This window comes from Hemicordylus capensis, chromosome 3 (genome assembly GCF_027244095.1).
Source record: "Hemicordylus capensis ecotype Gifberg chromosome 3, rHemCap1.1.pri, whole genome shotgun sequence".
Lineage (NCBI taxonomy): Eukaryota > Metazoa > Chordata > Lepidosauria > Squamata > Cordylidae > Hemicordylus > Hemicordylus capensis.
Window position 1 is genome coordinate 156,279,556 of NC_069659.1, and position 72,089 is coordinate 156,351,644.

Genomic DNA, 72,089 nt, shown 5'->3' on the forward strand with positions numbered 1-72,089 from the left:
TTATCAGCCAATCTTCTTTTGAGGGCAGTTCATTGTCCTTCCATTTCTGTGCATATACTATTCTGGCCGCCGTGGTTGCATACATGAAGAATGTTAAATTTCTTGTGGAAAACTCTCCTTGCATTATTCCCAGCAGGAAGGATTCTGGGCTCTTAGGAAATGTCATTTTAAAAAAAAAAAAATTAACTCATTATATATCATGTCCCAAAAGGCCTTAAATGTGAACATTTAAAGAATAACACAGAGTTAACCACATGCAGGCTGAAAATAAGTGGCTTACTTGTGTTTAAATTATTCTGTGGACCAGTTTCTTAAATCTTTTCCATAGCTGCCTTTATCACCTTAACAGGGTGAATTGTAATTTCGATTTGTAAATTTCATGTTGGAAGTTGATGGAACAGTTTCTTGCTTCAGTGTTGGTCAACCTGCCAGTCACAGTTACAGTAACGAATTCATTGTTCCAGAAAATACACCAGTAAATAAAACATAGAAAGCAGTTTTTCAAGACCAAAAAGATTGTAGAGTTCAAATTCTACTAAAAATCCCAAAATGCTAGGTACCTATATATCACATTAGCCTTTCAAACCCTATACCAGAATTTGTAACATCATGTTACAAATGAGCTGGTCTTGTGGTAGCAAGCATGACTTGTCCCCATAGCTAAGCAGGGTCTGCCCTGGTTGCATCTGAATGGGAGACTTGATGTGTGAGCACTGCAAAATATTCCCCTCAGGGGATGAAGCCGCTCTGGGAAGAGCAGAAGGTTCCAAGTTCCCTCCCTGGTTTCTCCAAGATAGGGCTGAGAGAGATTCCTGCCTGCAGCCTTGGAGAAGCCGCTGCCAGTCTGTGAAGACAATACTGAGCTAGATAGACCAATGGTCTGCCTCAGAATATGGCAGTTTCCTATGTTCCTATGTTCCATGTAGCATTAAAAATGTACGGGTTCAATGGGAAATTAAATGAAAGCAGCATGGAAGAAGGAAAGTGAAGATCCAGGTTTTGAAGGGAATTACACACACACACACACACACACACACACACACACACTGTTCAAGCATTTTCTTTCCCCCTTTTAGCCCTGATCTTGAACACATATAAGAGGCAAATTTTCTTTTCATAAGAAAACTAAGGGGGCCAATATAGCTTAAATTCTAGATCTCAAAACATTCAGTGGCAATGGCAATGAACTAAGATAAATTGAAAACAAATGCATCCTTGCACAAAATGGCATTTTATAACCTCCTGAGAACAATTTCCATTTCATGCCCGGATCTAAAATGTTTATAGCAAGTTATTATGATCAAAATGATGCAATATAAAGTGTATATCCTCCAGCTTTTCCAACTGGCTTTTTACCAAGGGGCCATAGAGAGAATATTTGGATAGACTGAATAATAACATGGAGAGAGCATTCCTATCCTTGAAGAATGGGTTAAAATATCACTCAAGGATTGGGAGCTTTGATGCTCATTGTTCCATTGTGTTGGCCATCTCCTGGTGGAGGAGAGGCTGGGCTACTGCTCCTCTACCCAGCAACTTGAGTGCTAAGTGGTGTGAAACTTTGCATATAAGGCCAAATGCACACAGACTTCACATCATGTTACCTCATGTATATGATGGACAGGAGAAGGCAGGAGGATCTACAATATTTTAAAGTACAGTTTGTTTTTAATATTAGCTCTGAATATTAGTTATTCCATTCTCAGTTTCCTAAAACATGAATCCTTCTAAATAATATGGTGTGTGCTATTTGTTAATGGCCCTGACTCCTGCCCTTAGGGCTTCTGTTGTGCTGCTCCCTATATCTAGAACAGTTCTTCCCCCTGTGCTGCACTTTGCTCAGTGCCAGTGAGGCTCCTTTAAGGGAAACAGAGCAAAACATCTCTCATCTTCCTCAAATTCCTTCTCAGAAGTGCTTCTTCAGCCAGGTCTTTCCATGGCTACAGTAGTCTTACCTTTCCTTTAAAACAGATCAGCGTTCTTCCTTGTGGTTGCCCCCTAAGTGTTTATTGGACCTGTGCCAAGTTTCAGCCAAAGCTGAGTGCTCTACACAGTTCCCCTGGTATGTGGAGGTGAACATGCCCACTGCGCAGTGCCGTACTTTGCTCAGTGCCAGTGAGGCTCCTTTAAGGGAAACAGAGCTCTCTTGCACCATCTTGGAAACACAGTCCTTGCACCATTTTGGAAATACAGGGGGTACTGGCAAGAGTAACCCTTCCCAGCACTTTCTTCATAAATCTCTTAAGAGAGGGCCCCATCTCTCTTAAAAGGCCTTTCCAGCCATTTTTACAGTAAATCAGAGCAAACCGATACACTACAAGCATGAGCCTGATTCAGACATTATGTACATTGTATCTGTACACTCATACATGTTTTTGTGTGAATGACTGTACCTGTGTTCATTTTAAAAGTGAACATGTATACAGGCCCCTCAAATGCATGGTACAGATAGGAAGTATATATCTGTACCTTCATTCAGCATAACATGTGAATGACTGTACCTTTGTACAGATCTGTACCTATGTGCACTGTACACTCGTACAATGAGTGCTGAACATAACATTTCAATGGGCCTATGGAAAGCTGGAAAAACCGATGCTTCCCAAATGCACACTGCTTCTTGCCATAGGAGTACATGGTCGCTATGCTCCTCCAATTTCTGCTGCTTGCAATATAGCTGAAGAGCAGCCAGCCTGGGGCATAGGGAGAAGTAGCATGGTACACAAGTGCCAGTGCATATCAACTGTAAGAGCTGAGTGTACTGTAGTAAAATCAGAATACTAATAACCTGGTCAGTTTGAGGAGCAGTAAGTCCTCCATTTTCAACAGATTTTCAAGGGTGGCTGAATCTGATGATGTGGAGGAGCCAAGATGGTGACAAGCTAGCAGCTCCGCTCCTGAGCTCCCATCCTTAAAGTGTCCTTTCCCCCCTCCCAGACAAACAATGATGAACAAAAGCAAGAAAAGAACCAGGAAAAGCCCAGTAGCGACCACCATGGCGACCATCATTCAGCCAAGGCAGGGAAGCAGATGAGAATTGACTCCTATCTTCCTCCCACTGAGCCTAAAGGAGCCGTGAGTACCATCTAAGAATGGATTTATGGCCCTGAGCACAGTGACCTCCCTCCTCCCTCAAGAAGCCTGCATTAAGAGAGTTAGAATTAAATCAGGCTGCTTCCTCACCATCCAAGAGTTCTGGCCTGAGAACCACCACCCCCGCCCCGGAATAGAGAAACAGGGGACTCAAAAGTCCCAGGCATGCCCTCCCACATGACCTTCTCACACAACACTTAAGCAATGCATGTTTTTAACAGCAGAAACGATGATACAAATTTTGGGGCATTTAAACAACATTGCAGCAAAGGTTGGCCAACTCAGGTATGCCTTTGACTTGTTCAAATCCCAAGGCAGCAGTGGGGTTAAAAGCCCAGCAGAACTTGTCCTCAGCAACACCTGGACAGCTCCTTCCCCTGCGCCCACTGCCAACTCTCCACTCAAGACACCAGCAGAGCAGGGCCCCCTAACATGAATTGATCTGTCAACTCCTCACAAGTGCTTCAACCATCCCAGGTACTGCTGCATATTGTAGTGAACCCCAATAATGGCCAAAGATGGTCATCTTGCAAGGCAATACCATTCTCCCTGACTGCCAACAGCTCCTTAACTGCCGACCCAGGCATATAGACTTGAAATCCTTTCACTTTCTACCCACATGGCCAGATTTCCTGCGCAACTTTATCTCATTTTCGCAATCCTTGCTTCTGCTCATACTTATGCAAATGGGAGGATATCTCTTCCATAGCTTTAACATCAGGGCCGTTCGGGTTTTCAGAGACTGAGCAGTGGGCCTCTGCTCCCAGAGACAGCTGACCTTGCAGATAAACCTTTCACAACAGCAAACTCAGACCGCAATACACATTCCAGTAGCATGCTCTTCAAGCTTCAGCAGATTAACTCTCCACTGCCTGAAGAGAATGAACTCCACAAGTCTATAGACTCTGATTTCTGATTTTGCTGAACTGACGAGGCAACTCACTGCTGTTCGAAAGAAAGCACAGCCATTGTTAGCCCTCCTCTCTCATCCCAAACCTCAGCTCACTGACTGTGGCAGCAACATGCATGTTCACCCCTCTCAGACCATTCCAGAACCATTCAACTACTCAACTCCAGAACCACTCAATACCACGGATGCATTTGTCCAGTCCAACCTAAGTTCCAATGCTGGAACCCCTCTCAGGCCCAAATGATAGCTGTCAGTCCATTTTTCTGACTTCACTGCTGGCTCAGACTGTGATAGCGAAACACAGAGCCCCCTCCACCCACACCTTCCAACATGCTGAGTGAGTTGCCCTTGGAGCCCACCCAAGCCAAGTCCACAAACCCCCAAATAAGCCTCCCTCCAACTAAGAACCCAAAGCAAGACCTACTACTTCAGCAACCTCAAAGGGAGGGGCACCCACTCCCCCTGCCATACCCCAAGAGCCCCTACCACCTTCTGCATGCCCCAGGGACAGGGGCGTAACTACCATTAGGCAAGGGGAGGTGGCTGCCTCAGGGCCCCCATGCCTCGAGGGGCCCCCCAAAGGCAAGTCAAATGTGAAGTGAGTGTGTGTGTTTCAGCGAGGGGCCCATTTTAAAATTTTGTCTCTGGGCCCACTCCAGCCTCGTTACGCCCCTGCCCAGGGATCCTGGATCTGGGGAAGCCCCCCCACCCCGCCCCAGTCACAAGATATAGGAATAGCAGCCCTTAAAGATGCATCATTTGCACAACCCCAAATTGTAACCCCAAAATTGTAATTGTGAGAGCTGTAATCAACTCTCACAATCCCAGGGAAACTGTCAAAGGCACAGCTACCCATGCCCTCATATACAGAAAGTGATACATCACAGGAAGGAGCTCTCACACTGCATCCACTGTACCACCAACATCAGCTGACACACACAACCCCCAGGGACACCAGCTCAAATGACATGGGCCCAGGAATGCTGTTCACCAACAATCCCCACTTGGGCAACATCACTGCATTAATCTTCCCAGTCTGCTTGCTCACGTTGTGGGAACTGTGGCTCATTCTGAGGAGGCCTCATACCCAGAAAGAGGTCCAGAGTCCCCTGAGACAAGAGCACAAGAACAAGCATATGCATCACGACTCGCTCTCTTGCAAGAGCCACCCACAGTTGCCCAGCCACCCCCCAGAATTCTATTGGACCCCCCACAAGGAACTCCCACCCAGGCCCCACCCCACAGCAACACATTTTGGCATCCAAGAGACCAGCACAAGGTTTCCTTTCTGTCCTGGAATGTGGCAGGTTGGCATAGCAGCTCCAGAGACACCTCCTCCCTTGACAACTCCCAACAAATCTTCATAATAGAATAGGAAACTTGGACTGCTGAGGATCTCACATTCAACGGATTTCACTCAAACTCATTAGGGGCTTTAGCCAGGGCAGGACAAGGTGGACTAGGGGTGCTAATTTCCACCACCCTGAATGCAACATCTCACATAGCCGCCCCCCAAGCAGTAAGTGATAGCAGTAACAATCCACTTCATAAACTGTTCCCTATTTATTTATATTTGTTATACTGGCATTGTTATTTGTATTCTTTATGTTCTCTTTTCTGGTCAATGACTGTAATAAAATTGAACTGAACTGAACTGTTCCCTACTGCTAATTAACATTTACCTCCCTCCACAGTGTTGGACTCCCAGGTCAGAAATCTGTGGTCCAAGCTGGAAAATACATAACAGACCTTTTCTTCTCCAAACGCAACACACACGTTGTACTGGGAGGTGACCTCAATGCCAGGCTGGGCCCTGATGACAACACTCTATATGCACAACACCAGTACTACCCACCCAATCCTGAAGCAGACTGACTCCCTTTCACCTGCCTCTCCAAGGACAGGAGGTCAAAATATGTGGGCTTCTGCCTGCTCCAAATGGCAACCAGGCTCAATCTCTTTATTTTAAAAGGCTCATTCAAAAATGATCACCCCACCAAATTCACTTGCTGGTCTGGATCCGGAATGATTGTCATTGACTACATAATCAGCTCTGGAAACCTTCTTCCATTTGCTGATCGTTTTGAGGTTATTCCCCAATTTGACAGCGACCACTTCCTGATCTCCCTATGACTAAAGTCCTTCATCCAACAGTCCCACACTGAGAACCATTAACAACCCCACATTTTACCAGCAGGGAGAGCTTGCCATGCAAAATGGACCATCCATTTAAACCAAGTGATGCCTAGTTTACTCACCTCAGAACACTTCCAGCATATCCAGCTCTCTCTGACTACAGCAGAACCCTCTGATGCAACTTTAGAGATTTACAGCAATTTAGTGCAGGAGCTCCAAAAGCACCTAATTCAGAAGCAATACTCACCAAAAGCAGCACGTGCACCACTCAAAGCTATGGTTTGACAATGACTGCATCAATGGGGGGGAAAAGGCACATCAGCAACTAACATGCCTACAGTACCAATACAGGCCCAGTGTTTACCCAGGACTTCCTCCAGCAGAAGGGGCAATAGAAACAACTGCTCATCTGCAAGAAAAGAGATGCTATGAAAGCCACCTGGTCATTCCTCATCCAGGCAGTCAGATCCCATGACTCAGTCTTATTCTAGAGCATTACAGGGAACCTTCCCAGTAATGGTCCAATGCACCTGGATAGCTATATCCCACTAGAGATTTTGGAAAAAACATTTCTATATGAAGATGTAGCCGCGGAACACAGCTTCCCCCAACGTAATATTGAGGACTCACCCACATGATCACCAGTGACAACATCTGAGATTAAGAAAAGAATTATCTCCCAAGTAAGACCTGGGAAGGCCCCAGGAGATGACTAAATTCCCCCGGAGTTAATAAAAAACATCTCAGTGTGGTAGGCCCCCATTTTGGCCTCGCTTTTCACATGTATTGACACACAGGGCCATATTTCCAAGGACTAGGGGCTAGTCATTGTCCCCATAAGAAAAAGGCAGAAAGGATGACCCCACCCCCCACCAACAATAGACCTATCAGCCGACTCAGCACAGTCAGTAAGCTCTACGCCAGACAAGGAAAGTTAATGACTGGCTGGGCCAAGAAAATATCCTTGCTGATGAGCAGGCCAGCTTCAGGGAGGGCCAATCTATGATTGATCGGTGTTTAGTTCTACAGCATCTTATTGAGAAAAATTCCACCCATACAACAACCTCCCGCTACACAGATTTCATAGACCTCAAGGCAGCATTTGATTCTATCTCTCGAGTCAAACTGTGGGACAAGCTGGAAGCCTCCTCAATTGACCAGTGCCTGCTATAACTCATATGCATCCTACATGGAGACACATCCTTCAAAGTAAGGTGCGACCCCCAAGGCCACTTCTCAAATGCTGTCCCAACGTGGAAGGTTGTCAAACAAGATTGCATTCTTGCCTTGCTCCTGCTCAACTTCTATATCAATGCTATGATTGGTCATCTTAACAAATCAGATTTCCACCCTCCCAAGCTCACAGAGAAACACATCTCTACTCTTCTCTATGCAGATGATACAGTAATCCTCTCAAGGACCCCCAGTTCTCAGAAGAGCTCCGAGGGCCCTCGCCCAATACTGCAAGGAAGACCAGCTTGAAATCAACTGACATAAAACCAAAATCATGGACTTTGCTAAGAGACCCAAGACATAAACAGGCACAACATTGAGCAGGTCTTGTGCTTGAAATACCTGGGGATGGCCCTCCACACTTCTGGCACTAGAAAAGCTCATGGCTCTTATGTTGCTCAAAAGGCACAGAGGAACACCTTAGCCATTCTTAAATTCTTCCAGAAAAGAGGAGGCTACATACCTGGAGCCCTCAAACTGTTTGAAGCCAAGCCACTGGCACAACTCCTCTATGGGGCCCAATTGGGCCCATTCTCCACCTTCACCCCACTGGAGCTTGTCCAGTCCAAATTCTTAAGAACTGTTCTCCAAGTCTCTAATGCTAGCCTATGTCTGGAGACAGGTCTGATGCAAGTGGAGGGCAGAATTTGGATGGCCAAACTCAACTACTGGTCAAAACTATCCCTTAACCCACTGGGACTAGCCCCCCTAACATTACATGTCAACTATTAGTCCAATTAGAAATGGACACTTCTGACAAAAATGTCATCACTGGGACCCCCCCCCCTTCCTACTGCTTGCCATGCGCTATGAACAGGCGAAAACATTTATCAAACAGTGCATAATGGACATAGAGCACCAAACCAACATAGGCGGGTCCCGAACTTCCTCATCAATGAAAGACTAAGATTCACTACATCCCCTGCCGAATACCTAATGCAGATGGAAATTCCAAAATATTGACACTATGCGGTGCTTTCCCCTTAGCCCCTGCAACTCTGGGCACGTTGAAATAACAGTGCATGTTCTTCTCTACTGCCCGTTCTACAGAGACATTCATATCACTCTTATCCTCCAACTACTACTCAAGTCCCCAGATCACTCAAGCCAATTCTACTCCTCTCTCCTGCTCTCTGACTCCAATCCTGCTACCGCACACAAGTTCTGCATGGCAGCATGTAAAATTTGTAGAAGTTCAGAAGCTTCTATGGTCTCTGCTAAGTATGGTTCAAAATACAGCCCCTTAATCCTCAGCAATTCACACATTATTAGAATGGTGTGGGAGCCTCTTTTGTGTGGTTGGATCCTGCATCACTTTGTAACATTGCTAGGAAGAAGCAACTGGATCAGTTAACGAATGTTGTGCTTCTTTCATGAGTCTCAGCTCCTGCTGATGAAGGTGGGTGGACAGACTTTGATGCTGGAGTGGGAAAGGAAAAACTTTAGGGATGTGCAGAATGATTTGATGGTGAAATGTTTTAAATACATAAATAAACTTTTTAAATAAAGGGCCTGTTTCAAACTCTGAGCAGAACAACCCCATTTCAATCAAAACGTTCTGGCCGCCATTTTGGAGACCTGTTTTTCCCTTGCTGATTGGTTTTTTGGCACTGGCTTCCAATTGGCCTGCAATCGCCTTGCTTCTTGGTTGGCTTGTTATCATACAAATCAAGTGTTGTCATGGGCAACTGTGCTCCCATGACAACAAGGGAGGAGGGAGGGGAAACACAAAAGGAGGGAATTTCAAGATGTATTCAAAGGGACTGGGAGGCCTCTCTTGAAGAGGATAAATCGAGAGAGGTGGAAGATGTTGGTAATTCTCTCTGGTAAGACATACCCTTCTAATATAGCAGAGTGCACAGAGGCACAACACAACGGAGTCTGCCCAGGCATGCGTGTATGCTGAAAGCAAAATAACTTGGAGCCAGTTCATAGTTTCAAATCAATATAAGGAGTATTTATTAGTGAACTCCATTCTAGATAGTAAAGTGGAGAGATAGTATCTCTAATCTAGCTAGCTAGCTGGATGCACATGGATGCATGTCTGCACACATGGTGCAGGGAGAGAGGAGCTTGCATGCTGCAAGGGAGAAGAAAGGAAAAAGAAGGAAGAGGAAGTGGCCAGGCAGGCAGGAAGTAAGTCCCTAAGAACAGCAATCTACATACCAAAGAAAAGCAATCTACATACCAAAGAAGTCCCTAAGAACAGCAATCTACATACCAAAGGGATAGTGTCAGAGCAGTAGGGATGACCAATGTCTTGACCTCTCTAGCCCTCTGACTCACTAGTCTGTCCCCTTCTGTCATTGAGACATGAAACAGCGCAAAGTTCTTCACTTCCAACAGAAGAAAGGTTTGATTTTGTGGTTTTCTTTTCTCAGCACAGAGTATAATATGTTGAGGTATTGCTGCTATAACTATCTGGTTTTGCTGGATCTCAGTGTGACAAAGGCAGAACTTGGGTGCCTGCCTGCCTTGAATTGTGGTTTGTTTTGTTTGTGAGATAGTGTTGTGGTGAGAAATGGACAGTGGCAGGTGTGTGCGTGTGTGCGTGTGTGTGTGTGTGTGTGTGTGTGTGTGTGTGATATTTCTTGGTGATTGCTATGATGAGCTCCATGTCTGACCTTGAGACATTTGTGCTTCACTCGCTGTTTTGGTCTACTCTGCAATCTGCATTGCAAGGTGTACTCAGTCAAAATGTGGCTGAAGGTGCTCTAGTTGAGCTAATGGCTATGCTTACTTCTAAGTAAGGGTACTGCTATGGCAGCTGTTGCAATGCTAGGAAGTAAGGAGTGTGTATGATAAAGCAACTTGTCTGCGACAGAGCAACTTGTGCTAATGCTGTTACTGCCGCGTAGGCACTATGGCTGGCAGTGGACTCTGGGTCAGTGATTCTTTTTTTGTCCATTTTTGCTCTGTGTTTGAAAGGTGTGTTCTTTGTTGAGAAGGACCGATTCCTTGTTCTTCTGCAGTGTATTTTCAGGGCAGGGTTGCAATATGCATTGCAAATTGCAATGTGAAACTTATTTGAGGTGCACTCTGTGAGAGCAACTTGTTTCAGCCATAGCTAGAACTGCCAGCAGGAGCAAGAATGCCAGGATTCATCTGAGGTGCCTCCATATCAACGACGTCCTGTGATGCTTGACGTCCTTGCCCCTGCTGACCTGTGCCCTGCAGTGGGAGCAGACAGCATGTGTAAGTTCAGTTCAGCATTACAGTGCTCCCACACAGTGCTGAGCTGGTCCTGGACCATTTGGGTGGTAGAGGTATTACTGCACCTGCTGGTTATGGGCCATCACCACCACCCCCATCCGTCCAGGGATGTGAAGGTCTAGGTTCAAGAGGAGTGGCTTCCTCCTGCTCTGCCTCAGTCTCGGACTGGGTGAGGTTCACACAAAGAAGGGGGATCAGTGGGGAAGAGGAGGGGAATCTGGCTGAGCAAAGAGCTGTCACCTCCTCCTCCACTCTCACCAAGGGAAGAGCTTCTTCCCTGACAGAGTTTCCCCCTACTTCTACCTCAGCCAGCATAGGTGCCTGTGCTGTGGGAGCAGGCATCACCAGAAATGTTAGCCTGTGTGCAATGGCCTCTAAGGTAACAGTGGCAACTTGGGGAGTAGGCCCTCATCCCCAATCAGCATCACCCCTTCCTCTGCATGTAATCCTGCTCCTAGCTCTACCCTGAGCCCTCCTGAACATCCCTTCCCCCAAACTAGGTTCTATTTAACCACGCTCTAAGCCTCAAACCACACCAAAAGCACAAAACCTAACTTTAGACCTGACCACACACAAAAAACTAAAACCAACAAAAAGTACAAAAACTGGGGGGCTTACTGCTCTGACATTTTGGGCAATCAGGCCAAGTAGCAGCAGCAAAATAATCCACCAAGAAGTATCTGGTAATCCAATAAGAAGATAAGCAATCTGGCAATCCAAGAAGAGAAGCAGCATAGCACAGTGACATCCATCAGCAGCAGAGCAGAGCAGAGCAGGGGCGTAATTATAATCAGGCAAGGGGAGACCTTTGTCTCAGGGCCCCTGCCTCTGGGGCCCCCGCATGAGACATATCATGTGTCTCCCCCCACCCAGTGCCCACCCCAGCTTCTTCTTGTATCTTTTTTTTTAAAATTCCTTGTTTGGGACCGGACAGGAGCACCGTAGCCCTCCCTCCTCCCTCTCCATTTTTTTGCCTCATCATGTGGGCTTCAGCTCCTCCTCCTTCCCCATCCATTGGCCAGAAAAGTCACGTGACTGTGGGTCAGCTGCTGCCTGGAGGAAGGAACACGCACTGCCGACCGAGCAAGGAAGAGGTCATAATAATGATCGCAGCCTGAGACTGAATCTCTGACTGAGACATACGAACACACAGGCAACATGGAGCGGCTGCAGCAGGACTCGGAGGACTCAGAGCCAGGTTAGCAGAGCTGACTGAGTGTTCACTGCAGCAGCCACTTCTCTCCCCGCCCACTCTCATGGCTGGGCATGGTGGCCCGCTTTTCTCCCCTCCTTCCCACCTGCTTGCCCACAGGCTGAGCTGCATGATGGCCCGCTTCTCTCCCCCTCCCCAACTGCCCGCATGGCTGGGAATGGCCCCTGCTTCTCTTCCCCCTCCCTGCCCAGCCTGCTTCTCCCCGCCCACCCGCAGGCCGCCGCTTGGCTGGCCATCGCAGCCCGCTTTTCTTCCCTCCTCCCCCCACCCACCCACAGGGCGCAGCATGACTGAGCAATGGGCACAAATGGCCCTCTTCTCTCCTCCCCGCCCATAGGCCACCGCTCAGCTGCACATGGCCACTTAAATCCCCCACACACATGCCCGCCCACAGGCCAGTGCTTCAGCAGGTGGGACACTCGCCCCACTCCGGGAGCTGCCAGTATGGGTGGGCGGGTGGGCATCAGGGGGAGGTGCCTGTGTGCCCATCACCACACACTCTGGATGTGGCTGGCGCGGGACCGAAGCAGGCTTTGAGTGAGGACTGGGTGGGGAGAGGGAGATGCTTATACAGGTTGCGGGGCACGTGTGGTCACCCACGCACATGGTCATCTTTGGAGTGGAAGGCCCCCCTCCTCCCCATGCATAACACCCATTCCTTGTGACTTTCACCCAGGTTCAGTGTACGTGGTGGCCCTTCCTAACATTGTTGGTTACTGTTCTTAGTTGCGTTTCCATCCCATCTCCCGGCCAGGAGAAGGAGAGGAAGGCAGTGACGGGGGGGGGGGGGGGCATTTTAAAATATTGTCTCTGGGCCCAAGCCAACCTTGTTACACCCCTGTGCAGGGGTCCACAGCAAATGCAAACAACAAGTAGCAATGAAGGCTAAGGCAGCCAGCTCTTCCTTCAAGGTCAAAGGCAGAGTGAAGCCCAGTTTTGGTTTGAACTTGTGCCAGCCCCCTCTTTTTGGGGGCCGAATAAGTTCAAAATTGAACTGGTTGAACTGGCCCGGTTCAAGTCGAACCCAGTTTGAACTGAACTGGTTCTGCACACTGCTATCACATTTTCTCTTCTCTTTCTGTGTAATGGGAAAGCTCTATGCAAATACTATTGTCAACAGATACATATAAACACATAAGTTATTTGGCCCTCTTATCATTAATCATTGTCCAAGCACATATTACAGTGATAGAATCCAAGTTCAAATCCAAGCAGGGATAACTATAAGATGTCAATAAACAAACCACACTGTAGGACTGAGCTGTTCCATATTGGTTTTTGTGAATGCCTTACTGTTACAAGGCTAATAGGGGTGTCTGCGCATGTCGAGTTTGAGGCCAAACCAGTTCAGGCCTGGCTCAAGGGTTGAACCATCCCTCCATGCCTTTTTCCTGATTAAATTCCCTCCAGCAAAAGCTGCTATTTGCCCCACGTGCAAAACATATGGATTGTATGTGTATTTCTTGCCCTGCTGGATAAAGAACTTTGAGGGTGGAATGTTGATGTTGAAAATGGCGTAGAAGGAAAGAGTTAAAGCCTTGCCCCCTGTACCACACTTCTGATCAAAATCAGGTCTCTGCAGCTGCTGCTAACACTAAGGCCAAAGTCAGACATAACACAGAACCGGGACCCGTAGTTCCACACCCCTGCCTCCCACCGCCATGCACTTAACTGTCTTAATTCAAGACTGCAGAGAGGAGAAGGACTCTCTGCCAGGCTCTCTTCTTTGACTGATGGACAGCTGCAGCAACCAATCAGGATGGAGAGAGGAAGGAGCTTCCTTCCCTCAACTCCAGACCCAGGGATGGCTGCCTCCACTTCTGCAACTGGACATAATGGAGGCAGCCACAAACCAGAGGCCTGAGCAGAAAACCTCACTTCAAAGTCAAGGTTCAAATTGGAATTTGGTGAGTGATCCTTTGGTTTGAGTTAGGGTCCAAACTTCACTTTCACGCATTTGAACATGCAGTTACACAAACCCCAGCCACGTATAACTCCGATTTCATGAGATGACCAAATGTGGCCTTAGAAAATATACAGGAGATCTTATTCATGAATCTCCAATGTCACATCAAGTTTGAGCCTAAATCTAGTCTATATGCAAATAACTGTAATACTAACATTTATTTATTTATTGGCACATACGAACTGGCACAAAAGTACTGAGAATTCGTACTTTTGTATTTGAACTCTTGACAAAGTTTCTGTCTTTTCACAGGCCTGAGCTTTAGAAACTCTTGAAAGGCAAGAAGAAGAGTTAGAAGACAGACATGCAGGCACCTCAGAATGAAAGGGGCAAGAGTATGTGCAACTGTAACTTCTCACGTCTACTTAGAAGAAAAGATAAAAGGTAAGTGACATGGGATTTAAGAAAGGGTTTTGTACCTGTGAAGTTTATCTGTACTATGCCTAAAAAGAAAATCTGAGTAAACAAAGTGTGCAAGAATGTGTGTTTAAAAGATGGAGAAGGGGCATTTCTCTTTTATAATAGCATCTGAAAACTTATGAAGCCCAGTGACGGTGCAAATCTCTCTTGTTGTCAATGCTTTAAGTTAAAGCAAACAGAGCTGCATGAAAATGGAAAGTGCTGTTAACATCAACTATTGAACTAGTTAGTTATGAGTCTCATAATATTGATGCATTGCAGTGCAGGTTTCCTGCCTCCTACATCTTTGTATAGCCCTCTGATAAAAGAAGGTTCCACCAAACATTGCAAGTTGTTTCAGATGCCTATCATGTGATTGAGTACTGTGTGTGTATTTGTATTTTCAAATACAAATACAAATAGCAGCCATTCAGTGCTCTGACCTGGACTGGGGTTGCTACACTGGGAGAAGGCCTTTATTTCAAAATGCCCCCCCGCCATCTGAATCATTCCCACTGCAGTTGCTGTTTGGCAACGGGGAGGGGAACTCCCACTTACACCAATGGAAGTTCTCCCCCACCTGGCCAAATAGCTGCTTGGTAGCTTTTGTACCTTACAAGAATTTGGCTGTTTGAGTGAATTATCTAGAAGTAGTAGAGGTGGCTGTTGACACACTTTTGAAAAACTGAATTTTGGAATATGTGGAGTAGTATTTTGTGAAGATAATTCTCCACTTGAGAAAGAACTACAGCGAAATGGAGGTCACCGGGTCATCGTTGTGGATGTATGGACTCATGTGCATCACATCACTCTCCACACAATGAACTTTACCCTCCATCATTACATAGTTAGTTTCATTGATATGCTTTCCAATCTAATTTGTTTTGTTTGATCTTATTCTGTAAAAAATTTCTATTACAGTACTACGTTGGATTAAGTTATGGTATGGTGAACTTTTCAAAATATGGTATTGTAGAGTATGCTAGGGATCATATTGTTTCTTGTTGATCTGTTTGGGTGATCCCAGTATGCATTGTTTATCTTCTTATAGTTTGTGATGTCATCCACCTGAATTCAAGATGGTGGGTGTGTGAACGTTTGAGGTGCAAATGGGCTAACTTGTGAATTGCCTAACCAATTTGAACCAAATTTGGAACAGTTGTAGGGATACCTTAATGACAATCTTTGTGATGCTGTCATCCACCACAATCCGAGATGGCAGATGTTTTCACATTTGAGGTGGAAGTGGGAACCAATTTGAACTACATTTTGTACAATTATAGGGACACATCAATAACATAGTTTATTTATTTGTTATTTATTTATTCAGTTCCTATAATGCCCTTCCATAATGGCTCAGGGTGGTTTACAAATCCATGAATAGTTTGTGATTATGTCCTCCACCCCAATTAAAGATGGCAGATGCATGAACATTTGAGAAAGAAGTGGACTAACTTGTGAATTGCTTAACTGATTTGGAATGGATTACACTTGTAAGTACATATGCATATATATTGCAGACATGTCAATGAATGTATGTATGGTGATGGCAGTGTTTTGAATAATCTAAAGTGCCTTCAAGGACAGGAAGAGATGTAAACAAGCATACAGGGAAGTAAGACCTCATCCTTCCCTGTCTTCCACCTTTCTCTATCCATTGTTTCTGCTTTTCTTATAGGATGATTTGTTTCTAAGGGGCAATAAAGATGGGGAGGAACAGGAGTAATTCAGGCATAGGCAGATGAAGCAGACAAAAGTGAGGGTCCTAAAGGACACAGAGAAAGAAGAAGCCAAGGAAGAAAGATGCTGCAAAGCCAGCTAAGAAAGGATGCAGCTAACAATAGTTATATTTCAGTACACATGATTAACATTTTGTGTTCATCCATCTTTAATATCTGTTCCCCGTGATGCACACATGCTTGAGCACAGCCGTGGGGTGCACAAAATTGACACTTGATCATCAAACCGTTGAGGACAGTCTGGACAATACTGGACAATAAAGGGGCGTAGAGAGTTGGGAGTGGGCCCAGAGACAAGATTATAAAATGGGCCCCCCACTGATATACACGCACAAACACACTTCACAATATATAGTGCACTCACACTCACATCCCCATTATGAATACGGTGTATACTTAGTTCACATTGAATTGAGTTTCTTTTACTCTCTGCTCCTGCCAATCTCCAAGAGACGCAACATAATTCATAGGGGGTGCAACACGGGTGGGTGGGGAGTCATGTGATGTGCCTCTGGGGGGGCCCTCAAGGCAGTGGGGCCCCAAGGCAACTGCCTCCCCTTGCCTAATGGTAGTTATACCCCTGGGACAATCATCCCAACCAAATGTGCAAGAGGCCCATCCAAATGCAAATACAAAACAGCATTTAAATTTCACTGTGAAAGTTGGTTAATGTATTCCACCTCCCACATGATTATGTGGTAGCAGGACAGTGAACCAGGTGGGGAGAGACTTGTGTACATGTTCCTCCCCATGTGGTTTTGGGAGCTTTAGTTCAATCTGCCCCCCAATAGACATGGGATTTGTGGCTTCTGGTAAGTAGAAGAGGGTTCTAGTTTGAGAAACTCTGGCATACCACCTGGCCAGAGCTGCCATCCATTAAGGGAGCTTGCTGTGTGATAAGGAGAACTGATGGCCCCCACTGACTTCAATGGGAAATATGGACACTGCATTTGACATATCGAAAGAACATTCCCTTCATGTGTGATAATATTACTCAGATTATAGAATCCATTTTATGCCTTTCACGTGGAGCACTGAAATTGTGAGCAGTGGGAAATCTGGGTGGGGAAAGCTAAGAGAATTGAAACTGCTAGGATATTGGAGAGTTATTAAAATGATCAGTTAGTCTATTTGGTGATTTTCACCTTTTCTGAACTGTGGGAGACTAAATTTGTTGTGGTTCTACTGAATATAAATCGCTAGCAGTGTTTGAAGCCACTGTGAATGGGTGATTATTGCCTTGAATGGCTTATTTTAGTGACAAGATCGTTCTTTTATTTGCTAAGCTGAAGAATCCTTAGCATTTCCTGTAAAAGCTCATAATTTCTGAAACCATCCAGTATTTGCTGTTTTATTAGCTTTCCTGACAGCTTTTCCTGACAGCTTAGAAGGCTTCCTAAAGTGACATCTATACATAATGTGCCCCCCCCCACTCTATATATAAGTTATATTATGATATACTGCAGCCATAGTATTGTGGATAAACATTCCAGAAAGGGTACATAATGTCTGAGCGTTGTTGGCAGGAAGGGGAGGGAGAGAGCTGGCATTACTTCCTTTGAGTTAGCAAATTTTGTTTATTTACAGTTGCTGGATATCTTTCCAGTCCAAAATTCTACTGTGCTTTCTGGTTTGTTTGTTCTTAATCTTTAAAATGTGGCCCCAAATCCTTTTTCACTTTCATCTTGCTTCATTCCAAATAATTTCACAGAATGTTGTATTTATTTGCCAGGCAGTAAGTGCCTGGATATGTCAAGATCGTCTTGGTTTAGAATCTTTTTTTTTAAGTAGTTTATTTTGGCAAAGAATAAGCTGACAAAGGAGGATTACTAATAGAGGTGAACAGGGACCTTCAGGCTTGAAAGTTACAAGAAGGACATACCAAGAACATTATAATATTAGGTTTATTACTTTTGAACCATGTTGTGGAATTTGACCGATTGGTGGGTTGAAACTAGTAGTGGTCAGACTGACACCCTTGTCTACCTATAGAAAGGAAGTGAGTGGGAAGGCAGGAGGCAGGGAGGAAATGTCATACAATTGTGTGGAACATTGAAAACATCCCTGGCCCCTGATGAGCAAAAAACCCTTTGGATTTTGAAGATAACTACATGTTGTCATTGTTTATATATCACCTTTCAACTAAACAGTTTTCATAGTGTTTTATTTAGAAAAACGATCATGAGAAGGTGATCCCCTGACCTCAAAAGATTTCATGATCTAAAAAGAGACACAAAGGCAGACAGCAGCAACAGCTCCTAGAGGGGTGCTTATGCTGGGGTTGGATAGGGCCAGTTGCTCTCCCACCAGTTATATATAAAGATAATCACCACGTTGGTAGTGGCCTTTTTGCACAGCCAGTAGATACTAACATTTCTTAGTAATGATAGAGATTAGAACATCCATTTATTTAAAAAGAGAAATTTTAAAGTAGGGTTTTCAGGATATCAAATTCTGTGCCAAAGTCCAAGGCGCACCATATGAAAGCTAGAAGCCAAGAAAGCAGCTGAAAAGGTGCAGAAAATGTTTATTTAAAGGTCAGCAAGAAATCGTAATGCATTTTAAGGAACATTAGCTCTTCATTTACTGCAAAATTCAGTGATATTGCTGTTCATAATGAGTTCTTTGAGTTCTTTGTATGTTCCAGAAGTACTTGTTTCTGCTGGAATATAAGCACCAAATGCTATTCAATTAGCTGGCATAATGGATCACCCTTACTAACCTGCCACTTAAAATCCCTACACAATTCATGCTTTGGGGGATTACTAATTGCTCAGGTACAACTGTCTTATTTTTTATAAAATAATGTCAATGTTAAGCAGTGTTAAAAAACCAAAACCTTATAAGGATTTCTGCTTCCATATAACTCCAGTACTTGAACTGGGACCCCAAGTTCTCACACCAGGCTGAAGCCTGAATCTGCCAGTGGGAGACCACAGAACTGGAGACCTCAGAACCGGCACATACAAAGCCTGAGCATCTAAATGAACTGGCTTCTTCCACTCACCATGCCTTACACTTCCCAAAGTTTGCAGAAGAGCACCAGTAAAAGGCCAGGAGGGACTTAATGGAGCAGAAGAGAAGTACTAGACTCCAGGCCAGAGGACTGCGCCTTTTTCTGATCTCCAGGTAGGGAGGCAGAACCTGGGAGGGGTAGTCTGAGTCTGTTGGTATTTAAGACCTCATTCCATCTCTGGCCCTTGTAGCAAGTTGTTCACCAGGATCTATCCAGAACTATCCTAACCGCCTCGCCTCACCTCACCTCATGGCTTCCTGATTTTGGGACAGGGCAACCTAGCATGAAATCTCAGGTCCTGAATTTTTAACTTTGCCTGGTAGACAGAACCACACATTCTGCTTCTGGCACTTGAGGCTCCAGTTTTCATCTCTTCAACTCATTCAGTTGATCTAGCAGTGTCAGGAACTATATCTGGGCCATCTATCCTGTCCCTGGCCTGACCATCTCTAGCACACTACTACAGCAGCAATGACGACAACGACTATGAATACTTACATACTGCTTTTCAACAAAAATTCTCATAGCAGTTTACATAGAAAAATAAATAAATAAAATTGTTCTTATTTATAATATAACATACAAACATGACTGATGGTACTGAAAAGCTGATGACCATGGGTGGATGCAGAAAGTACAGGAGCAGTGACAAGGGCAGATACTTAATGGACAGGACAAGGATGTGTGAGAGGCAAGGTCTGCACCAAAAGTAACTCGCTGAGAAACTGGATCATATTTACACTTCAGCAGAATTCAGACTTCTTTTCACTAGACTTTTAAAAAATGGTTAAGGACTAGCTTGCAAAATGGAAAAAGATCAAGCTGGTGCAGCGTGCCACATTTAGGACTAAATGCAATAGCAAATGTCTCAATACCGCCTACTGGAACACACATGCTGGCAGCACTCATTCAAACCAGCCCCATGGTAAACCCTTTCCAGCTATGGATTCAGTGGGGAGAAAAGACAACCCAGTTTGGAAAAAAAGGCCCCCTAAAGGGAAAGTTGGTTCTCAGTGAGAGATAAGAATGATTTTTAGAATGGATAATAACGCTGCAAAAATAAGTTTGTAAAAAGTCTTGCTGATATACACTTTTAAAGAATATGAAAAACAATGGGGGAAATTAATCTCTGCCTGAAATGTGTTTTGAAGTCAGAACATTTTCTAAACAATAGCTCCATTGCAATTTTTAAGATAATTATGCACCATTATTTAGAGGCCACTAGCACTATCCAAAAATTGATTGGCTACAACCAAAATGCCTATTAAAATTCCATTACTTCAAGCAAACACCATGCAGAAGGGATGGTTGGCTAAGGGCATGCAAGGGGCATAGAGTTGAACACTGTGTGAAATTCCTACATTGAAAACCCAACTATTTCAAGAATGTGTGCTCCATTCTAATTGCACATTTCGACATAAATCTGATAAGGATTTGTACCATGCTTTCAGAATATACAGAAGATTAACCCAATGGGCCACTAATGTCAACAAGGCTCTGCAGAGAAACATCTAGGAACAGATTTGGATCTAATAAAGATGTTAAAGAGAGAAAGCTGAGAGTGGCCATCTGGAGCACTTGGAACATTTCTTCCAAGTGCTGCATATTTGTATTCCTTGTGGGAACTTTACCGTTAAAAAATGCAGACATAAAATTGTCTTTAAAATTGTTTTATCTTCCTTGAACATTTCTGGCAAGATTTCTAGAAGCAAATTCAACAAAAATGCTAATCTTACAGAATAGATTATACCAGGGATTCTCAAACTTGGGTCCTCAGGTGTTATTGGACTTCAACTCCCATAATCCCCAGCCTTAGTGGCCTTTGGTTGGGGATTATGGGAGTTGAAGTCCAATAACACCTGAGGACCCAAGTTTGAGAATCACTGGATTATACTAACCACTTAGGCTTTGCAATTGGGCATCCAAGTAAGTTTAGGTCTGCCCTTTGGAGCTCCCCTTCTTCACTGAAGGAGTGTCTTTGAAAGTGAACTATCTATATGAGTCCTTGCTCAGTTCCCAGGTGCAACTTCCAGCTATCTTGAACTGTTAGAATGATAACCCATGACATTAGAGATGGACAAAGGATACCCTACAGACAGTGGCTGATGAAGTGTGATGAACTAATGTGTGATGAAGTGGCTGATGAACTAATGAACTGTGGGTGCTCCTAACATCAGCATCCATAATAGCACTAGGCCCTGCACTGGTTCCACACTTTTCTGAAGTACATCCACTTCTGTGCTTTTGTACAAGAGTGCAAATACTTTTTGGAACTTGCCCATGCTCCAGAACAAGATTCCACCTTTATTAGGTGGAAACACACAACTCGACCCTTTGAAAAGGCAAGCTCTGAAAAGTATTCACATTCTTGTGCAAGAGCACCCATACTACAGAAAGCATAGAGACCAGTGCATGGGAGCACCCATCCTTCATGAGGATGAGTCAGTTATTTTGTGCATGAATTAATATGTACAGTATATCCTGCAAGCATAGTTCTGTAACAAACAGAGACCAATGAGATCCCATTCTGGTGCTAAAATGCATAGAGTCGTAATCATAAGGTCACAAGTTATGTGCTTGGAATCATCTGCACAAGGAACCTTTCACACTTTGATAGATGTGTATTTATATCAACAGAACATGACACTTCAGCTCCAAAGGGGCTGAATATTGTGATGCAGATGAGCAACAACAAAGGACAGTCTAGAATTGCTATAAGACCCAAGAGCTCTGTCTACAACCGAAAGCATAAGATGAACTAGAAGCAAAGCAGGTGTGGTCCTGCATTAGGACAGCAAATTCTCACAAAATGGAAGATTGGTTGTCTCGTGATATATATTTCTAGTTATATAATATCTAACACCTAAGAATTTATGAAGGGGATAATTTGTTTAGGAAGCATCTTTTTCCCCACCCCTGAGTTTGTATAAAGTGAGGAGCAGGAAGATAGGAAAGGATGGAAAGTTATTGGCCAATATGATCTGAAGTAGTAGTTCAGCTTAAGAAGGGCTGTGAGTCCACGGGGAACTTCTAGAGTCCCTGCAACAACATCCTGTTGCACAGCTGAGCAGACTGGGAGGGTTTGGGGTTTTTTGCAATTTTTGCTTCTCTCCCTCTCTCCAAACACCCTTTCTACTTGCAGTAATATGTTCCTGAGAGCTGTGTGACCTTAAGGAGCATATTTATGCAAGTGGGAAATGATTTTAGAGGGAGGGGAGAGAAGCAAAAATAGCTCATCCGTGTGCTCACTCGACTGTGCATTGGGGACAGGGGACTGTGCAATTGCCACAGGAATGCAAGCTCTCCAGCCCCACAGCCCTTCTGAAGCTGACTTACTGCTGCACATCATGTTGGCCATTATTATCTCTTCTTTTCCTATTTTTTCTCTCTTCCAGGTCAGTTTTAAGCATGGTTGATTGTACTTTTATTTTCTAATTCTTTCATTTTCTAACTCAGATTCCGTTTTCCACAGGCTGCTTCTACAGTTTAGCTCAGTTATAAATATCATGCACTATTAAGCCAATTAAAATGAATTAAACTGTTCCCCTGCCCCACTTAAAAATAAAATCCTGATTAGATGTTTTCACAGAAATGTATCTTAGGGCTTGTTCTCACAAAAGTATATATTTGATCATAGAGCAATCCCACAAACACGTGCCCCACAAGCATGTGTTCACATGGTCAGAAGTAATTTATTATTTATTTATTTGATTTATATACTGCCCTTCCAAAAATAGCCCACATAATGTGACCTGGGCAATCATGAATATGTTCAGCAACATTTCCCATAAACAAAACAGGAAGTACTGCTACCATGGTTACAAGAACTGTGCCTTACTATGTTTATCTATATGTATTTATGTCTGTATTTCACAATGTTTGTTGGATGCCTTTACAAATACCAAAGTACTGTTGTTTTTAAAAGACCTATTAAAACAAACATTTAAAAATTAAGTAACATTTCTCTAAAAGTCAGCAGCAATAAAAACAATAAACTACGTAATGCTATTCTTCCAGTTCACTTGTTACATTGGTCTATGGGCAAGTACAAACATAGAGTTGGATGCAAACCTATGCTTGCACAAAGTATCTCCTCTGCCTCTCCTCCCATATGCCATCCAGGGCACCAGAAAAGCTGCTCCTGAGGGTCGAGGGACCCTCCAGGGATTGCATGGGATGTGGCATGGGAGACATTGGGGGGCGAATCCCTGGAAACCAGGTGCAAGTACTTTCCACAAGTGGTTTTCCACTCACAGAAGTGCTTGAGCCCAGTTTCTGGGGTTCTCTCCCACCCCTGGAACCAATTCTGCATTGTTCCCAAGAGTCCATCAGTGTTCAGGTATGGCTTTTTGTAGTACTCAGGAAGCTTTAGTGTGAAGCAATATCCCTTGTTCTCACACTGCCATGTGAGCACAAGGGTAGACAACCTTTGATACTCCAGCTGTTGTTGAACTACAGTTCCCATCATCCCCAACCATAATGTGGCTGGGAATGATGGGAGTTGTAGTTCAACAACAGCTGAGTGCCAAAGGTTGCCTACCCCTGCTATAATTTTTAATCATGGTTAGTAGTTATTGGCTTGTTGACTTAACTCTTGTTATGTCATGTGGAGAGAGCGGGGAAACATTCCTTTGCTGGTAAAAGTGGATCGGTAAAGGGAATGCATCAGGCAAAGATTCTAGCTAGAAGGACCACCAGAGGTCTCCTAAAGCAAAACCAGAAGCAAAATTGGGATACTGCTCAGGTCCAAGAGCTATGGGAAGGGGTTAAATGAATGTAAGTAAGGTCAGCAGAATTTTTCAGAAAGGTTGCTTATCACAACTTCAAACTGCAGATAGGGACATTACTGAATGTTCCTCTCTACCAAAAGGATCTAGAATCAGCCAGGCCTTAAAGATGAGACTTATGCAGTTGCTGAAGTTCTCTAAACCAGCAATCTCTAGCCCTAGTCTCTTCCTGTTGCCAGGGTAACTTATGGGGAAACATTTGACAGAATGGAGGGCTTTCAAGTGGTAAAGGAACTAACATTAACTATTACGAGTAGGGATGTGTAGAATTGGTTAGATAGCCAACTGGTCTGCCGTGAAACAGGCTGGTTCAAGCAGTTCAATCATGAACCACTTTGAACTGCTTCGAACTGGTTCATAGAACCAACCACCCCACCAATCAGATCAACCAAAGCGATTTGCACCCGTGGTTTGGTCTGAATTCGGTTCAGATTCAGAATGAAGTTTGCCAAACAGTCTGGGCACATCCCTAATTAAAAGCCAAATTTGAACTTTGGTAGGGTTTGGGCTTGGCTGACTCATCATGGCTTGTTATTTTCTGAACTGTCTGCCTCCCAAGTCTGAATTTTAGCGCCATCTGATCTATTCTGTAAGCAGAAAATCAAGCTTACATGCATACTCACACCTTCTGGAATGACCAACATGACTGTGAAGATCGTAAGTAATCTAAGGGGGAAAGAAGAGAGGCTATATCTGTTATGCCGCAATAAAGCTGCTAAAGATAAGCTTAGATTTGGTTTGTGGTGGTGGAAAATGCCATGAAGTTTTGTATAGGATAGGCTCTAAGAGGGGTGAACTGAGCTCGCCGGTGGCCTGGGGATAGGCTCCAATCAGCATCCCTTTACTCCTAAGGATAACATAAAGTTCAGGGGGCATGGCCAGCACCTGGAAGGGGCTGCATGACCACTTTTCCACTCCTTTCTAGCTGGCACTTTGTTGCCAGCTGGGTGCCTTCTTTCTATCTCTCCCTCTCTCTGAATGCGGAAGAGAAAGAAAGTAACCAGTTGGTCATGAAGTGCTGGCTGGCAAGGAGTGAGAAAGTGGCCATGCAGCTCCCTTTCTGGGTGCTGGCCATGCCCCATGTGTTGGCATGCCGATCTTGATACAGGGGACATGGGCAGCACCTGGTAGGTGCTTCTGAGCCATTGAGTGAAGGGCCAGCTGGGTGCTTGCTTTCTCTCCTTCAAGCAGGGAGTGGAAGTAAGCACCCAGCCAGCCCTTGGGGAGGAGTGAAAGAGGGGCCATGTTGTGCACTCCCAACTGATGAGTTCTTTATTCACTCACTGGGTGCAGGAGAGGACAGTGGGGTATCCTAGGGGAGAGGCAAGGGAGCACCATGGCATCCATCCCAACCCTGGTGGCCTAGAGAGATGCATATCCCTTTGTCCAATGATGGCTATGTCATTGGGCTGAAATAGTTAGAAATGCATAGTCACAGCTAAACCAGCAACTCTCATCTTTTGACTGGTTCCAGAGGATAGCAAGGCTTGGCATATGCTAGATTCCCAAGAAGGCAATCAGGCCACATCCCAACAGGGTCACAATTCTTACTTTATTCATTGTTTTTATATTTCTATCTCCCTCTTCCTCCAAGGAGCCCAGAGAAATGTCAATAGTTAAATTTATCCTCACAAGAACCCTGTGAGGTAGGTTAGACTGAGAGAGAAGTGATTAGCCCAGAGTCACTTGGTGAGTTTCATGGCTACAGAGGCATATCTAGGGAAAACAGAGCCTAGGGCAAGCACTGAAATTGCACCCCCCTGTACAAACATCTGACACCCATCTTTCAGATAACTTTGCCATAATATCAGCTGAAAAATACAAGTCAAGCTCATTAATCTTTTAATATTTCAAAAACTATTTAGCAGTGGACATAGGTGGACAAAAAAGGGCTGGAAAACTACAAATTTCAGTATGCTGGGGCTCATTAAACACCCAAATTCTATGTGGAGGTGTACTTGGAAAACTAAACAGAAGTGCCTGTCTAATTCTCTACTATGCATTGTAGCATCACTATTACATAAGTTTTAAAATTAAATGGAGAATTGGACTTTTCCCAGATACTCTGAAAATAATTAAAGGATATGCAGAGTAAACAGTGTCACTGCTTGGAATATAGTCTAGTATTTCAGAAAGACAGTTAAAATGAGAGAAAGAGAGCAAGAAACTCCCAGTGGGCCTTAATACTAAGGATTTCACACTGATTCAAAGACAAACTCACAATTAATAGCCATATTATTCAGACATCACATTTAACTCACATCACAAGAAGCAAAGTAAGAGCAAATGAATACAATCCTAGCTCATAAGCTTCAGCTCAGTATTTACAAGCCCTGATCCTCTGTACATAGTGCCAATCTAAATATGTGTACAGTGTCTTATATTATATTAATTTTCTAAAAAAATTTTTTTACCTGTAGCCCTTTCAGGGGGCTTCCTAAAGGCCGTGGGGGGTGGGTGGGTCTGCAAAGGTTCCCCCTCTCCCTGCTGGCCTCTAGGGCCTCGCAGAGACCATTTGAGCATGTACAGTGGCCATTTTTAAAAACAATCTTTTTTTAAAAAAAATGGCCGCTGAAAACAAAATGGCCACCGTGCATGCTCAAATGGCCTCTGCAAGCCTAGCATGGCCTAGGGCCTCAGAGGCCATTTGAGCATGCACAGTGGCCATTTTGTTTTTGGCAGCCTTTTAAAAAAAATAATAATTTTACAAAATGGCACCCCCTTCAAGTGGCGCCTGGGGCACGTGCCCTGCATGCCCTACCCTAGATATGCCCCTGAATGGCTAAACAGGGATTTGAATTCAAACCTCCCCAAACCGACACCAGTTCTCTAACCACTTCACCATGCTGGCTCCAAAAACCTTACTTCCCTGACTGGAAATTGAACCCAAGCTGTGGCAGTGAGAGCACCAAATCCTAACCACTATACCACTAGGGAGATCTTCACATGAGGCCCCCAATAAACTGAAGGTAGTGGGAAACAATACCCAGCTTCTTCCAGGCTCTGAGGCTTCCTGATCATGCCTTGCCCAAGGTGGGAGCTTTCAAAATCCTGGAGCTGGCATTTGCCAAGCTTTGACAGCAAATTCTTAAGAGTGTTCTTTGCGGACAGCATTAGGGGATGGCTAACTCAGATACTGGCTGGGGGCTCAGGCCCATTGGGAGCCCTTGACCAAGTGATCATCACCCCTGAGCTATGCCACAATGTGGCAAAATGACTTTCTCATCCAAGCAAGTAACTCCATACTGTTGATTTTTCCTGCTCAAATGGGCTTTCTCCATGGCCCTGCAAGAACTTCCAGAGTCCATTTGAAGATGAGGAGGGTAAGAAAAGATTATGACAGTCAAATAAGTCAGTCAGTCCTTGCCAAATTGTGCTGCCAATCCAGTCCTGACTGGTGGTGTTGAAGGAGGAGCTGCTGTTGCCACCCAGTAAACTCCATCATTGGGCCCTAGCAAGCTTACCAGGCAGTGGAGAGCAACACTGGCAGATCTTGATTCAGTGCTGTCCCTGAGCAGTGTTGGAATCTTAGAAATTCCTAGATGCCTCACGCACTGATATACATTGGAGGCCAAAACATTCTAGGGATTCTAAAGTTATCAGGAACTAACACTGCTCCATTGACTGGTAAGCTGCTTACTGTCTGGACAGCATTGGGGGAAGAGCCTAGTGGCAAGTCAGGTGCCATCGGAGGGGGGCAGTGGAAGGCTTTGTTGCAGGGCCCTTCACAAGCTGGTGCTGGCCCTGAATTGTTTCTGTGGCAAAGACAACTGCATCTTACATCAGCAGAACAAGGGGATACTTTTGCCATTTGTCTGACATATTTTCTCATAAGCCATCTAATTGTATTTACATAAAGTGGCTATAAGTGATCATCACCAAATTCAACTGTGAAAGAAAAGATTAGATGTTCCCCCAACAGTAAATTATATGTATAATTTTAGATTTTCAAAAGTGAAAGGTAGGGATTACTGCTTCCATGACTTTAAGCTACATCTTTTAATGGATTAAGTGCACTCCTGGTGGCTCTTCCCCCGACTAAATCTCACTATCAACTCCTAGGTAGAGAACTACTAACAATTCTAACTTAAAGCTGTAATTAGGAATCAGTAAAACTAATACCATAATAGTGTTATTCTTTTTCTCACACCACCAAACTGTTTCAAAGGACACTTTCCGTGTGTGTAAAGTACAATGCTCCATTTCACAACTCAAAGTTTTCCACCACAGGTGTTTCAAGGAAATAACAATAATCTATGCAGAAAGATTTACAAAGCATTAGTCATTATCATAAAGCAGCTAAATTAATGGAAATGTATGCATTTCACTACTTTTGTAATGAAAATGCAATAACACTTTTGATCAGTCCTGGGAACAGGAAGCAAAACAGGTTTTTGTTTGTTTGTTTTAAGGGAGGGAGGAAAAAAGACTAAGAAAGAAAACCAAAATATTAGCTGTACTGTAGCACAACACTAAGTTACAAAAATGACTTAATTATTGACATAATTATTCTGCCCTTTTAATGTTCTTTTAAAGTGTAGGGTCAGCAGCTTGAATAATATTAATAATATTTTTTAATGTGTACTTGAGAAAGTTTCCACAGCAGATACTGGAAGGATCTCAAATACTGGTTTCTCAAAATGTCAACTAAACATAGTGCATATAAATAAAAATAGTGAAAGAATAAGTGTTATACAGCAAAAAAAAACCCTCCCGCAAAATTTCCGTGAGGGGGAGGGATCTGAATGTTGATCTGACAAATAACTGTCATAACCTTTGCATCCCTTTCCCACAAACTAAGAGCAGAACGACACATAGCATGGAAGGTAACTAATTACCCCCATCCTGAGCTGCTTTTGCCTACACTGGTAAAAGTAAAAGCAAAGGAGGAAGGTGCCATTCTGCTACTTATTTTACTTTGGCGTAGGCATTCAAGACTGAAATGTGTATGTTTAAGAGATGACAGGTCAAAGCTGATAAATTAATAATTTATTCTTAATGGAATTTATTCTGAAACATTCAGTATCAAAAGTTATTTCTTTAAGCATATGATGCTGTTTGTTTTTCTATGTATTTTTCTTTCTTCTCTTTTTTAAATTTTTCATAGACACCATTTCAAATGAGCCAGCCAATTTCCTAGCCTATTCCTAAGCTAAGAGTCCTTCACCCTCATCCCCTGTCCCTAGTCCAATGGATTCCTCCAGCTGTCAAATTTTAACTCTTTTCACCTAACATTCATCTTCCTCGATGCTCTAAGCAAATCTCCATCCACATCTATTTGATTGATTAATTGATTGATTGATTGCATTTCTATACCATCTAGTATAGAAATCTCTAGGTGGTGTACAGGTTAAAACATAATATAGAACAAAACATTTAAAATTTATTTTAAAAACAGGTAAAAAGCACAATAGATAAAAGCACATTAAAATTTAAATTTCAGTTAAAAGTCTGGGGAAACAGGTACATCTTCAGGGTCCTCCTAAAAGCAAACAGAGAAGGAGATGCTCTTATTTCAGCATGAAGCACATTCCAAAGCCCTGGGGCAGCCACAGAGAAGGCCCAGTCCTAAGTTGCCACCAAACGAGTTGGCGGCAACCATAACTGGACCTCTCCAGATGATCTTAATACTAGGCAACAGGGTTCACAACAGAGAAGGCACTGTCTTAAGTACCCTGAACCTAAGTTGTTAAGGGCCTTATAGGTAATAACCAGAACTTTATATTTTGTTCAGGAACATATCACCAGCCAGTGAAGTTCTTTTAGAATCGGTGTAATATGGTCCTTTCGGGTAAACCCAGAAACCAATCTGGCTGCCGCATTCTGTTCCAACTGTAGTTTCTGAACTACATACAAAAGCAACCCCACATAGAGTGCATTACAGTAGTCAAGCCTAGAGGTTACCAGCATATGTACCACATTTAAAGGTCATTTGTCTCCAGAAATGGACGTATCTGTCATATCAGCCAAAGCTGATAAAAAGCACTTGTGGCCACAGCCTCAACCTGAGAAACCAGGGAGAGTTGGGGATTCAGGAGCACTCCCAGACTACAAACCTGATCATTTAGGGGGGTGTAACTCCATCCAAAACAGGCAGATCTAAACCATCTCTCGGATCCCGACCTCTAAAGACAGTACCTCCATCTTGTTAGGATTCAACTTCAGCACATTATCCCTCATCCAGCCCAATATCACCTTCAGGCAGGCACTTAGGGGGGGTCATGCCATTTTCTGATGAAGTTGGTATGGAGAAATAAATCTGGGTGTCATCAGCTTATTGATAGCATCCCAGACCAAACTTCCTGGGGCGAGGAGCAGAGAGTTCCCCTTTTACTGGGATGGGAGTTGGGGAGCTCATTCCAGCTGCCCTCCCTCCTCCCAGCTGACAGGAGAACTCTCCCCTCCTCATCCCCCACCCTCTCTGCAGCTTCCGCCGCCACCACCACACAGCGGCAGGTTTTTTAAAACACATACACACACACACTGTGGGCGGGGGCGGACTTTCTCCTTGTCCACATCACCACTCTCCCACTTCAGGCTGCTTAGTTCCTGCCCAAATTCCAGAATTTGCCATTGGGGGCATTTTGCCGCCATAGGCAGCCAACTCTCCTGCCTTTCCTTTAATCCACATCTGGCAATGACATATAATGTGTAGTTCCAACCTAAGACTGTATCTCTGAGAATATCATCACACTAAACCACAAAATGTGAATGTCTGGAAATATCTGAGTGGAAGTCCAAAATACTGTTCAATGGATTCCACACCCCCATTTCTTGAACATCAGCCTCTCCTCACCATGTCATAAGGCAAACTCCTTTTGAAAGCAAGGGGACTTCTAAAGGTATATTCAGACTTGGCATGGGGATTTGCTGTCAAATATTTTAAAAAACCCACTGGATGCTCTAGCCCCTTGGCATTCCTTAAGTAGCTCTTTGGATTTCAGCCCTGGAAAAATAAAGCAAAATCATTTTTACTCAGATACAAATTTCTGCATGTAAAGCACCGGATTCTATGTGGCCTGTAACTTAGGTCACACTCTCCCCCAAGTGATGTAGATGAGGTAGAGGACATAAAGTCTGAATCAGTGCTAGGATGCAGCATAATGTCCTAGCACTGATTCAGACATTATGTCCACTACCTCCTCCACATCACTTGGGGGAGAGTGTGTGCAGAATGGCACACGAGATGCAGGGAAGATACACATACATACATGCTCCTTCCCCCATTTCATGTGGAGGGGCTGGAAGATCTATCATCTGAACAGGTCAATAGTCTTTTCAGAATGTTGGTGAGTAGCTCCTTCTGACAGACAGGAGAATTCCAAAACAGTTAGAAGAGGAGAAGGTCAATACAATATCTTTATTACGGTAGACCAGATTTCAGTATTCTATACAAAGTTGACATTCAATGCAGTTGGTACAGTGTGTCAGATATCACAGTTGCATTTAGGTAGAAGAAGTTTACCAATCAGGGACATCCTTACCTAACTGATAGGGGAGTGGGGGCCTTAATCATTGCTTGATGGATCTTGTATGCAATGGGACAAAATTGAGCGACACAAGAAGTAACAAATACAGTCTTATCTGCAAGAAGATAGGTTAGGGAGTCTGCTTCTCTCTTCTTGTGATTCGATATCTAGACAACATGGTTTCTATTGACTTGCTAGGAGACAGCAACTAAAGATTCAGAAGAGAGTCCAACTGTCTGGAGTTTTTCCATTAACTTGGGTAACCACTTAGAGTGGATCTGATCCTCCAGAACTGCCGGGGGGGGGGGGCAATCCATCCCCCAGTAAATTCTGGAGAATTATTTGGCTCAATATAAGGTTGCTTCCTATTTATCCCCGCTTCTGGCCACCTTGGTTGGCCTGGCCTCTGAAACGCGGGTGAGCTGCCCAGCTGGGGTGATGCAGACATGAATTTCTGCCAGCAAGGTGGACTTTGGGCATGATGCCAACATGGGAGGACCTGAATGGCCTCAACCTGGGGTTGGCGACCCACTCCCCAAACTAGGGGAGTTGGCGTTTGGGCAAAGCCAATATTTAAAGACTGCCAACCACACTCTGGTCTCCATCTTATTCACCCCAGCCTCCAGCCTTAAGGCTAAATTGGATATGCCTTTTGGCATTTGAAGAACTGTTCTTAGAAATTTAGTCTGGGCAACCTCCATGGGGGTAATGTTCGAATACAGACCTAACTTGAAATCACAGTAGCACTTCGCTGTGCTGTTTGTGTTATATATTCTAAGTGTGCTTTCCTCCCCCAGAAGTGTGAAACACCACCTGCAAGTACTTAATACACTTAACCTGTTCAATCATGTTACTATTGATTCTCCATCTATGAGGTTTGGGACTCTTGGTGAAGACCATTACTTTAGTTTTGTGATAATTGATTAGCCAACGGTCTTCTAAACAGAACTGGGAAAGTGCCTTTAGTGCTCTCTAAAGGCCGATGGGTGTCAAAGATAAAATCACTGTGTCATCAGCCTAAAGAAGTATAGGAGGAGAAAGTCAGTTAGACTATGAGAGCAGCTGGGAGAAATTCAGATATATTCGATCAACTTCTCCATCATGTGAGGCGGAACATGCATGAGTGTATGTCTCTTCCCTATCTGGTGTGCTGTCCCACCTCCACCTAATTGTGTGTAGAGGAAGTGTGGGGCAAATCAACCCTCACTGAGTTTCTTAAATACTACTTTATAGCACTCACAGATGGCCACTGCAGATGAATCTCTCCCCCACACAATCACATGGGGGGGAGTGATTAATCTGAAGTGGCCCTCTCTGTGTGGTACAGGATGGGTGGGGGGAGGTATGTGTGTGCACATACATGCTCTTCTGCACAGAATGGAAGGGCTAGTTTGGTGTATTGGCCCATAGTCTGTGACAGTTAGAGTAGTGAGAGAGAGAAAAAGAAAATTTATCATAAAGATGGGTGACTTTCCCTGGGGTCGGTTGGACTGATCTGACAGATAAGATGAGGTATTTTTTGAAAGCAAGTAGAAATGGCTCATGTCCTTTTCTGATCCAGTTTAAATTCAGAAGTCACCAGCTAGATCCAACCCCCGACCCCCGCTCCTACTTCACTTTAATTCAATGGCAACAGGAGTAGAAGTAGTGGAGGTAATGATTGTAAGTGGGAAGGAGCGAAGCCTGCCTCTCTCCAGCTGGTGCTTAGTATGATGTGGCAATGAGAAATTAAGTTTTCCCAAGGGCAACTGCAATATAAGACTTTTCTCCTTCCCTCTCATTGCATTTGGAACATGTTGCTGCCTTCAGGACATGCAGTGTATGTTGGAGATGAAGCTCCTGATGGCATTGACTCTTGGCACTAGCAACCCTATTGACCACTAGGGACACTAGAAGTAGAGATAGTGAGCAAGGGAATTCCCTCTCTGTCTACGCTTTCTCAACTCTACTTCTGCTTTGTTAGACTGATAATGTCAGGTTTCATTCTCTCACCTGAAGAGAGAGACTCCCATTTTCTCCCTTCCCCTCTTCCTGTATGTGGCTAGCAATGAGGCATGTAGTCTTGTCTATCTCTCAATATTTCCTAAATAAACTGCTTTATTTAGAACTTTAACTCCATGTCTCCGGACAATATTTTGCACACTGCTTAGATACTGAGAATAATAATTTGTCTAAATGACGTAACAATATGACAAAGCCCAGCTCTGGCAATGACATGCTCAAAGTCCCACCTGTCCATTTACAGCATTTGTCTGAAAAGACACATGGTCAGCCCAGCTTTCAGACTATGGAAAAAAAATATGATCATGGCAACAGCATTTGCCTCTTCAGACAAAATGAAGGACTGTAAATGTAGACAGCACTGGGGTGAGACTTCTGAGCATATTATTAGTATTACTACTACTATTACTGATTATTATTCCTACTATTACTACTATTAATAGTTCTGAGCATATCAACATGGGTTAAGGCTTCGGGGAGTGCTCTCAGGACACTGTATACAACCCCTCCCCCACACACTTTACTACCTAAAGAGGGCACAATAAAAAGTTAGTAGCCCCAAACTACAAGAACATGGGGAAAATGAGAGAATAATGAATTATAAACTCCCCCTCTAAAGTAACCTGCAACCTTTGTGTTTTACAATAACTGGATATGTATGTACACTCAAACAAAACATCCTTAATAATGTTTTACATAAACCTCTGGAAGGGTGGTGTTAGGTTGATGATACATTTGTGATTTGGTCGAAAGGGGAAAGAAAATACTGAAAACTTTACTGACTACATCAACAGTATTAATCCCTCAATCAAATTTTCCATCAAATAACACAACTGAAAATCCACAAATCCCCTTTCTTGATATTCTCCTTATGAAAAAGTATAATGATAGTAACAGATCTATATAGCAAAGTAACAGATGCTCATCTATATTTAAAACTATAAACCCTGCCACCCTAAATATATCAAGGAAAATATCATATATAATCAAGCACTTAGAATTAACCACATCGGCAATAATTATCTAAATTAGGGATGTGCAACCTGTTCTAGATGGGGTTGCACTCCCCCTGAAGGCCCAGGTTTGCAGTTTTGAGGTGTTTGCACTTTGGCACTGTCGCTAGAGGCTCAAGTGGCCTCTGTGGCTCAAAGAGCATTTCATCTGTTTCTGCTGGAATGCCACTGTGACCTTATCTGGATAGAGATAGCTTGGCCACAGTAACTAATGCTCTGGTAACTTCTCACTTTGAGTACTACAATGCATTGTATGTAGGATGTCTTTGAAAACAGTCCAGAAACTGCAGCAGGTACAAAGTAGGGCTGCAAGATTTTAACTGGAACTGGGCTTTTTGATCATATTACACTGGTGGCTACCAGTGCATTTCTGGGCCCAATTCAAAGTGCTGGTTTTAACCTTTAAAGCCCTGAATGGCTTGGATATTAAAGAATATGTGGATAGAATAAGCAACAAATTTGAAAGAAAACCAAAGACTTTGTGCACTGATAATGGTGGGGGATATACTGGAAAGGATATTGAGCAAAACTTAAAAGAATAGAGAATTAAACTTGGGGGAACAATACCTTATCCTCTAGAGCAAAATGGAGTGGCAGAGAGAAAGAACAGAACTTTGATAGAAATGTCTAGAAACACACTTCTTGACTCAGACCTAGAAAACAAATACTAGGGAGAAGCTGTAATGACTGCAAATTATTTGCAGAATAGACTTCCAGCTAAAACTAAAGGAGTAACACTCTTTGAACTGTGGAATAGGACAAAACCTAACATAAAGCATATTAGAGTATTTGGATGCAAAGCGTGTGCATATATTCCTAAAGAAGAAAATTAGATTGCAGAAGTGAAGAAGGAATATTCATAGGATATTCACTGAATAGCAAAAGCTACAGAATACTTGATCATATTCCAGAGACTCTTAAACTGTGCAGTGTTGCATATTTTGATGAGAGGCAAAAGTCAAATGCCAATGTGATGTCTGACTGTGACCTGGATTTTCCAATAAGTGAAAGGTCTGAACAGCAACCACAGCAACAAAATGAACAAGTATTCATAGACTATAATATAATAGGGAGACTCAATTGTGAAAGGGAGAGTTAGATGGAACCAGAGAGATCCAATCAACAAGGGGAGACTGAGATGAAACAAGAAGTGAGATGGTCAAGCAGAATTAATAAATGGATTCCACATAAAAGGTTGTCACTGGCAGCCAGAAGGGAGAAAATGCCAGAACCTTTGGATTGGCACAAAACTGAGGGTATGCCAGATTCAGAGACAGATAAATTGCTGCAAACAGGAAACGAAAAGATTGCATCACCATAAAACAAAATGTGAGACTCAGAATTCAAGAACGAAACAATGAAGCTCTTCTCACGATCATTGAGAAGAGCCTCTGGGGGGTTGTGGGGAGACCGGGCTTAGCCCGCTCTCCCTGCAGATGAGCAGAAGTCTGCTCTGGACGGCCGCAGCGGGCGCCCACATGACTGCCGGCTCCATCATGGACTTAGCCAGGGCTGGGGAGTTCAGGGGCCGCGCGACCCCCGGAAGCTCCAGCATGTCCTGCGCAAGTGTGCAGGGCATGCTGGAGAGTCACCCGAGCCTGGAGGCTGCTTTTCAGCCTCCTGGTCAGGGGTCTACTTGTGAGTAGCCATGCCACGGAGCCGTGCCGCGACAACTCACGAGCAAAAAAACCAGGTTTGCGGAGTGCTCGCTCTGCAAACCTGGTTTAAAGGGAGGGTTACTTTGGTGGGTTAACCACCTGGAGGCCACCAGGCTTTCCTGCGAGCCTGGTGGTTCCCACGGTCAGGTGAAATCGGGCTCTCCTAGCCCAATTTTGCCTGATCGTTGGAATAGCCTCAATGAGAAGAGGAATATTGGGATTTTGCCATGGGCATTATCTCTGTGTGGGGCATGCTGTTCTATGTTTGAATGTGTCTATGTACTGGCTTGGGGGTGGAGTCACAGTTTGCTCCTTTCTTGCTTCCTGTTTTCAATCTCTCTCTCTCTCTCTCTCTCTCTCTCTCTCTCTCTCTCTCTCTCTCTCTCTCTAAGAGACAGTTTGTTTATTGTTGTCTTAGCCTATGTTTTAGTTAGTAATCAATATAAAACTCTTGTTTCTTAGTTAAAGTTGCCTCCTGTACAATTACTTATAGTGGATAAGTAATTTCTCTGCAATGCACGGACCCATCATTTACTCATGTTCATCTTAAGCTGCTGGGAAAAGGTCATTCGTACCAAAAACCAGTTTTGAACTAACTCTATTGACAGTGATAGGAGGTAAGGAGGGCAGCGAATTACAGTGCACTGTTTACCAGGTGGGACAATATTACCAAGTCTTCTATTATTCATCCTTAAAAGTTAATGTTCTTCCCACCACATACATGAGGTTCATGCTTTAAAAAGCAAGTTCAGGTCCATATTACATGAGAGTAAACAAAGGCCTGAGGGAGCTCAGAATAACCTCTGCATAGCTAAACAGATCTTTTCCTATCCTAAGGTTTCAGTGAGATTCCTTAGTGGCTATAATGTCACCAATAAGGCTCTTAATGACATGATTTGAACATCACTGCATAATGTCACTCATAGTAATTCCCTCAGGACCCAACTATTCCCATTAAAACTGGTGATTATTTGCCACAATTTGGATTGGAAGAAGATCAAGCCCCAGGCACTACAATTTCCCTTCAGGTAAGGCCCTTGTAAAATGGAATAGGGGGTGAAATATAAGGTGCTTATTCTACACAATTTAAGTCAAGATGATTTTTTTAGAAGACTTCCTCGAAGCTACAGAATAAGTGAATCACACACCCTCCAAACATGGGAAGAGATGGGATATGATTTCTCTATGGCTAGGATGTGTGCATTGTTTTTACCATTTGTAGATAGATTTGGGTATTATTTGGAGGGGGGGGGAATCATGGGCCTGAAGTGAGTCATGATTAGATCAGGATTCCTAATAATGTAGGGGTTGCAAGAGGTTCTTGCTGCCAATTAGAAGTCAGCCAGGACAGGAGTTACATAAAACAAATTCTGAGGTGATTCTTATGATCAGTGAGACTCGCTGGGAAGAGGATTGTGGGGAGCGTGGGCTTAGGCTGCTCTCCCCACAGATGAGCAGGCAGGAAGCCCTGGGCGGCCGGATCGGCTGCCCACACGACTGCCGACTCCGTTTTGGAGCTGGCGGGGGCTGCGGGGGGCCCGGAATTGGAGTTGGGTGGCAGATGGGTGGCAGCATGAAATGCTGCTTGGCAACCCAACATTGGTGTGTTCTGACATCATGAAATTCACGGAACTTGATGCTTGGACTGGGGGCATGCACTCGGGAACCAGTGGTTGGAGAAACCAAACTTGCTGCCGTTACATGTGAAACCACCCATTTGCTATTAGCTCTGGCCCACTGAAGTCTGCCAGGTTCCGCATGTTAGCTTGTTCCTGGCTTCACCTCCTAGCCCTTCCCAACTGCTAGAGGTTTTGAAATAATAAGTTGGTAGCCAGGTGAGTGGCGGAGGTGATCCTCCACCGCAGGGGGTGCTGGGCGTGCTGCTGCTCCAAGCAGCATTCAAGTTCGGTGAGAGCGGAAGTATGCACCAATTAATTTACCCTTAAAGGTGCTTCTCACTTCCACCACCCCCAACGTCTCCTGCACTGGCTGCTACTGAAAGTGTCTCTTTTCTTGTGCTAGCACAGTAAACGAGAGATGGGGAATGTAGAAAAGCCACCAAACATATAATTGTTGTAAAGTCACAAAGGTTCTTTTCCTGCAAACTAATACAGAAACAGCCAATCAACACATTTTGAAAATAAAAGCTGTGAAAAGTAGATCCGCTCGCTAAAATGGCCTCACCTGCTACACATACATTTAGAACAATGGCATGATATTAGGGGTTTGGTTTAAAGATGCTTCGCAACATCACGTATCACAGGGAAAAATCTGCTCATTAAAAATAACAATAGCAATTTAAAAAAAAAATAGCAGTATATCATAGCTCTGCAGTTTCCTTTCTGATTATACTACTGACCTGACACTTTAAAAAGCTACTTGGCACATTAAAATCATTAAGGGCATGAAGTTCATAGAGTATCATCAGTTTTTTCCTTAGTGGCTAAAACTGCCAGAGAAATAAAGATTCACATGGGTAAAATAGGAAATACATCTGGATAAGCTTTCTCTCTGTATTGCACATATAAAAGTAATAATTTCCAAAGGAGACAGTGGAGGTCATGGTCAGGGGGAAAAATGTCAGAATCTGGGCTGATTCTCACCTTAATAATAATAATATATAGGATGCCTTTCATACATTATTCTTGGGACTGGTTCAGATGACAGGTGTTCAAACACAATAATCAGGGCCTTCCTTAGGGCAGAGCGACTGGGGCAATTGCCCTGAGCACCATGCTGGCACAGGCCCCGCTCTGGGCACACTGCAATGCAGCCTGCTCTCCTCTCTCCCCCAGTCCCAGACACTTATCTTTCCCCGCAGCCCATCTTTTGTGTCTGTGTGCAGCTTGAAAGGCTCCTAGGCAAGCTGCTAGAGTTCCATTTCTCCCTGCCTCTCAGCTGTTTGGGTGGGCAGGGCTTCCAGAGAGGTCTCCATGCAGGCCTTACTGAAGTCTGCCCTGAAGCTCAGGAAAGAAGCAGACAGGTAGGCAGGCAGAGAGTGTCCAGCACCAGAGCTCTCTGCAGACCTTCTGCCAAGCCCAACCTTAGTAATGGAGGTATGATGTGATTTCCTTTTTGTGGTTATCTCCCCCCACCTTGAATATTTAGGGACTGGCTTGCCATAGGAATTTGGTATTGAGCAGAGATGTAGGGCAGGGTGGGAGGAATATGTACATTTAAATTGAAGTGGATTGGACCAATTGTTGGTTTAAAAAAAACCCATCCAAAAAGTCCTACAAATGGCTTGTTCCATGGCAGAAAATTACAAAAACTTCTGGAACAAACAATATATTATTTATTTATTTAGTTATGAATGAATGCACTATGCTCAAGTTGACTTGTAACCCAGAAGGTCTGAGAACTGTGAAGCATGTGTTGTGCTTTTTATTTTTATTTCTTTAGAAATGCAGTATATGTCCAGTTGTGGAAACACAGTTAGAAATTATGCTACTTAGGTGGAACATAAAGAAAAAGAACAGGGAAAATCTGCTCACCCCGGCAAACTAGAATTCATGATGCACTGCTGTTGAATGTATCTTGATTTATTTTTATATGTGATTAAACCTCTTTGGAAGTTTTGTCTAGAAAGGGTCGTATAAATCCAAGAAAGGAAGAAAAACATTTGGAATCACTATTTAATAACCCCAATGTTGGCTTTCAGGTTTTAAATTCTTTTTTTCTCTATTTGACCATTCATGTAATTACTCCCTAAATTGGTGACTAGAGAAACGTTGATCAAAAAATGTGGAGGATTTTAAAGTTAGCATCACAAAATGGCACCTTAGTTATTGGCTCAGTAGTAATAAAGTTGATAGGATTTTTTGAGCGTGTGTTCTGTGGTTTTCTCCAGGTGAGTAACCAATGTACCACCAGTCCCTGATACTAGAGAGAAGGGTTCTCCAATAATAGAACTTCACTTTGAAACAGCCGAGCCCTTCTGATCAGGTTTAGAAGGAAGTTGTGTTACTAATGTTTTATTCAGGACTTTACTCATGAACCAGTCAAATGCAACTAAATGTTTTAATGTTTTCACATTGTTTTAACGATATTTTTTATTGAAAACCACCCAGAGACGTGAGTTTTTGGCGGTATAGAAATGTGTTAAATAAATAATAAAATAAATACAGTGAAACAATCGTATTCTCCAGCATTTATAATTATTCTGACAGAAAATTACATCTGGAATTTTCAGCATTCAAACTTAAGAAGCTTTTGGCTAATTTATTTTTGAGCCTCCATAAGCTTCTAGTGGACTTAAAACACATTATAGCATCACAGCTTCCAGAGGTGTTTTGCCAAGAGCATATTTGTTTTTGAGAAGAGTGAATTTCAATGCCTTCTTCCCCCAGAAGCACTCTGTGCCATATGAAAATATGTCTCTGATGAAGCCGAGGCTTGGTTTCATATTAAGGTTTATTACAAGCAGGTTGGTTAGAAAAACAAACAAACTTGGTTGGTTCAGAGGCCATTATAAATCTTGAGGGTTTTTTTAAAAAAACCATGTTGAGAAGCAGAATTCCTGGGAAGCTCAAAAGCAGGTGTGTGTGGGGGGGGGGGGGATGCACACTCCCAAAGGTTGGGGAGGTCATGCAGAAGGAGCATTTAATGATGGTCCCACATGACATCTGAACTGACTTACAGAGTCTTCCCAAGGAAAGTTGAAGATCTAAAATCTACATCAGTGGCCATATTCACATGTAATGCAGAACCTACACACCCGCTCCTCACCTCACCTCACTCTCCTGTCCTAATTCAGACGTAATGGAGAGCAGGGAGCCTCCAGTCAGTGAGACTGAAAAGATGAGGAGGGACTGGTGTGTGGGCTTCCTTCTTTCATGAAGGACAGCCTGCACAGTCAGAAAGAGGGAGGAGCTTCCTCCCTCAACTCAAGTTTCAGGGAACGCAGTCTACAGTTCTGCATTTCGACATACTACAGGCGGAATTCAACCTCGGGTTGGGATGGATAAACTCATTACAACCTGAGGGTTCAAACTGGAGTTTGGAGAGCAGAACCTTGAGTCACTCTCCACACAAAATCGGAGTTTGGAAGGGATGTTTTTAATTTTTGTCTTGCTATAATTTTTTTTTTTTGATTTTTTGTCTTGTTTTAATTTTTCTGTTGAACCGCCTTGGGATTGTTTTTAATGAAAGGCAGTATATAAATTTAACAATAAATAAAAATAAATAGAAAATAGAAATGTCCTGCATTTGGACGTATAGGTTTGACAACCTCTGGTCCCTTAAACTCAGGTTTCGTGCTACGTGTGATTGCAGCCTCTCTTTCTCTATCTCTATCTCTATCTCGCTGCCTTCAGATGTCATTGGAAACCTGAGGCAAAGTCATCTCCAGTTATCCCCCTATGATGCTCGAATAATCAGAAACACAGTTGCAGGACCCAATCACAATTCCAATTTCTCCCCCAAACCTCTGATGAAATCCTTGGTTGCAATTCAGTTTAACTCACCTGACCAAAGGTCCACAGGCTCCATTGTGTTGTTTGAATTGGGCAAATAGCCCAAATAGAAGTTAAAGGAGGAAGCTCCTCCCACAGCTACTACTCTATTGGCTGGTGCAGGCTATCCTTCCAGGATCAGAGGAAGCCCACAAAGCCAGTCCACAAAGACCACAAAGCCCGCCCCTTTTGCCAGTTCTCAGAATGAGGATTGTAATTGTCTGTGAGTGTGCTGGGTAGGTCTGAAGGTGGCCTCTCTTTCTCTTTTGTCAAGTTGCACTGCCTAATGCCCCAAAGGAAAGGATTCAGGATGATGCTCAATAACTCTTTCTATTCAGCAGAGAAGGACATTTTAGACAAACTGGGAAGGTTAAATAACATGTTTGCACACAATAATGCCTTTAAACCATTTCCCGTTGGTCAAATTAGAATGAGCTCCTGAAGTGCATAGCTCATTTTAAACACAGTCCTCTGCAAGAAAGATTCTTATCTGCCACAAGGAACACATATTCCTTGATCTCAAAGGGAAGTCTTGTGGTTTTGTTCTATTAATTTCCAAATAATTGACTGTTCCTACTTGTCTTACACTAACTGATAGGCCTATAAATATGTTTTTGGTGAAGAGGAAAGTCAGGGCAGGCAGCAGATTAGCGGGAAAGGTCTCTGCATATATCAGAATCTTCTGTTTTGCTGTCACTTACAAATTTGCTGTGGAGACAATAGAATGGCAAAGGAGCAAGTATATTGGCCTCGAGGGTTGCTTTGGAACTGTCAGACTAAAGTTATGTGCTATGGGATAGGGATATGGAGAACAGTCTTGGACTGCATGATTTGTAAGAAGACTGAATTAGTGACTCAGTGATAATATCAGTCACACATTGAAAAGCTGCATGGAAGCAGTGTACTGTATGTACTGTTGGAATAATCAGTGTCTAAAGGGAAAAACAGATCAGAAGCTAGCAAAGACATGCCAATTTTATGACATCAAGCTGCATGTTAGAAGTATTTACAACATCATTTTTGTTTCCAATAGGTCTTAAAGTAGTATTAAAATGTTAATATTTATGAAGATGCAAGAGTTAGTCCATCATGCACAGAATGCACACATTAAGGAGAAAGGCTGGTATTGTGATTGTGGGTATGAATTGTCCCCTTTGCTAAGTAGGGTCCACCAAAGTTTGTATTTGAATGGGATACATGTGAGCACTGTATGATATTCCCCTTAGGGGACAGAGCTACTCTGGGAAGCGCATCTGCATGCTTTCATGTAGAAGGTTCCAAGTTCCATCCCTGGCATATCCAGATAGGGCTGAGAGAGACTCCTGCCTATAACCCTGAAGAAGCTACTGCTTGTCTGTTTAGCCAGTACTGAGATACATAATAACAGATACGTAAGAACAGCTCTGCTGGATCAGGCCCAAGGTCCAGCATCCTGTTTCACACAGTGGCCCACCAGATGCCTATGAGAAGCACACAGGGAAGAGATGAGGGCATGCCCTCTCTCCTGCTGCTGCTTCCCTATAACTGGTATTTAGAGGCATTGTGTCTCGGAGGCTGGAGGTGGCCTATAGCCACCAGACTAGGAACCATTGATCGATTGTCCTCTATGAATTTTTCCAATCTCATTTTAAAGCCATCCAAGCTAGTGGCCGTCACCACATTCTGTGGCAGAGAATTCCATAATTAATTATGCAATGTGAAAAGGTACTTTCTTTTGTTGGTCCTAAATTTCCTGGCCATCAATTTCATTGGATGACTCCTGGTTTAATATTGGGAGAGAGTGAGAAAAATTCCTCTCCATCCACTCTCTCTGCTCCAGGCATAATTTTACAAACCTCTATCATATCTCCCCCTGTAGTCACCTCTTTTCCAAACTAAAAAGCCCCAGATTTTGTAGCCTTGCCTGTGGGCTTCTCAGAGGCATATGGTGGGCCACTGTGTGTATCAGGATGCTGGACTAGATAGGCCTTCAGCCCAGGGGCTTAGCTAGGGGAGTGGGAGCCCATGTTCCCGCCTCTCACCAGGCCCCTCAGTGTGAGGGAGATAATGAAGAAAATAGGGAGGGGTGGAACTAGGGGTCCCTCACAAGCTGCAGGGCCCAGGTTCTTTGAACCCATTCGCTCAGTTATAGCTACATCCAGCAGGGCTGTTCTTATGTACATATGTTTTCTAGTAGATCAGCAATTTCACACTTGAGTTCCTTCAGAACTCTTGGTTGGATGCCATCTGGCCCTGGCAATTTGTGAATTTTTAGTTTTTTAAGTCACTTTAGAACATCATCTCTCATCACCTCAAATTGATCCAGTTCTTCAGCCTCCAAGCCTGAGAAGCTCAGTTCCAGAGTGGGGTATATGATCAGTATCCTCCACCGTGAAGACAGATGTAAAGAACTCATTCAGCTTATCTGCAATCTCCTTATCCTCCTTAATAATCCCTTTCACGCCCTCTTTTCTCTCTTCCCCATGGTAAAGGTTTGTTCCCCCCCCCCTTTTTTTTTCCTTAGAGAAGGAGGATGAAGAACTGCAAGCTGGGGTGTGAGTAGGACTGAAGTGGTGGTCTGCGAATCTCCTTGCAATAATTAAAAAAGAATGTTTGAGAACTCCTGGCTTGAATGGTCACCCTACCACTAATCACCAATCCAATGCTTGGAGTCATGTGGTCATTGGCATTTGAATTATGGAAAATCATTGAAAAGGGGGAGGTCATTGAAATTTGCCCCCACTGCTGTTAGCACTGAAGCAGAATCAGTTGGAATTTTCAGAAGCACCAGTGCTTCTCCCATTACACTGGTGCTTTATCAGGAAGTCAGTCAATGACATGAAGAAGAACACAGTCTCTGAGCCTTCTGTAATATAGGAACAAGAAGTTCTGGTAAGAACTAATTTGCCTACTTCCCTTTCATTTTAATCTTAGTTGATAATTACCATCTTCATAAGTTAGCTCACTTCTGCCCCAAATGTTCATGCATCCACCATCTTAAATTGGGGTGGATGACACCATCACAAACTATGCCATTGAGGTGTCCCTATGCATCACTAGAACTGTACCACATTTGGTTCAAATCAGTCAGGCGGTTCACAAGATAGCCCACGTGCACCTAAAATGTTCACATGCCCACCATCTTGAACTGGGGTGGATGACAGCATCTCCCAATACACTGTTGAGGTGCCCCTGTGTGTCCCTACAGCAGTTCCAAATTTCATTCAAATTGGTCCAGGCACTTGAAGTTGCTAGGGACACATGTACATGGACACACACAGAAAGCTGGGTGATACATAAGCTTACTTTCCTTAGGGAACGTTTCACTTAGAAAATTAGGCTAAAAAACAATAATATCTTATACAGTTATTGTAATATTGTGAAACACTTTGAACTCTCTAAAGCAGTGTTTCTCAACGTGTGGGTCCCCAGATGTAGTTGGACTTCAACTCCCATAATTCCCAACCAAAAGCCACTGGGGCTGGGGATTATGGGAATTGAAGTCCAATAACATCTGGGGACCCACACGTTGAGAAACACTGCTCTAAAGCAATATATATAATGTGGTGGTGGATGACCTTTATTGAACAGTCAACTGGTGAAAATCATGAGCTACTGAACTGCTTCATACATTGTATTGTTCTCATATACGCAGTTGCAGAAGGAATCTCTGTGCTGAACTGCTGAATTAGTCTTCCTGTACAGTGAGAAGGGAATAATCAAGACTTTTATGGCAATGTAGCATTTCTTCAAGCCATGGATAGTGTTAATTAGATCCATAACCTCTGGGTACTGTTTGAATGTAAGCTCTGTGTATCAAAGGATGCCAAGCCATTATGATGTTTAGCTGCACAATTTGATCATAAAATGATTGCAGTCTTTATTCAGATTCTTGGCATTTGTATTCATGGAGGTGTACAAGAACACCACCTGAAGACAATTATTTAATCTTCCCAAACAAACATACACAAATGAATTGCAAAAGACTGGCACATGTTGAAAGTGTGGGGAATTTAGTTGCCTTTTACATACTGATGAACTACTGTCATGACAGTATTTGCCTGGGTATATCAAAGTCAGCAGTGCTTAGATAAACCAGTAATCCTGAAACTGTGCAATGTGGGGGGGGGGAGCACTAGATAAATAGAATAATTAAATAGTTAAAGGCATCTTTGAGTCCAGGGTCCATCTTCAGGGAAGGATACCCAGTCCACTGAGTCTTTGAATTATATACCAGTCTGGCTTTGCATCCTTGCAGAGCTGCTTCCCATGAGTACCAATCACAACACATGATCAGAAACATGCCAAGAGTGCGCCCACCATGACATCACTGCAGGACATCCTGATGCACTGTTGGTGCATGAAAGGGTGTTCATCTGAATCCTTTCTCTACATGTGCTCCAAATCCCTGTTGGAACAGTTAGTTGGGGTGTCCTTCAGTGACGTTGGGGCAGGTGCACTCTTGGCAAAACCCATCTGTTTGTGTACTGCAACTTGTGTGAACCAGCCCCTTGTCAGCTTCCATTGGCTGTGGGTCTTTTAATTGCTTCCAGTATAGAAGCCCAGCAGAATTACTGGTCCTCAGAAGAGGCATGCACAGAACAGGGGCTGACACAGTCACACAGAATCACAGGAGTTGGGTTCCTCTGAGGGCGAAGAGGTTTTTTCCCCTTGTAATCACAGCATAAAACTACACATTCTCCTAATTGTGTGCTTAAATGGGAATTTAACCAAAAAAAAAAAGCAGCTATTGGGGAGAACCAATTCCGATCAGAGCCATGATGTTGGGGTGGGACAACTTATCCATTTCCCATTACACAGTTATCCTGCTGAAAATTGTGAGGTCTGTCTTCATCTCTGGAGCTTCTGCACCATAGAATCTTGTGTGTGTGTGTGTGTGTGTGTGTGTGTGTGTGTGTGTGTGTGTGTGTGTGTGTAAATTGCTGTGCAATTTTTGGTCTGTTGGCAAGACTTGGAGAGAACTTTTACCAGGTATGCTAATGGGTTCTGTGGACATGGCTTTGCTGCTATATGTATTCTTTGTATTAATATATGTATTCTGCTATATGTATTCTTGATTCATGTATGAGTGTATTTGTACTAGGCAAGGACTCAGGAGGGTCACCCTTGTTCCTCTGGGCAAGGAGACTTCTTTATTATGCCTTGGGGCTTAAGTGTTTCCAAGCCAGTTCTACAAGGGGAAGGGAAAACCTTGCCCAGCCTTGGAGGTTTGGAGGCAGGCCTATAATTGCTTAACTGTGAAGGATCCAATGTAGGCTTCTTGAAGAAGTTTAATAATTGCCTCCTTAAGACAGGAAGGCATACTGCCCTCCCTCAGAGAAGCAATTATAGTCTCTACCAGGCCCTTTACAACAACTCCTCTATCAGATTGTATAAGCCAAGTTGGACAGGGGTCAAGAGAACAAGTGTTAGGCTGCAACACCTAAAACACCTCTGTTGTAATCTGTCAGATTTGAGTTGAGCCTTTCTCCACTTGCACTCCATTCTACCTTGCTGCTTCACCCCCCGTAGTTCTTCCATATACCAAGGGGCCAATTTTGAAGTGGGTTGGAGAGGATGTTTAGGAGCGATCTTGTCTACTGCCCTGGTGAGTTTGTTCCAGTTCTCCAGAGCATCAACAGAATCATTGGCAGAGCCAATACTAAATCTTCCCAAAGCTTCTTGGAATCCTATTGGATCCAATAATCTCCTCAGGTGGACCATCCTAATAGGCCCTTCTCCCCTGTGGAGGTGGGATGTGATTGTGAGTCCAACCTTAACCAGAAGGTGGTCCGTCCATGACAACGGGGAAATCACAGGGGTCCCCACTCACAGAACACCAACCTGATTAGAGTAAAAGACCAGATCAAACACGTGACCAGCAACATGCCTTGGTCTTGAGACCATTTAGGATAGGCCCATAGTTGTCATGGCCACTATGAACTCCTGAGCTGCCCCAGACAAATTGGTCCTGAAGTGAACATTGAATTCTCCCACCATTATAAGCCTGGGAGACTCCAATGCCAAGCCTGAGATCAAGTCTGCCAGCTTAGTTAGGGACTGCACTGGGCAGTGGGATGATTGGTAGGCCAACTGAAATCTCAGTCTATCCCAGGTCCTCAAGTAAACACATTCAATATGGTCAGACACTTTGACAGGAATCCTGGTAAGGGAGATGTTGTTCTTATAGACCGTAGCCACTCCAATTCCCCACCCACATCCTCTCACCTGTTCTACAGAGTACCCTGGAGGGAGAAGCTGGGACCAGACTGAGCCACCAGCATCTCCCACCAAGGCTCTGTGATACATACCAGGTTGACCCCTTCATCCAGAATCAAATCATGGATGATATCTGGACCAACCTGGCATTACAAAGGAGTAAGGTGAGGCTCTGTGGATAGTTGACAATGCCCCATGAGGCCAAAGAGCTGGCAGGACAGCTGGAAGGAGAAGCAACTATTAGATTTCTGATTTCCCTTCCCTTGTAACAGCCTGCTGACCTGCCAGTGTTACTTATTCTATTCCTCACCACCACTGGAATAGCTGCCACACAGTCAATGGACACCCCGCCCCTTTCCCCACCTTCAGACAAGCCTAGACATATTGTAGACTACCTTCACCCAAGACTCAACAACAGAAGCCTTCTCAACAACAGCATCAGCTTCTTATATAACCATGAGATACATACGCTGCCCCAACCCTCCTCCACATACCAAAGACCTGCACCAAAGCTCAGCTGCCTGCAGGCTGGCCAACCCACCAGCCACACCTCCAGCACACCCTCAATCCTTATAAGCCCCAGATACCCAGAGTCTCTCCTCTAACAAGAGACTCTGAGACAGAGCTGACATAGTTAATGCCCACAGGTGTAGATTATCATGCAATAGGGGTGTGCATTTCATTTTTTTCTCCATTTTCAGGCGTTCTGAAGCGGGGGCCCCATCTGGAGAGGGTCCAAAAATAGCCATCTGAAAATGCCCCATTTTCAGTTTCGGGCCGACTTGCTCTGAATCTGAAAACGAATTGCCGGTTAACATTCTCCCCACAGCTTCCCCCCTTCCACCCCAGTCCATTCCCCATCACTCCATTCTCCTTTCCCAGTCTGTTCCCCACTGATTCCCCCCTCCCTTCCACCCCAGTTGTTCCCCATTGTTCTGGAGACCCCCGTCCTCCTCCTGCTACTGGCTGCGCTTTCTCTCCCCGCCGGGCTCCCTCCTTCCCCACCATTTTTGCCTGCCCGCCTCCTTTGCCGAGGCTCGCCTCCTCCTCCTCACCCAGCTGTCTGCCTCTTCTGCCACCTTCTCGCCACGGCCATGTGCTGCCACCACCGCCTCACCGCCCAAAGTAAGGAGCTCTTGGCAAGCTCCCTGCTGCTCCAGAAACTCCTTGCCACTCCGCAGCGCATCCGGCCCTGCTTTCGCCTCCCAATCTGCAGGCCTGAAGGGTGGGAAATTCAAACTGACATCAGAGGAACTACAAGGAGACTGAGGAGAAAGGCTGCAACTGATCTCAAAATGGAGGTCCAAAAAAAAATTCTGAAAAACAAAGCTTCGTTTCCGAAATAGGGTCTTTTCATGTAGGATGCATTTTGTGTTTGTCATTTTTGGTAGGTGTACAAAATGTCCAAAAGTGCCATTTTTGAACACAGTTTTTTTGTGTCTGAATCAAAATGCACATTCCTATCATACAATCAGGAAAGCAACACCGCAATGCTAACGAAGGCAGCAGAGCAAAAGCCAAAAAATCACAGCAAATCTTCTGGTTGTCCAGGCCATGCAAGTGGGGTGGAAGGCTGCAATAAATCTTCAGACCTAGGAGAGGAGCTGGCAAAGTCCAAGCTTCCTACCTTATCCCCTCCATTTTTCTTATTTCTTCGCTTAGGGCAAGTGTAAGGGAAAATAATACTGCCCCTTAAAACTGGACCTGTCTTGGAAATTAGTGGTACTGGGACATTAGAATATGAGAATAAAATGATCTTGACCCCCCTCCATTGTTTATAAAAGCACAGACAAAAGAACTCTGCTTTGAATCTGATCATTTTTCTCCCTGAGAGAAACTGCGCAGTAGGCTCCTTTCTCATTTGATTTAAAAGCTGTTGTCCTGTCAGGGGCTTTCCCAGACCTTTTTATCCATTCTGGAAACCAGCCTTTCATAAGACATGCCTTCCTTACTAAGAGTGACTAGTCTCCTTTAAAAAAAGAAAAAGAACTTCGACATTTATTACAAGAGACACATTTTAAAAATCCCTGCAGGCAAAGAAGTTGGACAAGGTGACTTAATATGTACTTCCCATCTACAATGTCGCTGACTCTTTTGTGAGCCAGTCTGTTGCTTTCACTGTCTGCTGTAGGAAAAGTGATACTTTAACTTAGCAGGGGATACATTTTAATTGCTTCTATTACGTGTGGGATTTGAACATTACAAATGAACATTTAAGCAGTATGTACTAGAACCAGTATAAACCATTTACTAGATGTTCATATAATTTGTCCCAGCCTAGGATATGCAAGCAGAGGTGTCAGTTTTGGGGATGTTAAAATATGAATGATTTGAATTCCACCCACACATTAATGTTGACGTCACATTGAGTGACTGGACAGAGAGCATAGCAATGACTTTCCATATTGTGTGCTTGAGCAATGCCTCAGCATGACATTCGTTCAATTCACAATGTCACACACAGCAAATTAATTGGTGCACAAGCAACAATTAGAGGAAGATTCACTCCCCTGCTTATGCAGCTGTGGTAAGCAATCCCATTTGTGATGAATTCAAACATCTGAGCACAGTTACTCTATGAATCCAGGCATACTCAGAAGGTTCACCTCAATGTGAGACAAGCATTCCATCCCCAACCGTTCTTCTCTGGCTCAGGTTAAAATGCTAGCCAGGTGAACTTAAACTCCCCCTCCATCCCCATCTTCCACCTATCCACCTACTGCCACTAATCCCTCACATATTATTCCCTTATCTGTCCTAGAACTCCCTATATCTAGCATGCATCCATAGCACCATGTCAGGCATTAGTGAGAGAAGGATCAGAAAGACCATCCTTCCTCTGCTGCCATTACTGGAGCAGTAACAAAGGTAAGAGAATGGGGATAAGTCTGGACAAGTAAATCTTTATATTCAGTCTCTTCTCAAATTAAAGATATTTTCCAGATATGGGGAAAGTCCATATATGGTATAGGACTCCGGTGAGATTAGCGCATATTACAAAGAACACATCTGCTAGATGCTGGGACAATGATTGTAAGGAAAAGGGGACTTACTACCATCTATGGTGGTCTTGTCCAAGAGATAGGCATTTCAGGAAATTGGTTTTTGTACCCACACCCCAAGGAGACACGAGACACAAGTTTCTTTGGTGAAAAGGGCCAAACTTTTCTTATTGAAATATAAGGTAACTTATTGAAATATAACTTATTGAAATATAAGGTAACTGAAACAGTACGTAACTGGGATTGGCACTAAACCCCCACAGTGCATTTCCTAAAAGGCCGGCCACGCAAGTGTCCGCCTTAGCCTAGTTGACACGGGCAATAACACCTTGTCTCCAGGCAGTCACATAGCTCTAAAGCGGAGGCTGCCCATCTCAGCCGACCTAAGGTCAGGTCTCTGTTGTTGGCGACACCCACCCCTCAAGGACTAGAGCACATGCAGCAGCTTTGGGTCTAGCAGAAGGATGCTCAAATATCCCTAGTGTTGAGTAATCATTGTGTTGGACATGTTCAGCAATCATTGTGATGGACATGCACATGAACAATTTCCATCATCCGATACAGCATGCTGTGAAACATGAAAGCATGCAAGCTTCTTTGGCAGGATCCCACTAGATCCCATTTCACAGACTATATTGGGAGTCTGAAATTGCCATATTTTATATTGGATATGTATGCCGTCTATACTTCTGTGCTAAGGACTGACTTCTTTGTCCCATTAGAAAATAGAAGGGCTGGCTGGTGATGGTGTATATCATACTGAAGGACAAGGAAGCGAATGATGAGCCTCTGGTAGTACAGCTGATTTTATCAGTCCCTCTAATATGATGGTACTGTAGTCTTCTCTGGTAGTATCTGGAAGTGAGGAGAGGAGAGCTGGTCTTGTAATAGCAAGCATGACTTGTCCCCATAGCTAAGCAGGGTCTGCCCTGGTTGCATATGAATGGGAGACTTGATGTGTGAGCACTGCAAGATATTTCCCTCAGGGGATGAAGCCGCTCTGGGAAGAGCAGAAGGTTTCAAGTTCCCTCCTTAGCTTCTCCAAGATAGGGCTGAGAGAGATTCCTGCCTGCAACCTTGGAGAAGCTGCTGCCAGTCTGTGAAGACAATAATGAGCGAGATAGACCAATGGTCTGACTCAGTATATGGCAGCTTCCTATATTCCTATGTGCTTTGATAGGTGTAGGAGTTGGGAATTTCTGGTATAAAGTAGTATTATGTCCATTGCACAGTTGCATCTGTGGGAACTTGAAAATGAATCCGCAGTATGAACTAGTCCTAGCTCAAATTAATAGCAGAGTGGACATTGCTGAGGTGGAATTTCTGAATGGTCTCCTTTCCGGTGAGTCCAGCTGATGAAGCTGTCACTGATGTATCTCTTGTAGAGGGGATGCTTTTGGAAACAAGATCTGAAGAAGCATTGCTTTAAGCCAACAATGAATGTGTCAGCCTCAACGGTACCATAGTGTCATTGTCCTGAGGATACAAACTGACCCCAATTAAAATGATTGTGGATGGAGACAATTTGGTAAAGCTTAATATCCAGATGTGCTGTGGTGTCATCAAAGACAATATCCCTAAAAGCTTGTAGTTCATCCATGTAGAGAATGCTGATGTATAGTGTCTTTTAGTCCTTGGTTGTAAAAGATCTCATGGGCTTATTTTTCTCTGGTGTCCTGTAGTGGTGTCCTATAGATAACTAAGAACATGAGTAGGAGAGAGCTTTAGGATGAATTTCCCATAGCCGGACACCTCTACACTGATGGTTCCAATGTCCAAAGAAACTGAGGCATGCAAAATTGTCTGATTGGTAAATATTGGGCAGTAGACAGATCCCTGGATGACACTCTGGAGTGTGCGTGGATGAGTGAGTGAATGTGTGTGTTTATGTATGTGTGTGTGTGTGTGTCAACTTTCATCAAGGGAAATCTTTCATCATGTTATTTCTGATTATTCCTTAGTGGGGGTCTGACAATTGTGGTCTATAAATCATGAAATGCTTGAATTCACCAAAATTGTCTCATTCATAGTGCCATGTGGGGGTGCACATGCGTGTGTATGCACACATTCACACACAGATTTCAGCTTAATATATACTGTGTATAATATTTTTATGACTATTGTTGCAACAAGCAAAGCGAGCTCTATTGTGCTTATTTTTGGTTCCATTTGTTCAGCATTCAAGTCAGCCCACTCTGTGTCTTTGTCACAATAATAGCTCTTAGGAGATAACCATGGCATGATGAGGATTGAAAATGACTCCAATGACTGTGGATATGCCCCCTTAAGCAGCTTTGAACCATCAATATTATTGACCTTGATGTGTGAATCCTTTACTTCTTGCAGCACAGCTGCATGGGCCACAGTTTTAGAGTACAGCGTGACTCATCTGATGGCAAATTTACCAGGGGAAGAAAGAGGAGAAACAGAAGAATAATTTTCTTCCGGAAGATCAGAAGTCTGGATTAGCTGCTGTTCCTTCTGTGCTCACAGCAGATAGCAAGTATTTCCCTTTATTTTAGAAAAATGTGAGTCAAGATTTAATGATTTAATAATTGAGTGAATTCAAATCTTGAATATATAAAAAAAATCCATACAGTTTGGACCAAATGAATTTGTCAGATATAACAAAAGAAACAGTATAGAAAGAAAAGAAAAGCTCCAGAAAGAAATTAAGATTGGTAAAATCTCAGTATATGCAAACAAAAGATTATGGGCTGTTTCATACAATCACTCCCATGTCAGTTAAATTAAAACTGGAGATCTCAGAGGCACACAAACTCCCATGGAGAGTATCATGTGATTTTTTTGCTATCTCCGGTTGGTGCTATGCCAACTTGACATTAAGCTGATATTGGAAAGCCAAGTTAAAATCTAAGATTGTGGATCTCAGTTTAATTCTTGTTTTAATAACTGGTCTTGTTTGTCTTTGTTTTTGTGAACTGCCTGAAGCCTCTGGAGTCAGGCAGTATATCTATCAATCAATCAATCAATCAATCAATCAAATAAGTAAGTAGATAAATAAATATTCAATTGGTGTGGCACCAACCAGAGAGCACTGAAAAAATCCTAAATTCACATGAGGCTCTGTGGGAGTGCACATGCTGTTTGGATCTCCAGTTTCCATGTAACTGACATTGGATTGATTGTTAGTCAGCCCATCACTCCAATGACAATCAAAGGCATTCTGAGTTCTGTAGATGCTCTAAGGTCCACGTGGTGCTCTTGAGAATAGAGATTGCTCTTGAAAATGTGGATTGTGGAAGGGATCAGATCTAATTATACAAAAGGAATGCACTCGTAGATTTGATTCCTTCCATGAAATAAACAAGGATGCCATTTTAGGCACAGGTCCTTAGTATGCCCTCTTCCTGAATGTAATATTGACTGCTATCCACTATCCAAGATAATACTGACCACTATCCAGATTGTTGTGCTCAGCAATGCACATGAACTGTGTATCTCACACAAGGTTTCAGTCTCCATACATCAAACAACAAACTAGTTTTAAAATTCAATTACATGGACTCTCAACTGTCACATGTGTTAACAGGTGGATCTACAATTGAGCAAATGTGTTCAGTGAATATGGGCCGACACTAGTGGGAGCCGCACCCAAATTTCCTACTCAAATTGTAATTTCCCCATAACTCAAAAAGATTAATAATTCTCAAATGGCTGGACAGACAGCTCTGAAATTCCACATGGTGTTCCTAAATGATAACATTTTACAGTATGTGTGGATGTTCAAGGACATCAGTCTAGTCACTGATTTTTAATGATTTTTCTAAAGAAAATAATAATGTTAAAAAAACACACATTAAAAATCAAAGAGTAGACTGATCTTGAACGCCCATGTGGATAAAGGTGATCTGGTTGACATAGTATATTTGGACTTGCAAAAAGCTGTTGACAAAGTTCTCCACCAAAGGATCTTGAGTAAATTTAGCCATGGAATAAGGGGGACAGGTTCATGTGTGGATTGGTAAATGGAATAAGGGGACAGGTTCATGTGTGGATTGGTAAATGGCTGAAGGACACGAAACAGATGGTAGGAATATATGGACAGTTTAAACAATGGAGGGAAGTAAGAAGTGGGATCCCCCAGGGATCTGTACTGGGACCAGTGCTCTTTAACTTATTCATAAATGATCTAGAAGTTGGGGTAAGCAGCAAAGTGGCCAAATTTGTAGATGACACTAAACTATTTAGGGTAGTGAAATCCAAAACAGATTGTGAGGAGCTCCAAAAGGATCTCTCCAAACTTGGGGAGTGGACGACAAAGTGGCAAATGTGGTTCACTGTAAGCAGTGCTTCCCCCAACTTCACGTTATCAGTGACTGGCCAGGAGAGAGATCTTGGGGTCATGGTAGACAGCTTGTTGAAAGTGTTGACTCAGTGCATGGCAGAGGTGAAAAAGGCAAATTCCATGCTTGGGATCCATTAGGAAGGGGATTGAAAATAAGAATGCTAGTATTATAATGCCTTTGACTCAGCCTTCCATCCTTCCGAGGTCGGTAAAATGAGTACCCAGAATGTTGGGGGCAATATGCTAAATCATTGTAAACCGCTTAGAGAGCTCCGGCTATAGAGTGGTATATAAATGTAAGTGCTATTGCTGTTGCTATTTATACAAATCTATGGTACAGCCACATTTGGAGTACTGCATACATTTCTGGTCACTGTATCTTAAGAAGGTTATTGTAGAACTAGAAAAGGTGCAGAAGAGGGCAATCAAGATGATCAAGGACCTGGAGCATCTTCCTCATGAGGCAAGGCATCTGGGGCTCTTTAGTTTGGAAAAGAGGAGACTATGGGCAGCTATGATAAATGTCTATAACATTATTCATGGGGTAGAGAGAGTGGACAGAGAGAAATTTTTCTCCCCGTCTCACAACACTAGAACCAGGGGCCATCCCATGAAACTGGGTGGGAAATTTAGGACTAACAAAAGGAAGTACTTCATCACACAACACATAATTACTCTATGGAATTCTCTGCCATGGGATGTGGTGATGACCACTAACTTGGATGGCTTTAAAAAGGGGCTAAGATAAATTCATGAAGGACAGGTCTATCAATTGCTACTAGTCTGGTGAATATAGGCCACCTCTAGCCACAGAGGCACAATGCCTCTAAATACCAGTTGCAGGTGAGCTAGAGAGAGGGCATGTCCTCACCTCTTGTTTGTGGGCCTCTCGGAGGCATTTGGTGGGCCACTGTGTGAAACAGGATGCTGGACTAGATAGGCCTTGGGCCTGATGCATCAGGGCTGTTCTTATGTTCTGATATTATTAATGTTAATAATATCATGGGAAATTTAAGAGCTTTCTGCCCAGCCATTCAAGAATATCTTAGAGTTTCCTGTTGATCCCTATGGAGAAATTATCTGAAAGGGCCTTTGTTCAGTCCTTGCACACAGGCCCCTTCATAGCTTGTTATGCAATATAATATACAGTATAATCAAAGGAGCAGCAACTCTCTGTTCATCTTGATGACACACACCTACTGCTGAACCAAAATAATTTTTTGAAGTTTTGTCACATCAGGATTCCAGGCTTCAGAAGGAGAAACTCACTTAATTCAGCATACTGGATGACATCCAGACTGAAGTTGCTTGTGCCAAAAAAGATTTTGCATGCACAACAGAGACTGGGCAATTTATGCCAATCTCTCCTTTCCTCTCCAGTCCAGTCCATTGTGGCTCATGAAAATATGTCCATAAGGGTCCCTCAGCCTTAGGAACATATTTTTGGGGAATACAGTAGGTTGCAGAGAGAAAGGGAGGTTGACAAAATCCACTCCTTCCCCGTTATGAATGCAAAACATTTTTCAGTGTACACAACATTAGTCTGGATCTCAGCCAATGGGTGGGATGGAAAAATTATCAGAACTAGCAGTGGAACTCAGCAAAACTTTGACACAGCAGACCTGGTAGAAAGCACCACCCAGAGGAAAAATGGAAATAATAGTTTTCCATATCTTTAAACCAGAAAATCTTTGTATTGTTATGCAGTTTTTAAAAGCCAAGAGCTGTAAGTCTAAGCCCCATTAGTCTCTTTCCACCGAGAGACAGAGAGTTTATATAAGCATAAAACTTTCACTTCATTAATATTTGCATCTTCTTTCTTCAAACATAATTGGATTAGGAAAATATCTGCTACCATGTGCCAAGTGCTCTTATCCTTAAAAGGAATTAAATGAATAAGCGGATTTTCACACTATGTGTGTCCATTTTACGTTTGCATTTTGAACATATTGCCAAATTTAATTGAACAACATATAGAACAAACAAAAAAGTGAGTAAAACAACAGAACATTTGGAAATTTTTATATTCTCTCTCTCTCCCCCCCCCCTCACCATTTCCTCTCCTTCCACCCTCTCTCTCTCTCTCTCTCTCTCTCTCTCTCTCTCTCTCTCACACACACACACACACACACACACACACACACACACACACACCCTCATATAAGATGAGGGTTAAGATGCTCACAATTTTCACTTATGCTCTAAACAGCTTAGAAATTGCAAGTAAGGTGATCACCTTAGATTCCACAACATGTGAACAGTAAAGATTTTGTACAGTCTCATATAACATGCTGGTTTTACAAATTAGGTTGTATACAGCAACACTTTGCCCTAGTCTTTCAGCTCAACATCAGGATGGAGAGGGATGTATCCAGGCAATCAATCAATCAATCAATGCCACTTATCCAATCACTTGCTGAATGTGCACCTGATGAATTTCTTCCTGATGCATCTCTAGAAGGCACATTGATTCCAATCAACTATAGTAAATGTCTGGCAGAAACTCAACAGGTCCACAATCTATCCACAGCCACTTGCAACAGATGCAGATGATGTACAGTATTTCTGCTTGATGCACTATGGCCTTAGCTATAGCATTCTGTGAATGGGTTTCTAAGGGAACGTGACAGCAATACCATGCAATATAAATGCATTCTCACAGCACCCAGCTGTGGTTATCAAAAAACTTGCACTGAGTTCAAAAGGCTCTTTCAGCCCAGGAAGGTTGTCCAGTTTGACACCCGCTGCTTGCATTTCAGTCAAAATTGATATATGCATTTACAAGAATCACTGGAAACTGGATTCCTTCCAAGCATCTAAGAAGAAACTGGATTTCTCACTCAAACCTGGTAAATTATATGGAAGAGAAACTTGTTAAATTCTTACTTTCTGATGAAAATGTTTTAAATTTTAACTCCGTAGCCAAATTTTGTTATATTGCTTTTAAGATGTATAATGAGAACCTATAGAGTTTTCTATAAATTGTTCTGCTGTTTGCATGCATGGATTGTTTGGTCTAGGACCGTAAATAAAACTTGACTTGACTTGACTATGGAAGAGATTTTATGGCCATTTCAATTTGTTTTGCTAATTGATCTGCGCAACTCAGGGACACTGAATATTGTAACTTCACTTTATCTTTTGATTTGTTTTGATTGGTTTCATCTTTGAGGCACAAAAGGGAACACTGAGCTACAAAAGCGGCTTATTAGAGCTGAACAAAATCGGGGAGGGGGGAGCATGTGATAGGGAATGTGTCAGCATGTGCTGAGGTAACCATGCACCATTTCCTATCTTCTTGTTCTGCACTGGCAGGCAAGGAAGTGTAACGAAGCATGAGGCACAAAGCCAAGACCTGACAGTCAATCATCCCTTCTCTACTCAGGCGGAGATATCAGAAAAATATTGCATTCCTATCATGCTGAATGGTGGAAGGAGTAAGCTTTGTTGGAACTGTGATAGGTGAACATGTTGAACTTGTTGAGATTCTGCTTGCATTTTACTACAGTACATGGCAGTTTGGGGAAGCAATGTGACTTTTACAGATATATCAGGCAGAAATGTATGCAGTGCATCTCTAGGCTGGGGCAGCTGCACCTGTTGAGTTTGTGCCTGGATACAGCCTTGCCGAGTCCAATGTCGGGCATTGGGGAAAAACTGAGTCTAATTTGTAAAGCCAGTATGTTATACAAGACTGTATAAAATCTTTACCACTTACATGGCACAGAACTTGAGAAGACCATATTAACTTGCAATTTCTAGACTGTTTAGAAGACAAGTGAAATTGTAAAGGCCTTAACACTCGTCATAAAGCGCCGTTGTTTTGATATTTTGTAATTACACTACTTTGCTGGTTCTTGCTTATTAGATGAACTTTTATACTGAGGTCACCTTTCTCCATTACAGTAACTCATTTGAAGGAAGCTCACAATTATCACAGAAACGAGTACTTAGGAGATACAGTCACAGCTACAGGAGAACAGTGCAGGTGGGAAATATCAGTAGCTGGAGAGAGAGATGGTAGAAGACAGAAGGCTGGCAGTAGCCAATGGGACTGAGGCAGCTGGATCTGTTATTAGCAGAATTTTGATGGGCTGTTTAACAGTGCATACTAGAAAATATTTTGGCAAACCCTATGAAAGCATCCTCCTTTCCAACTAATGATTTCTTCAAACATTATTTCATCAGTGCTCCTTCAGTTGTAAAGGAGACCACACAGGCAGCAGGTAAAGGGGAAATGCCTTCAAGAGCACCTTCTTCTATATGTTCCCAGTCGCACATTGAGGTCATCTGGAGAGGTCCGTCTCCTATTACCACCAGTACGTCTGGTTGCGAATTGGAACCGGACCTTCTCTGTAGCTGCTCCTGGCCTGTGGTATGCACTCCCAGCAGATATCCTCAGTTTAGGCTTGCTGTTGGCCTTTAAGTGAGCCCTTAAGACTTACTTGTTTGGCCTGGCTTTCCATGGTTTTAAAATTGTTTTTTTAGTATTTTAATTGGTTTTAAATTGTATTAAAATTGTTTTTATATTGTTTTTAGTAGTGTGTTATAAATGATATTTGGTTTTATGTTTTTTTAAAACTAGTTGTACACTACCCAGAGCCTCTAGATGAGCCAGTTTATAAATGTAATAAATAAAAAAATAATAGCGATATCCACTAGAACATTCTGCTGCGCGGGCCTAACTGAAATGAAGAGAACTGCATCAGACCACAGGGCTCTTGTCCAGCTTTTATTCATTTCACTATGGCATGTGCAATAGATGTTACTTCAATGTCCTAATCCAGCTAAGGGCTCTACTTGCCTAGAGGCAAGTTTCTGTGCCCATATCCTTAGCTGGATGGGGGATTCACATGAGTAAACAGGTGCTTCACATGTGATTCTTCTTTCTAACAGAACACACAGGGCTGTTAAGACACGCATAGGTCTTTATACAAATCTGAAATCCCACTGATTGGCTGTTTGGGAGTGAGGACAGAAGGGTTTAATCTTAATTGGTCCCCTTTCCCCACTAAATAGCACAACTTCAGTTTTTAAAAAATCATATGGGTGCACAAACATGACTGTTATACACACATTCTGTTGAATTGGACTCTAGGCTGTAACCCTACAAACACATATTCTGGAGGAGTTAGTCCCATTGAACAAAGTAGAGTTTATTTCTAAGTGAACATACATTGAATCAGACAAGTTGGGCAAGTGTTCTATCTATTCTGATTTATTCTGGGTTTTTTACAAAATCTCTTTGCCCTTAAGAATTGCAGTTATACTGGGAAAAGGTAACCTTCTTTCTTACATACACAGTGTATCTACCTTGGGGGGGAAATACATTTTATGGTGCCTTTTGTTTCTCATATATAAATTATACAGCAAAAATTTTAAAAGCACATAAGCGTCTCTCCCTTTTTCGTAAGCACAATGATAGAGTGCAGCAATTTCCAGCACTTACTAGCCTTACAAATTATATGTTTTTTGGCATCAGCTCCTATGTCTCTTGCTGTTCCATTACTTTAGATGAAGGCAGGAAGGAATTAAAAGCAAATTAATGGTGAGACCTTTCAAAGCTATATAATCATATTGCATACAGAGAAAGAGAGAGATTAAAACTCTTGACACTTCAAAAACTCTCCTTTGCCCATCCTGTAATTGTAGGCCATATTTACCACAAAGTACCAGGAAGACTTGCAGCTTGGAAACAGTAGCCCACGTGTTCCACAGCGTAATGTGTGCAGTTCTGAAGCCGCCTGTGCTGCTGCAGACTCCTAAGAAACTGCCCGTGGCCTTGTACAAGAGTGCAAATGCTTGAAGTAGTATGCTCAGACTTCAGGAGTGCTACTTACATTTTGGAAATAAGGGCTAACATACTGCACCAATTGTGTTGACCTACTGATCCGAATGCATGGTCATGGAGCATGCCTTGTACAACCACAAACATTGCACAGCTGCATTCATGTGATGGTACGGCCACTGGAAATCATGACTGTACCATCGCACAACTGCGTCTGTGCAGTCTTGTGATTGTGCAAGGGTGTTCTTGGAGAACTATGTGCACATGCCATTATAATGTGTGCAGAACGTTGTGCAGTACATCAGCCAATGTAAGTAGCGCTCCCAAAGTAAGGGCGCTGCTTACATTGCTACTTTAAGTATTTGTGCTCTTGCACAAGGCCATCAGCAATTCTTCAGGAGCCCGCAGCAGGACAGGCAGCTTAATACCACCTGTGTTACCCTTCAGAACATGTCAGCCAATGCCTCCTAGCCAGTTGGAGGCAAACATGGATGCAGCTGGTTATTGTTTCCATGCCTTCTCCTGGTTCACTTCTGGACTGCCACAGCAAGCAGTTCACAGACAGCTGGTTTCAAGGCTTGTAGATCTCAGCATGGGCCTAGTCAGTGAGATCACAGCATGAAGAATAGCAAAGTGGTGGCACTAGAGCTGTCTGGGGTAGAAGAGGAGAGACAGTTGTGCGAGCAGCAGATATGGATCTGCTTTTAACAGCCAAGAAAAGAGTCTGTCAGTGCAGTGGGGAGGGCAAAAGCAGAGTGCCAGCCAACCTATCTTCTTGCAAGTGAAAGAAGTTTGTGCTTGGGCATTTTTGGACCAGCTGGAGGCTGGATTCCTGCTGTGTTTATCAGAGCAAAATTGCTGGATCACTTTGCTCTGAGATAACTGGGATTTCATTTCCCTGATTGGATGAACAGTACCCACAAATACTCTGAATTGCAGTAGCCTGTAATGGTCGGGAAATGAGACCCTGGAGTGTTTAAAAATTATACCTAGCCCCGCATTTGATCAGCTGGATGGCCTTTGTCATAGAACATAAACCTGTAATTCTGGTTATATGTGCTTGAAGATAAACTCCACTAAAATCCAAACCTTATTTTGATGCCATAGTGCCCTAGGATTGTAAAAGCAGGCATCCAAATGGAAAACCCACAAAAAGCAAGAAAGCAAGATACATAAAGTGCTTTGAAAATGACTGCACCATACTTTCTACTCATGCTGTACATTCAGTGCACAGCGGGGTGGCACTTGGATTCAGAAGATCTGGATTGAGATACCATCTGTGGATTCAGTGACTGATCTTTAGAAAATAACTCTCTCTGAACCTCAGTTACCTATCTGTAAAGTTAAAATATGAATGTTCTATCTCACAAGATTCTTGATAGGATGAAGAAGAAGGGAACATTAAAGCACCACACCTTTGACATAACTTTCTGTATTATATAGGAATGTGGCACCTCAGCCCGTCTTCAGAAGGGGCCTTCTGCAGTGGTTCAACCCAAAGAGGGGAGGGGGCATTACAGCCATCCCACTCCCTCCTGGAGTTCATTCTTGACCAGGAGGGCTTTCCCTCCCATCCACCCTGGATACAGAATGGGCTTTGGTGATTGTCCATTTGGAGGCCAAGTAGGGATTTTTATTTTTTTTATTTTTTTGCTCTTTACCTGATTGGATCTGGTGTGGGGAGTTCCCCCCCACCTACTCCATTCTGTAACCTATCTTAGTGTCAATTTAACTAGTTCACAACACACAGGGGCAGTGTGTGTTGCATACAGCTTCATTTTATTTTATTTTATTTTATTTAAATTTATACCCCACTCAAACTTACATCTCTGGGCATCTAACAACAATTAAAACACATATAAAAGTTAAAAACAGTTCAACATATAACAACACATATAAAAAGTTAAACACATATAAAAGTTAAAACAATGCAATAATTTAAAAACCATCAAATTTAGTTAGGGGTTGCACTGGTGAACATCCGTGGGCTAGTTTAAACCAGGTAAATCCTTAATCTGTCCTTAGAAGCTCTGCAGCACAAGGGCTATGGTTTACACACCTAGTTGCTTCAAGGATGTTAAAAGATCAAAGGTTGGATGGCTTGCAGGATGAAGTCCATGAAAGGGCCCTGATCTGCTGGGTTGGCAAAGAGGAGTAGGAATCAGCATTGCCCTGATTCCAGGCTCTGAGCAAGGGTGGGTCACTGAGATGACTCTGGAGAAGGACTATTGTCTAATTGCAGCCTAAGTTAGGCCCTCAGGGAGTGGAGTTTTTCTTTTCAAAAATCCAGTTCATGAATTTTATTAATAAAGTTGTGGCCCTTTCTCCCAAGATGTCATCCGGTGCTCCCCCCTCCCTTGTACTGTGTCTTTTGGTGTGGGGGTTGTTGGTGCTGCGCCGTCGTAGCAGAGCATAGGTTGCTAACCCCCAACTTGGTTGTAGTAAGAACACTCAGAGACAAGAGTAAAATCACAGGTAGCATGTATTGAGTTAAATGGCACTCACATGATATACAGTCCTCAGTTGGTCCAGATACACATATATACATTCAAAGTAGACACATAGATTACAGCAGCCGATTGGAGCCGGGTGGACCACTGTAGACAAGTGACACTTGCTTGGGCCTCTGTTATATACTTGCCCTAACCAATCATGTTTAGCCAGCTCACATGACCTTGTTACATTTCTGCTGACTAGGTTCACCTGTTGGTAGTCTCACTGTTTGCAGCAGTGACTTGCACCTTGCACTGCCTGACAGGAAATATCTCCTGACAGGGGTTAATGATGGCCCTGGCAAATTTGACACTTAGTGCAATATCCTGAGAAGTCCTGATGTTGCACCAGCAGCTCAGTATCCTGTCCATCTCACAACAGGTGGGTGCTAACCTAGCTGCAGGTCTGTGCTCCCAGAAGCAGTATTGTTTGAAAAGTGGGGTGGGGGGAACTTCAGCACTGACCTTGCATGACAGTGGGGAAACAGAAGCACACAGACAGCAAAGTTTTTTTTAAAAGGAAAGATATAATAAAAGCAAAACTAAATGGGGAGGGGATTTAATTGAAGCAGTACAACGGCATTAGCACTTCAGCACTAGGGTTTTCCATCAAACGGTGTTAGTATACTGTACCACTACTGAGAACATAAGACCACTTTAAAAAATAAAAAGTAAATTTTCACAGAACAGTGCATGCAGAGTTGAATTACCCGAGAGGGTATTTAATTACTCGAGCATGTTAGTTTGTTGTGCCAAATCATGGAGCCCCTTGAAGACTAATACGTTTGTTGTGGCATCAGCTGTTCTGGTCCACAGCCCACTTTGCCAGATGTAATAATCGAACTGCATCATTGGTCATTCATGACGTCACAGGAATAACCAATAGCAGCTCCATGTGTGACTGAGCAGCAATCACAATAACAATAAATGTTTTATTATGCTGATGGGGAGAAGGATCACATCTCCCCAAATACAAAATGTACTTGGGCAGATGTCTAGACTCATAGCATACATGGGCAACAGCTGTGCATCTATCAGCTAAAACTGATTGTGAAAACAGACCCTAAAGCTGCCATATAAGTTATTAACAATAATCACATTTTATACAGCACATATTAAGGAATTATATGCAGGTCATCTTTGGGATACCTTAAAATCAGCACCTGATTTAATGGTGCATAGTTAACTGTAACCAGTTAAACAGAGACAAGATGAAAATCCCAGACAAACAAATATGAGCAACCACTTGCTTAATTGAAACAAATATGAGCAACCACTTGCTTAATAAAATGAGGAGCAAAGAGCCATCTCTGCCAATTAATAACTATCTTGCTTCATGTTTACCAGCTTGACACATAGGTCATATTCGCACATAATGTGAAACAACAGTTAAACGGGGCAGAGGTTGGAACTCTGTTACTTCTCCAAACTCCAGCTTGAAACTATGATTTGTAGTGAGTTTCACCACTGTAACCTGAGGTTTTTTTGCCTCAGCATTACATCCAAAAGCATAATCAACCAAACCATAATCATAGAGACGGCAGAACAGACCCTCCCAGGAGCGCAGCCTCTCCATGCCTGCAGCACTTCTTGCTGGCCGCCTCTCTGAGCACTTACCATGCTCTCCTGTCTCCAATCCAACAAAGCAGTCACCAGGCAACAGGAATGCTGTCACATCCCATCCCAAGCTTGTCAGCCTGTCCAATGCAAAGTCACACAGGGGCATGCCCTCTTCCCACCCTGTCCCTTGCTCCCTCCTCCTGGCAATCAGGAGAGAAAGGGGACAGGATGGCAAAATGGGCACCACATGCTTAGCTCTCCAAAAATGAAGTGACAAAGATGTATGTTCACAAGTACATGCACTTGATGTGGCAATATAAGCAGGGCAACCCCATTAGAGCACTGGGATGGCAACATATGGCAAGATGGCAATACCTGGTGTCAGGTTTAATAGGCTGCCCCAACCAGAAATTTGTGAATGGCTCAGGTCTATCTTTTGTACAGTGGTGTTGGGGATGTGGGGCCTAGCCCCTTCCCTTTGGGGGAACATGTGCAGTCCCTAGGCTTACTCATGAGAAGGGCCAGGCAGCAGGATCAGCATTGCCAACAGTGACAGGGGAGATTCCTCTCCTGTGATCACAATGGATGCTGTTCCTGAGTGGACCACTCACTCATGAGAGTGTAAGGCCTTGGGGATACCCCTTTACAACTCATGAGAAGAACTGTCTGTGGGGACAGAGGTGTCAAGCTGAATCTCTAATGGTTAGAATCCAAACCAGACCAGGCATGTTCGGTTTTGGCACCCCCGAATGGGGGGCCCAGTTAGGTTTGGGTTTGAACCATTTTTGGCCCAGCTGGGGGTGCCATGTGCCAATAAATTTGGTTTTTAAAAAAGGTTGACTTACCATCACTGAGGGCTTCTATGATTTTGGGGGGTGCTGCTGCAGCTGTGGGGGTTTTCCCGGGGGGGGGATGTTGTGCAAAAGTTCTATCATAAACCAGGGTGAAAGGGGGCCATGCATGCATGGCCCCCTTTTGGGGAGTTAGCTCAACTCATGCAAACACAGTCCGATGGAAGACTGAAGGCTTTTGAGTCTAAAGTCCTCCCCAGTTGAGGGCCCATGGCTGTCTCATGAGTGTGCTAGTCCCCAGGTGGCAAGTCTCCATGGACTGCTTTGTTGGGGTGAGCCATCGTAGGAGCATCCGTGGTCACAGTGGGCCAGGCCCCAGGATCCTTTCCCCTCCCTCATATACATATCCCCTCCTAGGAAACCATCATTTTCCCTTCCCTTTCTTGAGTAACAGGGAAATAGTGCCCTCAAGATTCCCCCCACCCCCATAAATTGTTTCTTGTGTGAGAAAGTTTTGTTTTGGGGCTCTTGCGAGGGCAGTGGTACAAGCACTGTCAGGAGGACTTGCATGGCATGGCATTTAAAGGGATTTAAGTGACCTTTCCCTGGTGAAGACAAGTGGATCATTCTGCAAAAGCATAATTGTGCTCAGTGCCCCACTCACACCCACACCCACTTAATATTTTGGCCAATGGCTGACGTCCTGGAGACGTGCTGCCACCTTGCCCACAGTCCGACGATGCAAGCACTATAGAACTTACTGGGATATGGCCTTAATTGACCAGGAAGATGGAGGGGTTCCCTTGCCCTAAAAATGGAGGTTGCCAGACAGCAACTGGATGAATATCTGTGATGTGATTCACTATTATAAAAAATTAACCGCGGCTTCTGTAACCTCCAGTTTCACATTACGTGAAAATGCAGCCATGGAAAACTTCATTTTGAATTTATTTGAGCAAGCTAACAAAACATGTGTATCTAACAACTAACAATTTCCAAAAGTGCGCACTGTTCATATTCCCTGTTACCAGATATAATGGTGCACTATTTATCAAACTGTGTGGCTCACCCATACAAAACTGCATTTTACTTCTGGGGCTGATAGATATTTTTGTGGAAATGTCCTGCAGTCCCTCTCTGTATTTCCCTCCCTTGCTCCGAATTTCCACCTCGCAGCTTTCCATTACTTACAAAGCTTCAGAACCTCTAAACACCAGAAAGATCACAGATCTGCCCTTTGGCCCTTATTAAGTAGTTGGACAGTTGCAAATCTGACAACGTACCATCTCTGTAACCAACAGTGTGTACCATTCTTTGAGTGAACAAAACTAAAAAAGACTAGCACACAAAAAAGGGGAAAGAGTCAGTGGGTACCTTGATACCATATTGCCTCAAGATGTAATCTTGTAAGCAATGGGAGAGAAATAAACTCTTTAATACTAAGTGCTTCATGCCCCTATCTTTTGCTTAACTGGGCATTCTAGAACAGCAAATGATGATAAAACTCTTAAAGATAGGACAGGATGTTCCAAAGCTTGTAATAGCTCTCAGCCCATCAGAGGCTTTGTATCAAATTCAGATATTAGTTCTTTCTAATATAATCCCACAACATGGCTGTAGTTTGGGGGTAAATAAGCTTCCTTTTATGTTTATGTCTACATGGGTGTCTTGCAAACCATTACAGATTTTATTTTCACTTTTTTCCTTGTTAAATTCTTCTGCCCTGAAGCACAACTCAGCTGGGAATATTGAGGACTGCATAGTTATATGCAGTTCCTACATTGCCATTTCTTGTGATAAGGCACTTATGTGTCTGTCTGGTTGTTGTTCAAACCTTTCCTCTTCACAAAGCGTAAGTCCAAGTATCCTCTGATACCTGCAGGTACCCACAAAACATCCAGCTTTTTGAAAAGATACAGAAACTCTACAGTTAGTGTCTCCTGAGAGGATAAGAAAAAATGCCAGCAGTCATGCTATGACAACAGGCAATCGTTATTTTGTTTGCTGGAGGGAGCAATTGCTGATTGCATGAACTGACAAAGCTACTTTCATATTTCTCTATATGAAGCCTTGGGTTGGTCCATAGAGTATATATGCCCTCTGGGTTTATTGATGGCATCTCAAACTGCTGCTTCTCAATAACATACCCAGGCAATTTTTTCTTCACTTTTTCCTCAGGTATGATGGTGATTTAGTGGCTGTCAGGTTTTGTGCTTCATTCAAGACCTTTATGAAGATGAATTTTGGACATGGAATATAACTGTAGAATCAGAATGGGCTGCAGGTTTGATTTCACAACGAGTTTTCACGACCAGTTCCTGGTGCAGTAGCTGTCGGTCACGCATGAGCCACAACTACCACAAAGGGAAGTGGTCACAAGAGGGTGACAGTGCCAGAGAAACCTGTACACATTAGAAGGTCTCTGAAAGCAATGGTTTACACCATGGTGAAGCACAATGCATATATGATTCTGTGCAGCCCATTACCCCTCACAGAGCCATTTCCATTTATAGTAGTGGCAGCTTACCTTCAGATCAAGCATGTCAGGAACCACTTATGGAATAGGTTTTAAATCTGAAGAATTGTGTGTTTTCTTTCATCTTATCTTACATCACTATTATTTATGTCTTAGCTATTAAGAGCTTGATTAGAGACAAGCATGTTCAGAGCTGGAATTTAAGATAATCAAAAAATCAAAGATGGTGGCAAGCACAGAACCAAGGGTCCAATGGACTACAGTTCCACTACCCACCCGTCACCCCTGTGCTTACCTATGTGCATTCAGATGTAATGATCAGGACCTGAACTGCAGTCAGGGAAACTTCAGAAAGGAGGGGGAACTGGCTACATGGGTGAAGGACCTGGCTGCTGGGCTTCCTCCTTCACATGAAGGACAGTCACAGCAGCCAATTAGAAGAGAGGGGTTTCCTCCCTCAACTCCAGTTTCAGAGAATCCAGCCTTAAGTTCAGAATTCAGATGTTCAGCAGTCAGCTGTAAACCTCAGGCAGGAGTAGTAAAACATACAACAGACCGAGGGTTCAAATTGGAGTTTGGGGAGGGAAACCTCGGGTCGCTCTTCCAACAGGATAGAGATTCCATACATTTGGATGTACAAGAAACCTCTGCCCTGTTTAACACTGGTTTCCTGTAATATGTGAATGTGGCCTTTGATTACACACAACTTGGTGAACCATGGCTATATGATTTCAAGCCAACAAAACTTTGAACAGTTGTTTAATCTGTGAGAAACAAGTGATTAGGAAGGCAATAGTATTTTCAGAATGAATGCCTGTTTATTCATTTATCTTGAGGACAGGGACACTTTGCTTATTACAGTTGAGAAAAGGAGTATCTATAAATAAGAAGAGACTAAAGCCAGTCCAGAGTTGTAAATGCAACATCTGTGGAAACAGAATGCTACGATAAATGTAAAGTGCCCAAGGGTGTAATCAAAGAATAGACAAAACAGTACAATTACATCACAACTCAATTTCTTTAATTTGTAAATGTAAGGCATCACTGTGAATTTTAAATAAGGATCTTTTCTTAGTTTAAAATGGCATTTACTAACTACTGAGCAGGATAATTCCATGTTTCTTTAGCAGCACCATGTCAGCAGTAGGTAGAATGCAATTAATACATCATTTTATACACGATGCATATAATTTTGTTTGCTTCCATGGTACAAATCCAGGCTTTTTTCCAGGAAGCTATTCTATGCCTCATTTTACTATGAAGAAGGGGAGAAAGACTAGTAAACTTGAATTTTTTAAAAAATACCATATGCCTGTGTATTTAGAAACACTGGGGAAAGAAGATAAGTGCTTTCGAACAGAAACAAAATTCTTGGAGTTAAAAGTTCCTAAAGCATGGCTTGCACAGCACCAAAAAGTTCTAATTTACAGTTTTTACAGTTCTCTGGGAAAACCGTGTTGCTGCATTTCCCAGACTTTCTTGTTTCATTCTTCAAGGTAGCCTTGATACTTGTGAACATCTTCCTCTCCCTGTCCTCCTTTCATATAACCCATTATCTGTTTTCTGTTATAAATTCTGTTATAAATTACCGAGTCTGTTATATATGGCCCAGAAAACTAGCAGGAGCTACACAACGGTCATAAAAGAGTGGTGGTTACTTCTCTGATCTCATCTTGAAGATGCTTCAGACTGGTCCTTGTGAGTTATCAAGCCAGCGTGGACTATATGTGAATATAAAAAACTCTGATTGATTGCTTTTCCCCCTGAAGAAGCTTGTCCATTTTGGGTTACTTAATACATTCCTATTTGTACCTACATAGACTTGCATTAACATATGAGCAAACAAAGTTGCCTTCTACTGAATTGGATCATTGGCCCATGTAGTATCAAGTGATTGGTAATGGCTCTTCCCAGCCCTACCTGGAGAAGACAAACAGTATTGAAGTAAGGACCTCTGCGTACAAAGAGTGTGATCTACCACTGCACTATGACTCCTCCCTGTTCGATGTACTGAGTCAGACATTGACCCATCTAGCCCAGTGATATCTGCTCTCATTGGCAGTGGTTCCCCAAAGTCTCAGGCAGTGGCCATTTCCATCATGCTAGCTGAGATTCTTTTACGTGGAAGTACCAGTAACTGAACCTAATCCCTCCTAAGTCCATATCTTCTAACACTGAGGTATGGTTCCTCCCCTACTTTTCTTTGATATGTGTTGATTAGGAGCTGGCTATCCCTGTTCTTTTCATCTTGATTCTAGTTATATATTAGTGAGAAAGTTAGGGCGGTCAGATTTCCATGTCCTTGCAGACATGGAAAGCAGTGTGAAAACTGGTTCACTTGGTAAGCTGTTTATGTGAAGCAAATGCATTGTTCCTGCAATTCCATTAATGCTACCATTAAAAACAGTTTGATCTTGAACTGGACTGCCCTTCAGGAAAGGGGGATGGTCCAAGATAGCACCAAACCAAAACCAGTTCGGAGTTAACCAGTTTGACACTTCAAGCAGGGCTTGATTGAGGGCAATGAGAGGGGTGAGGGTGGCACCAGGGAGAGTGGCAAGAGGCATCTGTAGATGAGGTCCTTACTGGTGGTACCAAAGCTGCCTGGAGCAGCACCGCTCCCCTCAGTAAGGACTTAATTTACTTTTAATGATGCCTCTCCCCCATCAGCATTGCCCTCAGCCCTCTCACTCTCACACCTCTTACCACCCTCAGTAGAGCCTGACTTGAACCATCTAACAGGTTCGAGCTCATTTGGTCAAACTGACCAGCTGGTTTAGTCAGTTTGACTGAACCAATTTGTGCATCCACTATTTTGTCCGAACTCAGTTCAAATTTAGACCAAGCCTCAAAAAATGGTCCATACACACTCCAAATAACTACCTCTACACAGTTGCATTTCAAGGGACTACCACACCAGGTTTTGCCTATGTGAATTAGGCAATGGAATGGAATTAAGCAGGAAGTGAAAAAAATGTATATTTATAGCACAAGAATCAGAATTTTGTTTACTTGTTTAGTCCAGTAATGTTCAATGTTTCCTAAAAGTGTAGTGCCATTTTATTCAGTTTGCATTTATACCCCAGCAAACTAATAGGACTCAACCTTATTTTATAAGTGTGGCTTCAAATATAATAATCCAATTAAAATATTCATATGTAAAACGTATTATTTTTTATCTACACTGTTATAGAAATGTGCAAAAACTGGGATGTGCACAAGTTTGGTTCGAATGCAGGCTGGATTCGAACCAACCCAGTCTGGCTCGATTTTGGCACCAGTCAAACCAGACCCAGTTCGGTCTGACCGCTGAACCAGTTTAAACTGGCCCGGAGTTTGGGTTCCCCTTCACCAGTAAAGGTGCAGGGGGGCTTCACTAAAATAGAGGGGTGGGAGGGGAGTAATTTAGTTCTTACAGATGCAAGCTGTAGCAGGCATGAGTGGGGGTGTAGCGGGGGCAGCAGCAGCTTCTCCCAACCCACCAACCTCCCCCAGAACAGACCAGCCACCATCAGCCCAGTCCAGTACTTCTTCAGCCCAGTTTGGGCCTCTGTGCACATGTAACATAGGAACATAGGAAACTGCCATATACTGAGTCAGACCATTGGTCTTTCTCACTCAGTATTGTCTTCACAGACTGGCAGCGGCTTCTCCAAGGTTGTAGGCAGGAATCTCTCTCAGCCCTATCCTGGAGAAGTCAGGGAGGGAACTTGAAACCTTCTGCTCTTCCCAGAGCAGCTTCATCCCCTGATCTTGCAGTGCTCACACATCAAGTCTCCCATTCAGATGCAACCAGGGCAGACCCTGCTTAGCTATGGGAACAAGTCATGCTTGCTACCACAAGACCAGCTCTCCTCCCATTAGGGGCCATTTTAGTAGCCTCTGTACATGCGAGGAAGGCCATTTGCATGACCCCCAGATTCCCCTTTACCATTAGAGTTCCAAACGGGCTTGGTTCAGACTCAACCCGGTTTGGTTCAAACTCTGACCAGCCAAGGCTAATCTGGTTTGACCCCAAATCTATTGAACTGGGCTGGTGCGTTGTTAAGTCTGGCTCGAACCGAGTGGGCTCACACACCCCAACCATGTTATAATTAGACAGTTTAGTGCTATTTAGTTGCCCATGGACATCTATCACTTCTTTGATAAGGCAAGGATTTGATATCAGGTGCAC

At 43.3% G+C, this 72,089-nt stretch overlaps 1 long non-coding RNA gene across 2 annotated transcripts; it reads left to right on the forward strand.

Moving 5' to 3' along the window:
- Nucleotides 1-11,653: 11,653 nt before the first annotated feature.
- Nucleotides 11,654-59,342, forward strand: LOC128351395 (uncharacterized). Of its 2 annotated transcripts, none has more exons than XR_008319751.1 (4): nucleotides 11,654-11,783; nucleotides 14,017-14,148; nucleotides 52,846-53,027; nucleotides 58,715-59,342. It is a non-coding gene; the product is annotated as an uncharacterized LOC128351395 (long non-coding RNA). The 2 variants fall into 2 exon arrangements; XR_008319752.1 differs by lacking the exon at nucleotides 11,654-11,783 and adding an exon at nucleotides 13,589-13,705.
- The last annotated feature ends 12,747 nt before the right edge of the window (nucleotides 59,343-72,089 follow it).